Genomic DNA, 70,949 nt, shown 5'->3' with positions numbered 1-70,949 from the left:
AAAGCATATGAAAAGCTGCTCAACATCAGTAGTCAATAAGTAAACAATTTTTTTTTGAGACAGGGTCTTACTCTGTTGCCCAGGCTGGAGTAGAGTGGTGTTCTCTTGGCTCAGGCTTACTGTAGCCTCCATCTCCTGGGCTCAAGGGATCCTCTCACTATCACACCTGACTAATTTTTTTCTTTGTTTTTGGTAGAGACAGGGTCTCGCTGTGTTGCCCAGGCTGGTCTCAAACGCCTGGGCTCAAGTGATCCACCCACCTTGGCCTCCCAAAGTGCAGAGATTACAGGTATAAGCCACCATGCCTGGCAGAAAATTAAAATTAAAAGACCAATCACACCAAGTGTTGGTGAGGAAGTGGAAGAACTGGAACTCTTATACACTGCTGCTGAGAATGTAAAATGATGCAACCACTTTGGAAAACAGTTTGGCAGTTTCTTAAAGAGCTAAACATATACCTACCATATGATCCAACTATTTCACTACTAGGTATTTGCCCAACAGAAAAGGAAATATATGTCCATACAGAGCCTTGTATATGAATGTTTATAGTAGTTTTATTTGTAATGGCCAATAACTGGAAACAATTAAAATGTCCATCAATAGGGGAATGGATTTGACGAGGTTAACACATTGTGATGTATCTATAAATGGAACACTACTCAGCCACGAAGAGGAATAAACTGTTGATATACATAGCAATATGAATGGATCACAAAATAATTATGCTGGATAAAAGAAGCCAGACAAGGCTGGGCGCAGTGGCTCAAGCCTGTAATCTCACCACTTTAGGGGGCTGAAGTGGGAGGATTGCTTGAACTCAGGAGTTCAAGATCAGCCTGGGCAATATAGTGAGACTTCGTCTCTAAAAAGAAACAACAAAAAACCCACAACATAAAAAAAAAAAAAATAAAGCCAGACAAAAATTAGTACACACTATATGATTCCATTTGTATAATGGTCTAGAAAATGAAAACTACTCTGTAGTGACAAAGAGCAGATCAGTGGTTGTCTGGGGAAGAGGATGAGAGTTTTGGGCAGGGGAGAGAGGGAGGGATTGCCAGTGGACAGAAGGAAACTGTACGGGTGATACATATGCTCATTACTTTGATTGTGGTGATGATATCACAGGTACCTACATATATCAAAACTTATTAAATTGCACACTTTATGTAAGTGCAGTTTATTATATGTCACTTTAGCCACAATTTTTAAAAAAGATACTTTTACTTTAAAAAGCTCTTATTAACAAAGATTGCATTGCAGCATTATGTAATGAAAAGCTGTAAACATCTTAAGAGCCCAACAATAAGGGTATGGTTAAGCAATTATATCAATCTTTGGGACTATAATGTATCAATTGAGATGACAATTATTAGCCAGGCATGGTGGCTTGTGCCTGTAATCCCAGCTGTTCCAGAGGCTGAGATGGGAGAAGAGCTTGAACCCAGGAGCTTGAGGATGTAGTGAGCTATGATGGAGTCACTTCACTCCAGCCTGGGCGACAGAGTGAGACCCTGTCTCTAAAAAGATCCCAAAAGACAATTATTACAATCAGATAGCAACAACAAAGGAAATACTTGTATAATAAATGATAAAAGAATATGAAAGAATATAAAATTACATGGATGTAAGCCAGAGAGAATATGAAAGACAGAAAATAAATGATTTGTTAGGAATAATAAGAGGTGGTTAATTTTTCTTTTTCTTTTCTTTTTCTTTTTTTTTTTTTTTGAGATGGAGTCTTGCTCTGTCATCCAGGCTGGAGTGCAGTGGCAAGATCTTGACTCACTGCAAGCTCTGCCTCCTGGGTTCACGCCATTCTCCTGCCTCAGCCTCTTGATTACCTGGGACTACAGGTGCCTGACACCACTCCCGGCTAATTTTTTTGTATTTTTAGTAGAGATGGTGTTTCACCGTGTTAACCAAGATGGTCTCAATCTCCTGACCTCGTGATCCACCTGCCTTGGCCTCTCAAAGTGCTGGGATTACAGGCATGAGCAAGAGGTGGTTAATATTTTTATCTGAATTTCCTCATGCTGGAGTAGAGTTAACATGGGAAGGAATATATTTTCATTTTTTGAACTTAGGGGCCTGTCCCCCTTAGCGACGTGGCCTAGGTCACGGGAAACACAGGGACTTAGCTTGAGTAAATTGTTAGTGAATGCTTCTGGCTCTCACGAGGAATCCACATGGTAAGGGCCATGATTCCTGCTATTGTCAATGGTTTCCAAGTGCTTGCCCCAGCTGCATGTTCTAAGCCTTTGTGTCCATCATCTCATTTAATGCTGACAACAATCCAATGAGATAGGTGGTTATTATTATTATCCTCATTTTATGGTCTTTTAAAATATTTATTTATTTATTTTTTGGAGACAAGGTCTGGCTCTGTTACCCAAGCTGGAGTGCAGTGGCTTGACTATAAGCTCCCTACATCCTCAAACTCCTGGGGTCAAGGGATCCTCCAGCCTCACCTTCTGGAGCAGCTAGGAATATAGGCCCAGACTACCACACCCTGCTTTTTTTTTTTTTTTAAATAGAATTGGATGGGGTTCTTACCATGTTGCTCAAACTGGTCTTGAACTCTTGGACTCAAGCGATCCTCCGGTTCTGGCCTCTCGAAATGTTGGGATTACAGGCGCGAGCCGCTGCCCCCAGCGAGCGTCTGTAACCTGCCCAACCAAGGTCACGCAAGAGACACCGGTGGCGTCCATGTGTGGCGCCCTGACCCCTGCTATAGCTCTGTCTTCCCCATCCAGGCGGTCCCCCAGCACCCCTTCATTCCCATCTCCAGGGGACAGGCTCTGCCCTGAGGAGATGTTAAGCACCCAGGGCAGGGCCCAGAGGAAGCCAAGAGCTCTTGGAGTCCGTGCACACTAGGATTAGCCCATTGGACCATCTTGCACAGAGCAAAGAACGGTGGAACTGCATATCCGCCGGCAGACAGTGTTCTCGGTGAGGGAGGAAAACTTGCCCACAGCGGGGCTGGCACAACCAAGGAAATGCAGGAACCGGCAGGAGGGAGGGGCGGGTCCACAGCCTTTCTTACCTGGAGAAATCCCTATGGAAAGGACAAGCCGGCCGGGCGCGGTGGCTCACACCTGTAATCCCAACACTTTGAGAGGTCGAGGCGGATGGATCATCTGAGGTCAGGAGTTCAAGACCAGTTTGGCCAACATGGTGAAACCCCGTCTCTACTAAAAAAAATACAAAACTTAGCCAGGGGCAGTGGTGTGCACCTGTAATCCCAGCTACTCAGGAGGCTGAGCCAGAAGGATCGCTTGAACCCAGGAGACAGAGGCTGCAGTGAGCCGAGGTCGCGCCACTGCACTCCAGCCTGGGCGACTGAGCAAAACTCCATCTCAAAAAAAAAGAGAAAAAAAGAAAGGACAAGCAGCCCCACCAGCTGCGCACCAGCCCTCGCGCACGCAGGTGGCTGCAGAAAGGCCCGGGGTCAAGGCGGTTTCAGCAGACAAGGTGACTGCGTTTTCTGGTGTCTGTCAGTTACCATGCCGGCATTGCTGACCGCCCACGTGGACCTGGCTGGCCGAGGCTTATGCAAGTATTGGGGTGGGGTGTTGGGGAGTGGGGCGCCAAGCGAAAGTATTCCAAAGTGCAGTACGGGACACCCCAAACCTGCCGTCAGGGAGGTTGGTCTTCAGGTGAATTCGCCTTTGAAAGTGCCTGGCGGCCGAGCACGGTGACTCTTGCCTATAATCCCAGTACTTTGGAGGCCTAGGCGGGTGCATCATCTGAGGTCAGGAGTTCGAGACCAGCCAGGCCAAAATGGCGAAACCCTGTCTCCACTTAAAAAAAAAAAAAAAAAAATTCCTGGCAGTTCCAAGGTTCTCTCAGCGGGGCACACTGGGATTCCAGAGGGTTCCAGGGGATGCTGGGGACTTGTGTCCCCGGTTGGGCATTGAGCCCAGCAGTTTGTGGGTGTGGCACTGGCCTTCCCCCGCGTTTCTTGGGCTGGTGAGGTCTTCACACCCTGAACTCTCCCTTAGACACCTAAGTCAGCTGCCTTGCAGGAGCAGAATGCCTGGGCCCTCACACATGGCCTGGCACTCAGAAGAATAAATACCGAGTTCTGAGTCGAGGTGGGCCTCCCACAGCTGCCTGGGCCATCCCCTCTTTGAGACACACTCAGCACATCCCAGGGTTCCTGCAAAACTGGTCCCATGCCACAGCGCTGAAGCTGTCACGGGGACATGGAGAAGTGGATCTATCCCATATGGGAAATTTAGTAAATCCCCACTAGACTCCCCTGCTCTACCGGTGGCCTTGTTTTCCTCCTCTTCCTCTTGCTTGTTTCTGTTAGAATCTCTCACATCTCTTAATGGCCTTGAGCAGATCAGTTCAGACCCCAAGGTTATACCCTCCCTTCGGTATAATCCTGCCTTTAGAAGGCAGTTCACAGAGCACACTTCCCTGGATACACAGCTGAACGGCTTAGTTAGTAGTCCTCCAATGAAAGTGGATTTCTTTGGTCAGTGGGAGTATATTCTGTGCTTAAGAAAAATTAGCTTTTCTCCATTTTATTACAATTAAAAAGTGTAGCCTAGGGGTTAGGAGACTGCACTTTGGCATGAAACAGACCTAGGTTCACATCTGTGTTCTGCATTGATCTGTGGAGCCTTGGGCAAGTTCTCTATTCTCCCTAAGGCTTGGTTTTCTCTTCTGTAAGATGGGGATAAAAATCCCTACTTTAAGGTCTGCGAGGTGGCGCACGCCTGTAATCCCAGCACTTTGGGAGGCCGAGGTGGGCAGTTCACCTGAGGTCAGGAGTTCGAGACTGGCCTGGCCAACATGGTGAAACCCCATCTCTACTAAAAATACAAAAATTAGCCAGGCGTGGTGGTGGGTGCCTGTAATCCCAGCGACTTGGCAGGCTGAGGCAGGAAAATCGCTTGAACCCAGGAGGCAGAGGCTGCAGTGAACAGAGACCGCACCACTGCACTCCAGCCTGGGTGACAGAGTGAGATTCTGTTTCAAAAAATAAAATAAAATAAAATAAAAAATTCCTACTTTTATGGGTTGTGGTGATGATGAATAAGATCATTTATGTAAAGAGCTTGGCACAGCTGGGCACGGTGGCTCACGCTTGTAATCCCAGCACTTTGGGAGGCTGGGGCTGGTGGATCACTTGAGGTTAGGGCTTCGAGACCAGCCTGGCCAACATAGTGAAACCCTGTCTCTACTAAAAATACAAAAATTAGTCGGGCATGGTGGCGCATGCCTGTAATCCAGCTACTGGGGAGGCTGAGGCAGGAGAATTGCTTGAACCCAAGAGGTGGAGGTTGCAGTGAGCTGAGATTGCGTCATTGCACCCCAGGCTGGGTGACAGTGAGACACCATCTCAAAAAAAAAAAAAAAACAAAAACAAAAAAACACAGCTTGGTAGATGATAAGTGCTCAGTAAGAGTTATTATTAGCAGAGCTCTTCCAGAATTTCCAGAAGGTTCATTCACCACTAAAGTCCCCAGGAGGGAATTCAAGAAGCCACCATAGCCACTGTGGGTCATGAAAGGTTGCTGTGTAGCCTCTTCATTTCTCTGGCTTCCCAGGAATGTCTGCAGATGAGAATCCTTATCTCACTATCCCACTTCAATCTTTCTTCCTAGCTCTTTGTTTAAATCTCCCTTGTGTGATGCCCCTATACTTTCTAATGTGTTCACTCTCTCCCTCCACAACCATGGGCACATATGAAGCAGGGAGTACCACTGGGCATCGTGAGGTTCACAGCCCTCAATTGTTCAAGGAAGGAGCTGGATACATGAAAGTCCTGATGCCAGTCTCCAATGGTATGTGTCAGTGGCTGTTAACATTTTCTGGGTCAGAGACCCTTTCAGAATCTGATGAAAGGTAGGGACTGTCTTTCTAGAAAGATATATATTCTCACATGCGCATGACACTTGCCTACAATCTCAGGGGCTCTTGGACGCAGGGAAGCCCATCCAGTGCCACTCAAGTGTTCCCAAGACCCAGGTAGCCCAGATGACACCTTCAGTACCTTCCCGGGCAGTCAGTCTCTCACAGAACTGCAGCAGCAGAAAAACAGACCTCAATTCTTTCCCCTTTTCCTGCCTTCCCTTTGTCAGGAGGTGCCAAGAGGAGGAAATAATAACTGCTCTAAGGGGATCAGGGAGAGAAAGAAACAAAATCAGGCTGGGTGAGGTGGTTCCCGCCTGGAATCCCAGCACTTTGGGAGGCTGAGGCGGGTGGATCACATGAGTCCAGGAGCTTGAGACCAGCCTGGCCAACATGGTGAAACCCTGTCTCCACTAAAAATACAAAAATTAGTCAGGCGTGGCAGTGTGCCCCTGTAAACCCAGATACTCAGGAGGCTGAGACATGAGAATTGCTTGAACCCCACTGCACTCCGGCCTGGGCAACAGAAAAAGACTCTATCTCAAAATAAATAAATAAATAAATAATAATCCAGTACTTTGAGTCAGGCTGTGAGCAGTGAGAAATGACCAAGCAGACAGGGGCGTGATTTGTGAGCTTCCCGAAGATTCATGGTTTCAGTGAAAGATACATGGTGACCAAGAGAACTCTGCGAAATGCAGGAGAAATAGGGGTTGGAATGGGAGGAGGGGGAGAATGGCCTGGCAATGTTACTGGGGCTAAGAGGAAAAGAGCTCTGAAGATTGGTTACACAACAACGTCAGTGTATGTAACACTACTGAACTTGAATGTAAGACACTTAAATGCTGAGACAAAGTCTCACTCTGCCACCCAGGCTGGAGTGCAGTGGCATGTTCACAGCTTACTGCATCCTCGACCTCCTGGGGTGAGCCCAGGCCAGGCTAATTTTTAAAATTTTTTTAGAGATGAGATCTTGCTATGTTGCCTACGCTGGTCTCGAACTCCTGGCCTCAAGTGATCCTCTTGCCTTGGTCTCTCAAAGTGCTGGGATTACAGGCGTGAGCCACTGTGCCTGGCCTTTACCATAATTTTTAGTTACTGGCCATCACGTCCTCCATGAGAATGTTTAGGGTCCACCCTGCCAGACCTACCTTCTAGAAAGTGCAGAAGCTCAATGACAGACTTTGGTCTAGGGCCTGTTTTGTCAATGGTAAGTTGATGATGGTGTGATCATTGATGGTGCCAGTGGTGGAATTAGTGTAAAGCTATAGAAAATGGGTAAGTTTAATTGAAGGGCCAGGCACAGTGGCTCACACCTGTAATCCCAGAACTTTGGGAGGCTGAGGTGGGCGGATCACCCTGAGGTCAGGAGTTTAAGACCAATCTGGCCAACATAGTGAAACACCATCTCTACTAAATATACAAAAATTAGCTGGGCATGGTGGGGTGCGCCTGTACTCCCAGCTACTCGAGAGGCTGACAGGCAAATTGCTTTGAAGCCAGGAGGCTGAGGTTGCAGTGAGCCGAGATCATGCCACTGCACTCCAGCCTTGGTGACACAGAGAGATTTGTCTCAAAAATAAATAAATAAATAAAATAAAGAAAGAAAGAAAGAAAAAGAAAAAAAAGTGAGTTTAATTGGAGGGGCAGGAGGAGAGAGCACAAAGCTGGCCTGCAGGTGTATCCTGCCCTCTGCCTTTCCGGAGAGTCTCACGGGCGCACCCTAGTTGGGAATCTGGAAGGTTCACATGGTCATTGCTACTTTCCAGTTGCATGACTTCTGAGGCAGCAGGTGGTGCTGTTTAGCAAATTTGGGTGCCAAGAAGAAGAAACCTGAACTTTTAACTTGAGACATTGGCCCCTGCACCCGGGTAACTCTCCCTTCCGTCTACCAGGCCAGAGGAAGGTATGGGAGGTGGGAGTCTTCTTCCTCTTTAAGCTCCTTAGAGCTCCTCTGCTGGCCCCAGGGAGGCGGGAGGGCTGAGATCTGTTTTCATGTGTGTTTCCCACGTGTGTTGGTATCCCAAACGTCTCTGGAATGCGGCTCAGGTGCAGCCTTTCTGGGAGGGGTGAGGAAATTCGAGGGCATCCTCACACACCCCTCTGTCGTCGACTGGGCTGACTCACCCTCTCCTCAGCTCAGGGTAGCTTCAACAGCTTTATGAGCTCCTCTTGACCCTAGGATTACCTCCTTTCCTGAGGAAGCTGGAATTGCTCTCAGGTTTCCAGGGCTCCACAGTAAAACAGACCAAACACTCGAAAAACCTCTACTTACATGCATTTTTAAATTTCAGATTTTTATCCAGTGAACTCAGGTTCCAGAACTGTGGTGCTTTCTGTGTGGGCAGAGCGTGGGATTAGGGAAGAGGTCTCCTTCTACCCTGGGGATCAGTATTTGATTGTTTCACTGGGCTTTGCCCCCAACAATGCTAGGATTCTGGGATGTGAAAACACAACATTGGTCTGGCAGCTTCAGCAAGTTTTAAAAAGCCCTGCACTCCAAAGCCCGTGGAACCTCACGGCACGCTGGTGTCTCTCTTAGCATACCCCTGTGTCCCTACCCTTGCTTTCCCTTGGCCTTACTTTTCTCATGGTGTTCTAATTTATATTGTTTAATTTAATTTATGTGGTGTTGTAAACAATCTTAAATCTTTTTTGAAACAGGACAGGGTACAAATAAATAGAAAGAAAAACACAGCGCTAAAAGGTTAGATGTTTTGATATTTGCTGAACCTTGTGCTGATGTAAGAAAATGACTACATCCCTCAGGAACCATAAAATCTAGAAGCCTCCAAGACTGGTGGGAGAGACATGAACTCCTTATAGGAAAAGACAGCAGAACCACACAGTCATGACTTTGGGCCCCTGGGATTCCCCATGTTTCCCCTGGGCATTTTTCTAGGGTTGCTGCTGTTACCACCAAGTTTTCGGGTGGGGTGGAGTGGGACGCTTTAACCATCTTGTCATTATGGATTCATGAACTTTCCCTTGATGCCCCTAGCAGAGCTTCTAAAGCTCTGAACTCATACGACTGAAACTTTATTATTATTTGAAGGGGTGGCCTGCCCCTCCACACCTGTGGGCGCTTCTCGTTAGGTGGAAGGAGAGACGTGAGAAAAGAAATGAGACACAGAGACAAAGCATAGAGAAAGAAAAGGTGGGCCCAGGGCACCGGCACTCAGCATACAGACGACCCGCGCCAGCACCGGTCTCTGAGTTCCCTTAGTATTTATTGATAATTATCTTTACCATCTTAGAAAAAGGGAAGTAGCAGGATAATAGGATCATCACAGGGAGAAGGTCAGCAGTAAGACATATGAATAAAGATCTCTGTGACATAAGTTTAAGGAAAAGTGCTGTGCCTCAATATGCATATATAAACATCTCCATAAACCTTTTTAGTGCATAAAGAGCAGCTAGCAAGTCCCACCTTCAGCCCTAAGGCGGTTTTCTCCTTTCTCAGTAAACAGAACATACAATCGGGTTTTACACCGAGATGTTCTATTGCCCAGGGACGGGCAGGAGACAGATGCTTTTCTCTATCTCAACTGCCAAGAGGCTTCTTTCCTCTTGCACTAGTCCTCCTCAGCACAGACCCTTCACGGGTGTCAGGCTGGGGGGCGATCAGGTCTCTCCCTTCCCACGAGGCCATATTTCAGACTATCACCATGGGGAGAAACCTTGGACAATACCTAGCTTTCCTAGGCAGAGGTCCCTGCGACCTTTGGCAGTGTACGTGTCCCTGGGTACTTGAGATTAAGAGAATGGTGATGACTTTTAACCAGCAACCTGCCTTCAGGCACTTGTTTAACAAAGCACATCCTGCACAGCCCAAAATCCATTAAACCTTGAGTCACCACAGCACGTCTCTTGCAAGGACAAGGTTGGGGGTAGGGTCACAGATTAACAGCATCTCAAATACAGAACCAAATGGAGTCTCTTGTGTCTACTTCTTTCTATATAGACACAGTAACAGGCCGATCTCTCTTTCTTTTCCCCACAATTATTATTATTTTTTAGAGGTAGGGCTTGCTCTGTCCCCCAGGCTGGAATGCAGTAGCATAATCATAGCTCACTGCAGCCTCCAAATCTTCAGCTCAAGTGATCCTCCTGCCTCAGCCTCCCGAGTACCTGGAACCACAAGCATGTGCCACCATGCCTGGCTAATTTTTTAAATTAAATTAACAATTTTAATTAATTAATTTAATTAAAATTTTAAAAATTTTAAAATTAAATTGTAGAGATGGGGTCTCGTTGTGTTGTCCAGACTGATCTCAAACTCCTGAGGTCAATTGATCCTCCTGCCTCAGCCTCCCGAAATGCTAAGATTACTGCCATGAGCCACTGTGACTGGCTAGTTGATTCTAAAATGAATATGAAATGCAATGGTCCAGGTGGGGCACAGTGGCTCATGACTGTAATCCCAGCACTTTGGGAGGCTGAGGCGGTTGGATCGTTTGAATGCAGAAGTTCGAGACCAGCCTGGGTAACGTGGTGAAACTCTGTCTCTACCAAAATTACAAACGATTATCTGGGCGTGGTGGCACTCAGCTGTAGTCCCAGCTACTTGGGAGGCTGAGACAGGGGGATCACTTGAGTCCGGGAGGATGAGGTTGCAGTGAGCCGAGATTGTGCCACTGCACTCTGGGCTGGGTGAGAGCATGAGACTCTGTCTCAAAAAAAAAAAAAAAGAGGCCGGGCGCGGTGGCTCAAGCCTGTAATCCCAGCACTTTGGGAGGCCCAGGCGGGCGGATCACGAGGTCAGCAGATCGAGACCATCCTGGCTAACACAGTGAAACCCCGTCTCTACTAAAAAATACAAAAAACTAGCCGGGCGAGGTGGCGGGCGCCTGTAGTCCCAGCTACTCGGGAGGCTGAGGCAGGAGAATGGCGTAAACCCGGGAGGCGGAGCTTGCAGTGAGCTGAGATCCAGCCACTGCACTCCAGCCTGGGCAACAGAGGGACTCCGTCTCAAAAAAAAAAAAAAAAAAAAAGAAAAGAAAAAGAAAAGAAAATTGAAAAAAGAAATGCAAAGATCTAAGAACAGCTGATAAATCTTGACAGAGGAAGTACAAAGCTGAAGACTTTACACTACTAGATATTAAGATGTGTTACGAAACTGTGGTAATTAAGACAGTATGGTATTGGTTCAGTAATAATGAAATAGACCAGGGAACAGAATAGAGTTCAGAAACATGATATTGACAAGCTGAAAGGGGAAAGCTGGGTTATTCAATAAATGGCATTGGGTCTATGGGATATTGAAGGGGCTGAGGAAAAACTTTCCCTCTACCCTCTGAAAGTTCACTGAAAAATCAACTCACAAAAGGCAGATTGGGAAGAGAAATGGCCTACAAATTTTTTAACATGAACAGGAATCTTATCAAAATATAAGATCTCAAAGAAAAATATCATTGATGCTTTTATACTATCTTGAAGTTACAGAAAGAATAGGGGCTATGCCGGGCGCGGTGGCTCAAGCCTGTAATCCCAGCACTTTGGGAGGCCGAGACGGGCGGATCACGAGGTCAGAAGATCGAGACCATCCTGGCTAACCCGGTGAAACCCCGTCTCTACTAAAAAAAAAATACAAAAAACTAGCCGGGCGAGGTGGCGGGCGCCTGTAGTCCCAGCTACTTGGGAGGCTGAGGCAGGAGAATGGCGTGAACCCGGGAGGCGGAGCTTGCAGTGAGCCGAGATCCGGCCACTGCACTCCAGCCCAGGCGACAGAGTGAGACTCCGTCTCAAAAAAAAAAAAAAAAGAAAAGAAAAGAAAAGAAAAAGAATAGGGGCTTGGATTGGTGGCAAAATAGGTTGTGGGAGGGAGAGAAGAGGGGACTGGCTAGCAAAGGTGTCTTGTTATACGGAGATCTCACAGGTAGGAGCCTTCAGAGAGAATAGGTGGTAAATGTTCCTTTCAGACCTTTAATGGTGTTCATCTTTCCTGGATCCAGGCAAGGAAGGACCTCAGAGAAAGCCTGACTGTATCACACAGATTCTCAACCGATGCAAATCTCCCTCATGAAAGACAGCTTGGGGCTGGGCGTGGTGGCTCATGTCTGTAATCCCAGCACTTTGGGAGGTCTAGGCAGGCAGATCACTTGAGGTTAGGAGTTCGAGACCAACCTGACCAACATGGTGAAACCTCATCTCTACTAAAAATACAAAACTTAGCCGGGTGTGGTGGAGGGCGCCATAACCTCAGCCACTCAGGAGGCTGAGGCAGGAGAATTGCTTGAATCTAGGAGGTGGAGGCTGCAGTGAGCTGAGATGGTGCCCCTGCACTCTAGCCTGGGCGACAGAGTGAAATTCCATCTGAAAAAAAAAAAAAAGACAGCTTGGTAGGACTCCTTCTGTCCACAGGTCCTCTGAACAACCATCTCAAAATAGGCTGGTCAAACTAGGCCGGATGTGGTGGCTCATGCTTGTAACTCCAATACTTTGGGAGGCTGAGGTGGGAAGATCGCTGGAGCCCATAGTGCGCTGTGATTGCATCTCTGCACTCCAGCCTGGGGGACAGAGAGAGATGCTGTCTCAAAAAAGATTTAAGATTGGGCACGGTGGCTTACGCCTGTAATCCCAACAGTTTGGGAGACCAAGGCAGGTGGATCACTTGAGGCCAGGAGTTCAAGACTAGCCTGGCCACCATGGTGACACCCTGTCTCTACTAAAAATATAAAAATTAGGCCTGGCGCGGTGGTTCATGCCTGTAATCCCAGGGCTTTGGGTGGCCGAAGTTGGCGGATCACCTGAGGTCAGGAATTCAAGACCAGCCTGGCCAATATGGCAAAACCCCATCTCTACTAAAAATACAAAAATTAGCCAGGTGTGGTGGCTCATGCCTGTAATCCCAGCTACTTGGGAGGCTGAGACAGGAGAATCGCTTGAACCCAGGAGGTGAAGGTTACAGGGAACCGAGATTGTGCCACTGCACTCCAGCATGGGCAATGACAAAAAAAGCAAGACTCTGTCTCAAAAAATAATAATAATAATAATTAGCTGAGTGTGGTGATGCGTGCCTGTACTCCCAGCAACTTGGTAGGTTGAGGCAGGAGAATCACCTGAACCTGGGAGACGGAGGTTGCAGTGAGAGATGGTGCCACTGCACTCCAGCCTGGGTGACAGAGTGAAACCCTGTCTCAAAAAAAAATTTTTTAATGCCAAAGTATACTTTGGAGTGAAATCTTTTGGATTCCTTCAGTATTTATACGGGGAAAAATGAATCCTGGTCCCAACAGATACTATTATGGTAGGGAAAATTTTGTGCTTCAATGGAAAACTGCATTATCTATAGCACATTCTCTGGATTATCTGATTTTGGTTCTGTGGTAGCCGTTTTACAGCTCTGTGTCTGGTAGACAATTGATAGCAATGCAAAATTCATAAAAGCAAATTGTCTAGTGGAGGGACACTCCCTGCCCCCTCCTCCAGAAAAACCAGCTTTGCCTCCATTTGCGTATTCGTTTCAATATTTCTGGTCTCTAAATGTGTCTATTATTTGGATTCACCTTTGAACTGGTTGTAACACCTTACTAATTTTTCTTAATAATAAGTGAAATAAAATTTTAATGTGTTTATTTTCATGTCTGTATGAAAGTTCATAATTTTATCTTTTTTATTTTTTATTTTTTTTATTTTTTATTTTATTTTTTTTTTATTTATTTTTTTTTTGAGACGGAGTCTCGCAGTCGCCCAGGCTGGAGTGCAGTGGCCGGATCTCAGCTCACTGCAAGCTCCGCCTCCCGGGTTTACGCCATTCTCCTGCCTCAGCCTCCCGAGTAGCTGGGACTACAGGCGCCCGCCACGTCGCCTGGCTAGTTTTTTCTATTTTTTAGTAGAGACGTGGTTTCGCCGTGTTAGCCAGGATGGTCTCGATCTCCTGACCTCGCGATCCACCCGTCTCGGCCTCCCAAAGTGCTGGGATTACAGGCTTGAGCCACCGCGCCCGGCCCATAATTTTATCTTTTTTAAAAAATTAACTTTTGGGTTGGGTGCAATAGCTCATGCCTGCAATCTCAGCACTTTGGGAAGCCGAGGGAGGTGGATCACCTGAGGTTGAGTTCGAGACCAGCCTGGCCAACATGGCAAAACCCCATGTCAACTAAAAAGACAAAAATTAGCTGGGTGTGGTGGCTCATGCCTGTAATCCCAGCTACTCGGGAGGCTGAGACAGTAGAATTGCTTGAACCTGGGAGGCAGAGGTTGCAGTGAGGTGAGACGGAGCCACTGCTCTCCAACCTGGGTAACAGAGCAAGACTCTGTCTCAAAACAAAAACAAAAACAAAACAAAACATTAACTTTTGCCCAGGAACAGTGGCTCACGCTGTAATCTCAGAACTTTGGGTGGCCGAGGCAGGTGGATCTCTGGAGCTCAAGAGTTTGAGACTAACCTGGGCAATGTGGAGAAACCCCACACCTACAAAAACTACAAAAATTAGCCAAGCATTGTGGCTCATGCCTGTAGTGCCAGCTATTCACACTTGGGAGGCTGAGGTAGAAGGCTCACTTGAGCCTGGGAGGTTGAGGCTGCTGTGAGCCATGATCATGCAGCCTGGGTGACAGAGCAAGACCCTGTCTCAAAAAAAATTAACTTTGAATAATACAAAAAATTAAGTGAATTTCTAATATAAAGGTGGAAAGCAAAGCAAAATGCTTTTAGAAGACAATAAAGGAGAATATATTCATGACTTTGGGACAGCAATGATTTCTTAGCCAGGACTTAAAGCCCTAACTATAAAAGCAAAGACTGATCATTTGGGTGTCATTAAAATTAAGAACTGCTTTTCATCAAGAAACACCACCAAGAGAGTGAAAAGGCATTCCACAGAGTGGGAGAGGATACTTGCGTTACATTATAGATTTGATATCTCTATCTTTGTATTGACATCTACAAATCAATACAAAGACAGAAGAAAAATGGGCCAAAGATATGAATAGGCCCATCACGAGAAAATCATATCCAAACGGTGAAAAAGCTTAAGAAAAAGCATACAGCCTCATTAGTCACCAGGGAAATAAAAATTAAAACTATTGCACAGCCACCAGAAGGGTGAAATACAAAAGACAATACTAAATGTCTTCGTCTGCTTGTGTTACTATAAGGAATACCCAAGTCTGGGTAATGTATAAATAAAAGAGTTTCATTTGGCTGCTGGTTCTGCTGGCCGTACAAGAAGCACGGCACCAACATCTACTTCTGATGAAGGCCTCAACCTGCTTCCACTCATGGCGGAAGGCAAACAGAAGCCTGCGTGTGCAGAGACCATAGGGTGAGAGAGAAAGCAACAGAGACAGGGAGGTAGCAGCCTTTTTTTTTTTTTTTAAACAACCAGCCCAGGTTGGACGTGGTGGCTCATGCCTGTAATCCCAGCACTTTGGGAGGCAGAGGCGGGTGGATCACTTGAGGCCAGCAGCTCAAGACCAGCCTGGCCAACACAGCAAAACCCCATCTCTACTAAAAATACAAAAATTAGCTGGGCATGGTGGCAGGAGCCTGTAATCCCAGCTACTCAGGAGGCTGAGGCAGGAGAATTGCTTGAACCTGGGAGGCGGAGGTTGCAGTGAGCCGAGGTCACCCCACTGCCCTCCAGCCTGGGTGACAGAGCGAGACTCCGTCTCAAAGAAAAACAAACAAACAAACAAACAAAATTAAAGAAAGCAATCAGCCCTCACAGGAACTTACAGAGCAAGAACTTGCTACTTCCGGCCGGGCGCGGTGGCTCAAGCCTGTAATCCCAGCACTTTGGGAGGCCGAGACGGGCGGATCACGAGGACAGGAGATCGAGACCATCCTGGCTAACACGGTGAAACCCCGTCTCTACTAAAAACTACAAAAAACTAGCCGGGCGAGGTGGCGGCGCCTGTAGTCCCAGCTACCCGGGAGGCTGAGGCAGGAGAATGGCGTGAACCCGGGAGGCGGAGCTTGCAGTGAGCTGAGATCCGGCCACAGCACTCCAGCCTGGGTGACAGAGCGAGACTCCGTCTCAAAAAAAAAAAAAAAAAAGAACTTACTGCTTCCAAGACTGCACCAAGCTGCCCTGAGGTCTTGAGGGATCCGTCCCCATGACCCAAACACCTCCCATTAGGTCCCACCTCCGACACTGGGGATGACATTTTAGCATGAGGTTTGGTTGGGTCAAATATTCAAACCATAACACTGAGGTTGACAACGATGTGGAGAAACTGGATCTCAAACATTGGTGGGAGTATAAATTGGTATAACCTATTTAGAAAATTGTTTAGCAATATCCCTTAGTGCTGAACATACACCCACCCTTTGATCCAGCAATTCCATTCTTGGGTGTGGGTGCACACTTATGTCTATGCACTGAAAGAGGAGAATGTAGAGCAATTTTATTCCCCATACCCCTGTATTCGCTTCCTGTGGCTGCTGTCACAAATTACCACTAACTGGATGGCTTAAGACAAGAGATGGCCGGGCACAGTGGCTCACACCTGTAACCCCAGCACTTTGGGAGGCCAAGGTGGGCAGATCACCTGAAGTCAGGAGTTTGAGACCAGCCTGGGCAACATGCTGAAACCCCGTCTCTACCAAAAATACAAAAATCAGTTAGGCATGGTGGTGGGCGCCTGTAATCCTAGCTACTTGGGAGGCTGAGGCAGGAGAATTGCTTGAACCTGGGAGGCAGAGATTGCAGTGAGCTGAGATTGTGCCACTGCACTGCAGCCGGGGTGACAAAGTGAGACTCCATCTCAAAAAAAAAAAAAAAAAGACAACAGATACTTATTTTCTCACTGTCAGTTCTGGAGGTTGAAAGTCCAGAATGAAGGTGTCAGCAGGGCTGAATGCTGTCCAGAGGCTCTAAGGAGGTGTTGTCACTTGTGTCCTCTGGCTTCTGGTGGCCTTGGGCATTCCTTGGTTTCTGGATGCATCATTCTCATCTCTGCCTCCTCCTTCTCAGGGCTTTCTCCTCTTGTTTGTGTAGTCTCACTCTGCCTTGTTCTGTTAGGACACTTGTCACTGGAGCGAGGGTCCTTCTGGATAATCCGAGATGATCGTCTCATATCAAGGGCCTTAATTTAATTACATTGGCGAAGACTCTTGTTATATATATAAAATTTATTTATTTTAGAGATAGAGTCTCACTATATTGTCCAGGCTGGAGCGCAGTGGCTGTTCACAGGTGTGATCCCACTACTGATCAGCACAGGAGTTTTGACCTTCTCTGTTTCCAACCTGGGATGGTTCACCCCTCCTTAGGCAACCTGGTGGTTCCATGCTCACAGGAGCTTACCAGATTGATGCTGAACTTACTGCAGACACCAAAGCAGCCTAGTGCACTACAGTCCAGAACTCCTGGGCTCAAGTAATCTTCCAACCTTAGACTCTTGAGTAGCTGGGACTACAGGTGCATGCCTGTATGCATGTGAGACTCTTATTTCTCACATGCCCCATGAGACTCTTATTTCTAAACAAGGTAGCATTCACAGGTCTGAGGATTAAGACATGGACATATCTTCTGGAGAGCCATCGTTCAGTCCGCTGCAAGCCCTAGACTACAAATAACATGAATGTCTATCAGCTTTAGAATGGAAAATAAACTGTGGCATATTAATACCATGGAATACTATAAACCAATATGAATGAAAAAATTATTGCTACAGGAACAGCATTAGTGAATCTCATAAACATAATGCTGATTGAAAGAAGCTAGATTGGCTGGGCGTGGTGGCTGACACCTGTAATCCCAGCAGTTTGGGAGGCTGAGGTGGGTGGATCACCTGAGGTCAGGAGTTTGAGACCAGCCTGGCCAACATGGTGAAACTCCGTCTCTACTAAAAATACAAAAATTAGCCAGGCATGGTAGTGTGTTCCTGTAATCCCAGCTACTCAGGAGGCTGAGGCAGGAGAATTGCTTGAACGCAGGAGGCAGAGGTTGCAGTGAGTCGTCCAGCCTGGACGACAGAGCAAGACGCTGTCTCCAAAAAAAAAAAAAAAGCCAGACCCAAATGTCTGATAAATGTTTGATTCACTTATGTTCAAAAATAGCAAAACTAAGCTGGGCGAGGTGGCTCACACCGTAATCCCAGGTACTTGGGAGGCTGAGGTAGGAGGATCACTTGAGCCCAGGAGTTTGAGGCTGCAGTGAGCTATGATCATGCCACTGCACTCCAGCCTGGGTGACAAATGAGACCCTGTCTCTTAAAAAAAAAAAAAAAAAAAGCAAAACTAATGTATAAAGACAGAAATTAGGACAGGGGTAACTTTTGGAGAGGAGGGGGCCTGGGAAGGACTCACAGGCAGATTTCTGTAGGTGCTGATACTATTTCTTTACCTGGGTGGTGAAAATTCACCAAACCAAACATTTTGGTACACTTTATCTTTTTTTTTTTTTTTTTTTTGAGACAGAGTCTTGCTCTGTTGCCCAGGCTGGAGTGCAGTGGCACGATCTCGGCTCACTGAAGGCTCTACCTCCTGGGTTCACATCATTCTCTTGCCTCAGTCTCCTGAGTAGCTGGGACTACAGGTGCCCACTACCATGTCCGGCTAAGGTACACTTTTTCTGCATAGGATGGCTATAATACATTTTTCTTTTCATCCTCTTTCCTTTATTATAGCTATGCTACATTCTAATGAAGTTTGTTTTAAAAAAATCTTATTACTGGCTGGGTGTGGTGGCTCACACCTGTAATCCCAGCACTTTGGCAGGCTGAGATGGGCAGACCACCTAAGGTCAGGAGTTCCAGACCAGCCTGGCTAACATGGTGAAACCCTGTCTCTATTAAAAATACAAAAATTAGCCTGGCATGGTGGTGTGCACGTGTAATCCCAACTACTTAGGAGGCTGAGGCAGGAGAATCGCTTGAACATGGGAGGCGGAGTTTGCAGTGAACCAAGATCGCATCATTGCACTCCAGCCTGGGCAATAGAATGAGACTCCATCTCAAAAAAAGAAAAAAAAAAATTGTTACTATACAGGTGTGAGCCACCATGCCTGACTTACGATGAACAGATGTATTTTTAGCATCAGAAAACAAATACATAGATATAGATACAGATATAGATATAGATATAGATATAGATAGATGTGTGTGTGGAGTGGCACAATCTCAGTTCACTTTCACCTCTACCACCTGGGTTCAGGCGATCCTTGTGCCTCAGCCTCCTGAGTAGCTGGGATTACAGGCACCCACCATCATGCCGGGCTAATTTTTGCATTTTTTTAGTAGAGACAGGTATTGCCATGTTGGCCAGGCTGGTCTCAAACTCCTGACCTTAAGTCATCCACCCTCCTCGGCCTCCCAAAGTGCCGAGATTATAGGCGTGCCCAGCCAAACAATAATTTTGAAATTTAAAGATAGAGATGGGGGTCTCACTATGTTACTACCCAGGCTGGTCTTGAATCCCTGAGTTCAAGGGATCCTCCCACCTCAGCCTCCCAAAGCGTTAGGATCACAGGCATGAGCCACTATGCTGGCCTAAACCTTATATTTTAGAAAGCTAATTATACATGGTGTAGTGCTAAAGGTGGCAAGGATTGAATGGACAGATGCTGAAGCTTTGCAAGTTATTTATGTCTGTTCTACTTAACTTGAACTGCCTTCTATTTACAAAGAATCAGGAGAACTAGAAATGGTGATAGAAAGGTGAAGTACTGGCCAGCTACAGTGACTCATGCCTGCAAGCCACTGATTTGGGAGGCCCAGGTGGGAGGTCAGCTTGAGGCCAGGAGTGTGAGACCAGCCTGGGCAACACAGTGAGACTCCATCTCTACAAAAAATAAAAAAGCCAGGCACAGTGGCACATAGGTGTAGTCCCAGCTACTTGGGAGGTTGAGGCAGGAGGATCGCTTGAACCTAAGAGTTCAAGGTTGCAGTTGAAGCAGGAGAATAGGGAATTAGGGTAACTAAGGGTTAAGGCATAAGCAAAAGAACAACAGGTGCAGCCAGTTCTAGGCAGGATTAGGCAGCATCCAGGCCACATCCTCACTCCTGTGGTAACACTTCAGACTCTGATTTGTTGTGTACCAATCCGTCATAGGGTATAACCAATGGAGGCCTCTAAAGGGCACCTGGAGTGTTACCAAATTCTTTTAGCTTAATAAAAACCCTAAAGAACATTGCAATCGGGGCTCTTGAGTCACTTGCTCCAGCCTGCTCCCACTCTGTGGCGTGCACTTTCACTTGAATAAATCTGCACTTTTGTTGCTTTTTCCTTTTGTTGCTTTGTGTGTTTTGTTCAATTTTTTATTTAATGCATCAAGAACCTGGACAACTCACAGTCAAGACTTCCCATCCATAACACCGTGAGTGATGATTGCATCATTGAACTCCAGTTTGGGCGACAGAGTGAGACCCTGTCTCTAAAAACAAACTAACAGGCTGGGCGCGGTGGCTCAAGCCTGTAATCCCAGCACTTTGGGAGGCCGAGACGGGCGGATCACGAGGTCAGGAGATCGAGACCATCCTGGCTAACACGGTGAAACCCCGTCTCTACTAAAAAAATACAAAAATCTAGCCGGGCAAGGTGGCGGGCGCCTGTAGTCCCAGCTACTCAGGAGGCTGAGGCAGGAGAATGGCGGGAACCCAGGAGGTGGAGCTTGCAGTGAGCTGAGATCTGGCCACTGCACTCCAGCCTGGGCGACAGAGCGAGACTCCATCTCAAAATAAATAAATAAATAAATAAATAAATAGAACTAACAAACAAAAAAACAAAACAAGAAACAAAGATGAGGTGCCCATTTCCTGCTTTTGAGATGATTCCAAGTGAATAAAGCAAGTCCTGAATAAAGCATAAGAAATCAACTAGGAAACAGAAGCAATCTGGCTAGGACAGGTCTAAAGGAGGGATTTGTGCAGTGGGAAGGGAAGGAAAGGGGTGTACATTTTCTACCACATTGTATTTATGGGATCCAGGGGTCTTCTTTGAGGGGACCTGACAAATTGGAAAGACAATACCTTTGCATTATCTATAACATAAGCTTTGTTCAACAAAGCCATGCTCTTAACAAGGTTGCAGGGGAAATGGTTAGCCACTTGCCTGTTGAGATCATTTTCTGTCCAGTTTTCTGTCCATGCCAAAGGCTTGCACGTCATTTATGGATCTACTTACCTTGAACTGCCTTCTATTTGCAAGCAATCAGGAAAGCTAGAAATGGCAATGCAGAGGTGAAGTACTGGCCGGCACGGTGGCTCGTGCCTACAAACCACTGCTTTGGGAGGCTGAGGCAAGAGGATTGCTTGAGCTCAGGAATTCAAGACCAGCCTGGGCAACACAACAAGACTCCTGTCTCTACAATAAAATTTTAAAAAATTGGCCAGGCATGGTGGTGTGTGCCTGTAGTCCCAGCTACTTGGGAGGCTGAGGCAGGAGGATTGCTTGAACCCAGGAGTTTGAGGCTGCAGTGAGCTGTGATTGCAGCACTGCGGGGACTGCAGTGAGTCTCAGGACAATGTGTTCTACCTTGGTGAAGGGGAGAAAACAGCCACTAAGGCGCCTAGGCCACGGTTTCAACCTCCACATTGCCACAGCTATTGGAACAAGGGAAAGAGAACCCGATGTCAGGCACTTCGACCTCCCTGCTTCTCACTGACCCCACAAGGCAGGAAGCCCTTGCTCCTCAAACCTACACTTGGAAGGTGCCCACGGCCAACCAAGCAGGCAGGAGGCTGAGGCAGTTGGACACAGGGAAGCCCGATGCCTGTTCAGAGCCAGGTGAGTGAATCACCCTGTGTGGATGTTTGTCACCACACCCCAGAGTCTGAAGCAAAGCAGAAGGTCAAGGAGCCATTTCCAGTCCCTTTCTGCTCCTCCACAGGATAGCACAAGAGCCCACCTGGAGTCCCCAGAGATGGTTTCTGAGCTAGTGTCCCTGCAGCAGGGTGATCAGGGACAATGAAGGGCTCTGGGGGAGTGATTGCCAGGAGGGTTCTCTCCCTGGAACCCCTTTTCTCCTCCCCCGCAGCATGGCACCAGAGACTCTCTTATGCAAGAGGTGCTTCCCGCTGGCCTAGACACAGCCCTGCCTTCTCATCAGCTCTAACTGCACAGCTCAGCTGCCCAGGACCATCCAGGTGGCTGGGAGTCCCAGCACTCTCTGCTCTGCTGCTTTTGAAGTAGGACAGGTGTCTCACCTGTCCAGTCTAACCTGCCAGGCTTGTCCACGTGCTCAGAGCTGATTGAAACTCTTCCTCTTTCAGTCTGAGCTAGAGGCGGGGCAGGGTGGGAGGAAGGCGCAGCTGTCCTGTCCCGCCGCTGCACCCTGGCTGCGGGAGGTATTTACAAACACTCCTGGAACGCAGTGACCCTGTGCGGGTTCAGCCGGCCAGCACAGCCTGGCCTTTGGGAGCGCGGAGGGTCGGCCACGGTGGAGTCTTCCCAGGGCTGGCGGGGAGCCAGGGGCCTGCAGGGTGCCCGCCTTATCACTGCCCTTGCTGTTGTCCCTGTGCATCCCCTAGCCTGGATTCTGGGTCTGGAAAATTGGGAGAAGACAGTGACTCCTGGGCAGAGAGTCGTGGGGACAATGTGCTCTGGGCTGGTGGAGGGGAAAAAACAACCACCAAAGCAGCTGGAGGCGGCAAGGCAGCTCTGTGGCACACCTGGTGTTGGGGCTTTGGCCGCTCTCTTCTCTGAAAAATTTCCAGTTCCTGCCGTGGGAAGCCTTCACTCCTTTGAGCTAACCCTTGCCAGTGGCCAGTGTCCGATGAGAATGGTCTGGATTTCTCCTGGGTGGTGAGGCAGCCGTGCCCGCCTCCAAACTACCACATCTGCTTTCACCAAAGTCTATTTGCGTCTCACAGAAACTCAAACACATGAGGTCACAGGTCCTTCCCCACCCTCTTTGTCCTCTAATCCTTTCCATGAGTGGAAGACATGCTTTGTTTCATACTCAGCTGGGGAGGCTGTCCAGCTAGGCTTTATACCTTGTTCTCTTTACTGGGGGAGCAGCACTAAAAATGTGAGTGTTGGAGAGGAGGGGGGACTAGAGCTGAAAAACTTCCTCCCAGGCTCAGTTGTTTGTTTGTTTGTTTTTAAAGATAGGGTCCCACTCTGTTGCCGAGGCTGAAGTGCAGTGGTGCAATCATAGCTCACTGCAGCCTTGAACTCCTGGGCTCCAGCAATCCTCCCACCTCAGCCTCCCTAGTAGCTGGGACCACAGGTGGACGCCACCACACTCAGCTAATTTTTGAAGTTTGTTTTATAGAGACAGAGTTTCAGTATGTTGCCCAGGCTGGTCTTGAACCCCTGGGTTCAAGTGATCCTCTAGCCTTGGCCTCTGAAAGTGTTGGGATTACAGGTGTGAGACGCTGTGCCCCTACCTCCCCAGGCCAGTTTTGAACTGAAATCTGTGACTTTGTCCAGCTAGTGTGTAGTAGAACATTGGACAGGTAGGATAATCAAGAGGAAAGTGTATACCCTCTCATTTAATTCAGTACCAACTTAGAAGACACTCCAAGATGGGGAAGGGGTAGGCAGATTGGGGCAGAAGGCAGACAATCCCCAGGTGAAAATGAATGAAGGCATCTGGCTGTGACCTGCCTGCCAAGCTGTTGGCTGCTGGGCTCCTTCTGCTCATATCTCCCTTGCAATCTGAGAACAGCCTAACCAGGTCACTGCTCAAAGTTCTCTGAAGGCTGGCTCCCCGGTCTCACACTGTGGCATAAACTCCTTAGCCTGGTGTTCATGGTCTGAGCCCAGCCTGTCTTATTTCTGTCTTATTTCTACCACTCATTCTCAGTGGCCTCCTAAAGCATCCTACACTCCAGTCACAATGGGATATGTGAAATCTGGAAACGCCACGACTCTCTGGTCCCGTATCTTTGCATAGGCTGTTCTCCTGTTGTCTCCTGAAACGCTCTTCTCATATGTCTCCTCCTCTTTCTGTCAAATCTGATATATCCTTCAGGGCCCAGCTGAGCCCCTCCTCCTTCACAAAAATCCACCAACTTACAGAAATCGCTCTCTCCTCAAAACACCCAAAGCATCATAGTAATCAGGACTTTCTTTAGATGATGATGGAGTACCTTGGAACTGAGTCTCATTCAGCTTTGTGCCCTTGGTAGCACCTGGCACATGCCTGGCACAAAGCAAGTGCTCAATAAATTGTAACAGGGTCTTGCTCTATTGCCCAGGCTGGAGTGCAGTGACATAATCATAGCTCACTGTAGCATCAAACTCCTGGGCTCCAGTAATCCACTCACCTTAGCCTCCTGAGTAGCTGGGACTATAGCTGCGTACCACCATGCCTGGATAATTATTGGTTTTATTTTTTATCTTTTTGTAGTAATGAGATCTTGCTGTGTTGCCCAGGCTGGTCTTGAAGTCCTGGCTTCAAGCGATCCTCCCACCTCGGCCTCCCAAAGCACTGGGATTACAGGTGTGAGTCACTGCATCTGGCCTCAAGAAGCCTTTATGGAAATTAATTGAGCCATAATGTTGAATGAGTATAATGGATCATCCAGAAGGGAAAATGGCACCAAAACAACACAGTTGTTAGGCTTTCTTGCCCCTTCTATGCCTGCTGGGTCCTTTCCCCCGCTCCTCCCATCACCTTTACATATTTCCTTTTTTTTTTTTTTTTTTTTTTGAGACGGAGTCCCTCTGTCGCCCAGGCTGGAGTGCAGTGGCCGGATCTCAGCTCACTGCAAGCTCCGCCTCCCAGGTTCACGCCATTCTCCTGCCTCAGCCTCCCGAGTAGCTGGGACTACAGGCGCCCGCCACCGCGCCCGGCTAATTTTTTGTATTTTTAGTAGAGACGGGGTTTCACCATGGTCTCGATCTCCTGACCTTGTGATCCGCCCGCCTCGGCCTCCCAAAGTCCTGGGATTACAGGCGTGAGCCACCGCGCCCGGCACCTTTACATATTTCCAACATGGCCAGGTGCAGTGGCTCACCCTGTAATCCCAGCACCTTGGGAGGCCAAGGTGGGCAGATCACTTGAGGTCAGGAGTTCAAGACCAGCCTGGCCAACATGGTGAAACCCTGTTTCTACTAAAAATACAAAAATTAGCGGGCATGGTGGTGTACACCTGTAATCCTAGCTACTTGGGAGGCTGAGGTACAAGACTCACTTGAACCTGGGAGGCAGAGGTTGCAGTGAGCCAAGATTGCGCCATTGCACTCCAGCCTGGGTGACAGAGCAAGACTCTGTCTCCAAAAAGAAAAAGAAAAAAGAAAAAAAAAATTTCCAACATACTAAACAGGCCCTTCCCGCACTGCAGCTGCCCTCAGTTGCAAACCTGAGGCATACTTCTGTCTTCTAACTTCCTACATGGTAAAAGGAAACACTTGGTCCTCATGATTGGCCGACTTAACCTGCAAACTCTTCAGTTCAGTAGCACTTCCCGGGTACCTACTGTGTACCCGGGTTTGTGCTGGAGGCTGTGAAGGAGACAAGTTGAATAAGTCACCACCTGGTCCCTGCCCTCAGCAGGGCATAGGAAGTAAAATCTTGGAGAAATATGAGTGAACCCTTGCAGTGAGAGGTTGGCAAGGATAGTCAAGTGTACAACATAGAGGCCTGGAGGTAAAAAGTGTCTGGGCTACGGGTTTGTTTGTTCGGGAGATAGAGGAGAATGGGGTAGAGTAGGGCCAAAATGGAATGCCTTGAAATCTCTGTTCAGTCCGAAGATAATGTGGTTGCTGGTGAGGCAGCCAGCAGGTTAGTGAAGCAATGTGCAGTGTGGACCAGAGGGAGGAGAGCCTGGAGATTGGAGGGACATGAGTAGCCATCCACGACTGGGTTTCTGTGGGTCTGGAAGAATCAAGAGATGCATTGAACAGCTGATTGGGAGTCAGGACACTGGGATCCCAGACCCAGCTCTGCAGAGGGACCTTGGACATGTCACTCCTCTCTTCTGAGCCTTTCCTTAACTGTAAAACTGTAAAACCTTCCAAGTGAGCTTTCCAATCTGATGACTCAGTTGAACAGTTGAGCCTTTGAACTAGGACCTGGGAAACGAAGGGAAGCAGCCAATCTATTAGGCATTTGGAACAAGAAAAGGACTGCCTGGGAGCCCAGGGATAGAGGCAGGGAGAGACTAAAGAGGGCCTGGCAAGGGAGAAATGGGGAACTGCGGGCTAGGGGCCTGTCACTGTCCCGATGTTCGATTTGGCAATCCCATTTTCAGTTCCTCCTTTCTTCCCTTTTTCTAATTCAGCCTCGCCTTATCTGGTGAGGGGAGGGCAAAATAGGACACCCTCACATTGAACTCATGCCCCCCAGGATACTTTCACCTTTTCCGGCCCTCACAAGGTCCTCACCTTCCTCTGCAGCTGCCTTCCTCCAGAGCAAGGCTTTCCAGCGGGAGAAGTAGAAAGTATAGTGAATTGGGTGGGCATCTTCCTTAGCACCCTCATAGTTACCAACTTCATTTTCTTGAGACAGGGTCTTGCTCTGTTGCCTAGGCTGGGAGTGCAGTGGCACAATCTCGGCTCACTGCACCTGGACCTCCTGGGCTCCAGAGATCCTCCAGACTCAGCCTCTCAAGTAGCTGAGACCACAGGCGCTTGTCACCACTCCCATCTAATTATTTTTAATTTTTTTTGTAGAGACGGGGATCTGGCAATGTTGTCCAGGCTGGTCTCGAACTCCTGGGCTCAGGAGAGCCTCCCGTCTCAGCCTCTCAACGTGCTGGTCATGGTTATTTACTGACAACTCACCATGAGCCAGGCACTGGGCCAAGAACTGTAATGCATTATTATTATTTTTTACAGCAATCCTAGGAGGTGCCTGACAGGTGAAGAAATTGAGACTTGACGTTAGGTAACCCGCGCAAGGCCACGACTGGCGATGTGACCCAGGAAATGAGGTCTGACTTCCAAGTCAGTGCTTCGGCCAGCTCCTTCCCGCCGTGCGACCTTTGGCAGCTGGCGACCCCATCCGTCACCTACCACATCTCAGATCGGATTCTCGATGCACCCGCCCCTGCCCACGTGATTCCCCCGCCTGCCTGGCCGCGCCAGCCCAGTCTGCAGCGCCCGGCTGCCCCGAGCTGCCAGCTCTGCTGAGGCCAGCGGGGCGGGGCGCGGCGCGGCGCGGCGCGGCGCAGCAGGTGGAGCAGGCGGCCCGGACAGGGGCGTGGCCTTGGCCGTGAGGGGCGTGGTCTGGCGGAGGTGTGGCCGGAAGCCTTAAAGTGGCCTGGTTGCCGGGGCGGGCCGTAGAGGCCGCCAGTCGCGGCGATCTTCTCCTCGCGTTTGGGTCATTATCGTCACCATGTCCCTAATGGCCTCGGCGGGCCGGGGCCTGGGGGCCGTGTGGTCCCCAACCCACGTGCAGGTGACGGTGCTGCAGGCGCGGGGCCTGCGGGCCAAGGGCCCCGGAGGCACGAGCGACGCGTACGCGGTGATCCAGGTGGGCAAGGAGAAGTACGCCACCTCGGTGTCGGAGCGCAGCCTGGGCGCGCCTGTGTGGCGCGAGGAGGCCACCTTCGAGCTGCCGCCGCTGCTGTCCTCCGGGCCCGCGGCCGCCGCCACCTTGCAGCTCACCGTGCTGCACCGCGCGCTACTCGGCCTCGACAAGTTCCTGGGCCGCGCCGAGGTGGACCTGCGGCATCTGCACCGCGATCAGGGCCGCAAGAAGACGCAGTGAGTACGGGCGGGGAGGGGAGGGCCCTGCCTGGGGGCGCGGACCCCTCTGGCAGGGAGGTCTGGGCGCTGGACCCTTCGAGAGTAAGCCGGGCAGCAGCAGGAAAGGCCTTTCGGGACTGAGCCCTCGGCTAGTGCTGGTGTTCTCACCTGGCTTCCCCTTCTGCGGCTGTCCCGCCCAGCTCTCCCAGCTTTGGGGTTTTTTGGAAGAAGGGGCCGTATCTGGGGCGCTTTTTTTTTTTTTAACAGAGTCTCTGTCGCCCGGGTTGGAGTGCAAATGGCAATGGCACGATCTCGGCTCACTGCAACCTTCGCCTCGCAGGTTCACGTGATTCTCCTGCCTCAGCCTCCCGAGTAGCTGGGATTACAGGCGCGCACCACCACGCCCGGAATTTTTTTTTTTTTTTTTTTTTTTTGAGGCACAGTCTTACTGTGTCGCCAGGCTGGAGTGTAGTGGCACGATCTCGGCTCACTGCAACCTCCGCCTCCCGGGTTCAAGCGACTCTCCTGCCTCAGCCTCCCGAGTAGCTGGGACTAGAGGCGTGCGCCACCATGCCCGGCTACTTTTTATATTTTTAGTAGAGACGGGGTTTCACCGTGTTGGCCAGGCTGGTCTCGAACTTCTGACTTCACGTAATCCGCCCACCTCGACCTCCCAAAGTGTTGGGATTACAGACGTGAGCCATCGCGCCCGGCCTGGGGCGCTTTTGAATCTGCAGGACGCCCCTCCGCGTCTGGCACACAGTAAGCGCTAAGTGAATTTGAGATGAATTCCAACTAAACATGGGCAGGTGCCTTCTTACTAGGGTTGTAGTCCGTGTCTGATACTCGTCTTCGCTTGGGTGGAAGGCCTCCTGGGTATTTCACTGAATGGAAGAACACTTCGAGCCCAGAATGACTGGGCCAGGGCTCAGGGCAGATGAACCGGAGGCAGGAAACCAGCCGACACCCCTGCCCTAAAGGCTAACCCCGGGGGCAACGCCTTTACAATGCAGGGCGGGTGGAGGTTGGGGGAGGGGAATGGCGTATGCGGGCTGTCACCTGACTGTTAACCCCTTCTACCTCCTACTTGCCTAGGGGGTTGGTGAAGAGAATTTGCCCCTCCAGAAAGAATGTTACAACAGTGTGGTGTGTGCCCTGGGCCCCACATTAGTAAATATTTCCCCGGGTTGGAGGGAGCCCGGATGGGCCCTTGGCCGAGCAGAACTGGTCATTGTTTCTTTTTGGAGTTGGTAGAGTTCTTCTCTCTGGTCCTAATCCTGGTAGCTTCCAAAGATTGTGTCAGGGTATTTCACTTCCGCAGTAAAAACGGGGCAAAAACCATTCACTCCATGATATTACCGAATTACTTGTTCCCTTTCACAGGTGTTCGGAAAGGGCAGTACTTCACCCAAAGGAACGTTTGATTATGTTCATCTAGTATACCAAAGCTAGCCTCGATTAGCTTAGCTGGTTACTTTGTTAGATCTTAAATATGCAGGCCAGTCAGCACCAAAAGCCTACAGTTTAGGAAGCACACTGATTCGCTTTGTGTGTTTTAGATATACATAGCCTTTTAACTTTTCCTTGTGAGGGAGACAGGAAAAGCCAGAGGGTTTGTCCTCGGAGGCTCCCTTTACTGTGGGGTGGGTTCTATTTCAGCATGTAGGCTTGCAAATGGAATATCTGATGATGCACTTACCTGGCCAAAGATGAACAGGCATTTCTGAACTCAAATCAGGTAAAACTAGCCTTGACGTGAGGATGGATGTGGGGTATCTCACAGCATCAATTTACAAGCCATAGGTGAGCAGTGTTTTTGCTAAGGAGAGGCCGCAGCAATGCTGATCTTCCCTCTGATTAAATGACACTGGGTGCGGTGGGTCAGCTTCCCTTCCAGCTTCAGACGGGTGCTGTTGGCCATCCATTGTCTTGCGCCATCCCAACAAGTGTGTATTCACTTCCTTCTCTGCCACCTGTTTCTTATGTGGACATTTTATCCCCTTGAGAGGTAGATCACATCTCCCTGCCAGAGATGGAGATTCCAGAGTCCTGGGTCCAGTGCCCACAGCAGCCCTGACTCATTGTTGGGCTTCTCTGTCCCTAAACAGCCAAGTTTCCCTATTTATAAATAAAGCATGTTGCCAGACTTAATTGATGTTTGTAAGATGTTTCTGGGTTCCTGGATTAATGGGGCCAGTGTATTCAAGAAGTGATTGAAAAGGTTCTGTAACTGCTTTGTGAAAGATTGAAACCTCCTTGAGCTCTTTTTTCAGGAAGAGTTCAGTCTCTGCATCTTCATTTTTCTCATTTTATCCAGTGTAACCCTAAACCTACACGATAATTCCTGTCTATTATATGAATCAATTACCACCTAGTCACAGTATTGACTTCCAGGAAAATGGTGCTTAATTGATTTTTTTTTTCTTTCTTAAAATAACTTCAAAGGAAGGCTTCTTTGCATCTCTATGGGTAGATTAAATTGCAAGCTTTTCACTTTCCATCTACAACTTTCTGGGACTTTCCAAGGTGCCAAGGGTGCTGTCTGATGCCCTGGTGCCCAAGATAGCTGAGATTTAAAGAATAAGATATGCATTGAAAGGTGGAATTTTTTTTTTTTTTTTTTTTTTTTTGAGACAGAATCTCGCTCTTTCCCCCAGGCTGGAGTGCAGTGGCGCGATCTCGGCTCACTGCAAACTCTGCCTTCCGGGTTCTGCGATTCTCCTGCCTCAGCCTCCCGAGTAGCTGGAATTTCAGGCTCCTGCCACCACATCTGGCTAATTTTTGTATTTTTAGTAGAGATGGGGTTTCACCATGTTGGTCAGGCTGGTCTTGAACTCCTGACCTCAGGTGATCCACCTGCTTTGGCCTCCCAAAGTGCTGGATTACAGGCGTGAGCCACCGTGCCCGGTGAAAGGTGGAATTTTAACAGAAGGAAATGAGGAAATGAGTTGTGCTAGAAAAGTCATTTGAACTGGTTATTAATGGTTTGACTCCATTTCAGACATTAAAAACAAGAAACAAAAGCTAAATCTTGGTCTCTGTGTGTGTGTGTGTGTGTGTGTGTGTGTGTGTGTGTGTCTGTCTGTCTTTGTCTTAATCTCTAGCAAAGAAGAATTGCTGCAACAGAATATGACTTTTATCTTGGGTCCAGAAGCTGAAACTCAAGGAGTTAAAAGCTAACTGTGCAAATATTTCCATTTGTTTTATTGATAAGACCCCAGTGTCATTTATTTAGAGTCAAGATGTGATGACATACACTTTTAAAACACCAGAGGCTAACATATAAATAGGATACATCTAATAGGGAAGAATGTGTGGCCCATTAGGAAAAATTGAAATGAATTGACTTTGCACTTACACATCTGCTAAGGACCTGGGGTCTCAGTGGGTCTCAGAAACTGGGAATCGGTCAAGTACTGTGACTGCAAAACAGACATGAATCGAAGAGGTAGAATCGGGTGACCAATATGAGGGATTCTCTGCTCAACTCTCTAGTCTCATGTAGTTTGGGATCCTAGACTGATAGAAACCTTTTTAGGAGGCTAGACGTGGTGGTTCCTACCTGTAGTCCTAGCACTTTGGGAGGCCGAGGCAGGAGGATCACTTGAGCTCAGGAGTTCAAGACCAGCCTGGGTAACTTGAGACCCAAACTCTACCAAAAAAAAAAAAAAAATAGCCAGGCATGTTGGCAGGCATCTTTAGTCCCAGCTATTCCGGAGGCTGAGGTGAGAAGATCATTTGAGCTCAAGACTTAAAGGTTAGGGTGAACTGTGATCAGGCCCCTGCACTCCAGCCTGGGCAACAGAGTGAGAGCCTGTCTCAAAGAAAAAAAAAAATATGCTGGGCGTAGTGGCTCACGCGTGTAATCTCAGCACTTTAGGAGGCCAAGGCGGGTGGATCACCTGAGGTTAGGAGTTTGAGACCAGTCTGGCCAACATGGTGAAACCCTGTCTCTATTAAAAACACAAAAAATTAGCTGGACATGGTGGTGGGTGCCTGGGTGCCTGTAATCCCAGCTACTCGGGAGGCTGAGGCAGGAGAAATGCTTGAACCCAGGAGGTGGAGGTTGCAGTGAGCTGAGATCGCATCACTCTGCACTCCAGCCTGGGCAACAAGAACAAAACTCCCTCTCAAAAAAAAAAGAAATATATATATATGTGTGTGTGTGTGTGTGTATGTGTATGTGTGTATATATGTATTTATGTATATATAAATCAAAATGAAAAACCTTTTTAGGATACTAAGAGCAAGAAAATTTAGGGAAATAATTTCTTAAGTATAGATTAGGCAAATATTTATGCAGCCTGGTGACTAGAAGGCCGTTGTGTAACTAAGCACCATGAAACTTAATATTGCGATAGTCCTCCCCACATGAAGAGAGAGCATGAGTGATGAAGGGCCATGTTCTTATACCTATTAAAACTCAAGAGAGAATTTGGTTGCATATGAAAGGATGTAGATATTATAAAGGGTTAGATACTTGGAAGAACTGCAAGTTTAATAAGATGATGAAATAAGTTGCCAACAGAAATGTGGGTTATTAAAAAAAAAAAGCAAGGGCTAGATAGTTGTTTTTCTGGGAGAGTTGGATGCAGAAAAATGACATAGATGACCATAGAGGTCCATAATTCACAAATTATAAGCAATGGGTGTTTGTTTTTATACCTTTAGGTTTCCTAAGAACATTTAGGTTTTGCTTAATAGGTTGGAAAATTCGAGTAATGTTATTACTGATTAAATTTTTCTTTTCTTGGAATTTCCCTTAAAGATAATATTGAGCCTTACTGGAAACCTCCCCAGGTCTTATGAAGCCACAGTCCCCTCCCACTCTAGTGTAGGAAACTGAGATAGCTCAGTGCTCAAGCCTGAATTCTCTGTAGGTTCTAGAATAAATAACCCTAAACTGCTTATAACAAAGGAATCAAATGACTAAAAAGGATGAGAGTCCCTCAGAGCTGTTTTGGTGACATGGAAGATATTCCCTCATGGTTTTTTTTTTGATGGTATTGTTTATGATTTCATTTGTAACACATTCAGTTAGTATGGAGAAAGTTCTACCTGCTTTTTTTCCATCTTCTTGTTTCTAAAGTTCTTTTTTTTTTTTGGAGACAGGGTCTCACTCTTTCCCAGGATGGAGTGCAGTAACATAATCATAGCTCACTGCAGCCTCGACCTCCTGAGTTCAAGCAATCCTCCCCCCTCAGCTTCCCGAGTAACTGGGACTACAGGGGTGTGCCACCACACCGAGCTACTTTATTTTTTGTTTTTGTTTTTGTAGAGATGGAATCTCACTATGTTACAGGCTGTGCTTAAACTCCTGGGCTCAAGCAATCCTCCTGCTATAGCCTCTTGAAGTGCTGGGATTACAGGTGTGCGCCACCGTGGGCAGCCTCATCCATTCTTGTAGTCAGTATTTTTTATTGCCTACTAAGTGCCAGGTGCTGGATATACAGTGTAAACAATGGTGAAGAAAACAGGGATGATCCCTGCTTTCAGGAAGCCCAGAGCCTTGTGGGGGAGTAGGCATTAAACAAATAGACATGTAATCCCAGCACTTTGGGAGGCTGAGGCAGATGGATCACGTAAGGTCAAGAGTTCGAGACCAGCCTGGCCAACGTGGTGAAATCTTGTCTCTCCTAAAAATACAAAAATTAGCCAGGTGTGGTGGTACGCGCCTGTAATCTTGCCTACTTGGGAGGCTGAGCCAGGATAATCACTTGAACCTGGGAGGCAGAGGTTGCAGCGAGTCGAGATTGCTCCACTGTACTCTAGCCTGGGTGATAGAGTGAGACTCTGTCTCAAAAAACAAAAACAAAAAAACAAATGAACTCACAAATAAATAATCATATATTGTGGTAAGTACTGTGGAGAAAGAGGACAGGATATTATAGAAGAAAAGGGCAGGAAGGACATGATTTAAAGAAGGAGATTGCAGATAGCCTCTCTGAGGCAGAGAGCTGAAGAATGAAGAGGAATTTTTCTAGTGAGGAGCGGAGGAAGGGGGCCTGGTGGAGGAGTAGCAGCCTGGGCAAAGGCCCTGAGGCAGGAATACCTGGGAAGTGGGGGAGTGCTTGTGTAAGATGAGGCTGAAGAGGAAGGCGGGGCTTTGCTTAGGAGGAATGGGAAGCCACTGACTGCTAAAATTAAGAGCAGTGGGGGCCAGGCACGGTGGCTCACACCTGTAATCCCAGCCCTTTGGGAGGCCAAGGTGGGTGGATCACTTGAGGTCAGGAGTTTGAGACCAGCCTGGCCCAACATGGGCTCTACTAAAGATACAAAAATTAGCCGGCCGTGGTGGCAGGCACCTGTAATCCCAGCTACTCAGGAGGCTGAGGCAGGAGAATCGCTTGAACCTGGGAGGCAGAGGTTGCAGTGAGCTGAGACTGTGCCATTGCACTCCAGCCTGGGCAACAAGAGCAAAACTCCGTCTCAAAATAAATAATGATAAATAAATAAATAAAAGTAGTGGGTTGATACGATCCAATTTATTTGTCAGAGATCACCATGGCTCTTGGGTAGAGAATGGATTTGAAGCTGGCCTAACCTAGATTGGACAGACAAAACGGGAAGCTGTTGCAGTAATCTAGATGGTGGACGGTGGTGGCTTGGACTAGAATGATGTCTAAGCCACCTGTGGAGGTGGACAGAGGTGGGTGGATTTCAGAAATATCTTAGAGGTTCAACTGACCTGACATGTGATGGATTGGATATGGTAGGGCGGGAGGGAAAGGAAGTAATAAGAATGAACACATAAAATCAGGAGAGCTTGGTGTTGAAAGTGAACCAGGAAGTGGCAGCTGCTTTCTTTCCCTTACAGTCACTGTGATACCAGGGTGAGGTCACCATTACAAAGACAGCTTTGGGCTGTGACACCTGGCTGTGAGTGGAGATTTCTGTTGGAGTGAATTACTAGGAAATGCCATTGAAACCAGGGCGTGTATGTATGTGTCTGCAAGTGTTTACCCACTCAATACCGCCAAGTCTTTGTCTTGTAACAGCAAAGCTGCTATGATCTCATTGATGTGCTCTCACACAGCGGATGAAGTCACTGCTTTAAGGGATATAGGACTAAGAAAAGGAGAACATAATAATATATAACATTAGTAAAGTTAGACCCATAAATGAAAAAAAAATTCTCAAGTAAGTGAACCAGTTAAATGTTTTTTGCATTACAAACTGTAAGCATAGAAAAGAGTCTTATGCCTTTTTCATTTTACTTAAACTGCCTTTGGTTACGAAGACTTCTATTGTATTTCTGTAACTCCCATCAGAGGAAGATTTTTTTTTTTTTTTTTTTTTTTTTTTTTTTTTTTTGAGACGGAGTCTCGCTCTGTCGCCCGGACTGGAATGCAGTGGCCAGATCTCAGCTCACTGCAAGCTCTGCCTCCTGGGTTTACGCCATTCTCCTGCCTCAGCCTCCCGAGTAGCTGGGACTACAGGCGCCCGCCTCGTCGCCCGGCTAGTTTTTGTATTTTTAGTAGAGACGGGGTTTCAGCGTATTAGCCAGGATGGTCTCGATCTCCTGACCTCGTGATCCGCCCGTCTCGGCCTCCCAAAGTGCTGGGATTACAGGCTTGAGCCACCGCGCCCGGCCCAGAGGAAGATTTTTATAAAGAGTATCTGATATGTCATTTTAATTGTAGTTATTAACTAAAAAATGTTATAATTACATTACAAGCAATCCACATGCTTATTAAAATGCCATCAACTCCAACATGTATTTGCTGACATTACTCTTCCTCTCCTTTAACAATAATCTTAGATATCCATTAAGATACTATGGTTTTCATAGCTATACGCCCTGGAAAATTGTGCTTCTTAACCCTATACTTTTGAAGGAGGGACAACTAGCTTTGGCTTAGCTCCAGAAGGATTAAGAAACTCTAGCCCTGAATAGAGAGAGTGATGGGAGGTCATTTTAGGCCTTCATCTCAGAGCACTTCCCTAGGTGGCCTTTGGTTCTGGGTCTGGCACAGATCTCCAGACCTAAGTGTCTCTGAATTCCAACAAAATTAACACCTAGACCCTTGTATTGGCAAAGAGAGGGGTTCTGCTCTCCATAAGGTGTCCTCGTTCAGATCTCATGCCCCAGCTGGCTCAGGAGGAGACCAAGCCTGACTTTGCCCTATTTTCCTCTGGGACAGGGACAACTTCTGTCGTGTCCTTTGCTGTGTGACCCAGCGCAGGGGCTCAATAAACGCATCTGCGAGGGAGGCAGTGGTTGTGGTTCCTGTAGGCACGGGGCAGGCAGTAGATTGCCTGGGTGAACGTGGAGACACATTTAATCTTACGTGTAGCCCGGTAGATTACAGACTGGGGATGTCCGAAGTATGAAATCAAAGCTCTGCTTCTTTCGGTTTCCCAGTTTGGGGTATGGCTTTGTGGTCAGTGCCCTTTTCTTTCTTTCTTCCTTTTTTTTTTTTTAAGGCGGAATTTTGTTCTTGTTGTCCAGGCTGGAGGGCAATGCAGCAGTCGGCTCACTGCAACCTCCACCTGCCAGGTTCAAGCAATGATTCTCCTCCCTCAGCCTCCTGAGTACCCTTTTCTTCTTGAAGAAGCAGGTTACCTTCTGTGGCTTGCTGGCTAATGATGCCTGGGGCAAAGGAGGCAGTTTTCACCACTAATGAGACAGAAATTCCTCTCCTGCAGGGAGACGCCTGTTGATAATCTGTTAGAGGAAAATCACGGGCTTTAGTCTCCAGGGTGTTCCTGGGGGACACATTTAGGAATGTGCCTGTAGAGAGAAAAAAGGCAATGGTAATTAAGTATCTTTTCCTGAATACTGGCCTTTGAATGAAGTAGAGGGAAGGTATTTATAAGAAATCCCTAAAAAATATTTCTAGAGGTGTGACTGCCACACACCCTTCACTTTTTAAAAAGGACATGGCTAGGCTCTAGGTAAAACAACTAAGCCTCTAGAAAGCCTGGTCTAAAGAGGCCTCTGGTTATTATAAAAGAATAGGCATCCTGTGTGAAATACAGTAGCAGCTGTCTGGGGCCCCAGATGTTTCTTCAATCTGCCCCTTTCCATGCAGAGACCTGTGACATGTGGTTCACCAAAATAGAACTTTACATTTTTACTAATCATTTGTTATTAAAACAGGATTTAGAAATGCTTTTGGTGAGGCCAGGTGCGGTGGCTCACACCTGTAATCCCAGCACTTTGGGAGGCCAAGGTGGGTGGATCACTTGAGGTCAGGAGTTCGAGACCAGCCTGGCCAACATGGTGAAACCTTGTTTCTACTGAAAATACAAAAATTAGCCAGGTATAGTGGCAGGCACCTGTTATCCCAGCTACTCAGGAGGCTGAGGCAGGAGAATCACTTGAACCCGGGAGGCGGAGCTTGCAGTGAGCCGAGATGGCGCCACTGCACTCCAGCCTGGGTGACAGAGTGAGACTCTGTCTCAAAGAAAGAAAGAAAAAAAAAAAGATGCTTTTTGTGTAATTATTTTCCCTTCATTTGGACTTACTTTGCTTATGGAATAAATCACAGATACTCTGTTCCTTGCCAGGAACTCTCATAGAAGTGTGGGAGTTTATGTGGTGAGGAAGGGCTGAGTGTTCCCTGATGTCAGTCATGCTGAAGTTTGTTTTCTTTTATCCTGGTTAAGAGATGGTGAACCAAACTATTGCATTTTGTTTTTCCATTCTTAAAATCTCTGTGTGTGAGGACGCCATGGTTGCAACAAGACAGTATTCTTTGACAGAACAAATAAATGCATCAGCGGCAGTTACATTTGACCAAGAGGTGAGATACTGGATTTGATGGTAGAATATTAATGTGTGTGGCTTTTTGAGATAGGATTGAGCTTTGAAAAAGAATTGGTAAGTCATGATGGTGAGTGTGGTAGACTTAAATGTTTAAAAATGAGTTAATTTTTCTAATTCTTAAGAGAATTGCTAAAATAAAGATGCTTGGTATTTCCTTTAGTTTTCACCTACAAGAAATTTAGTATTGCTTTCCACTTAGAAAACCTATCTTGATTCACAGACTTAATGATGCCATCTTGGCCTATTTCTGAGAGTTCGAGCCCTCTGTTTCTTGTCTCTCTCTTTTCTGTGTAGAAACCCTGAAGGGGTACATGAGGATCATGACATCTCTCAATAAGTTACAGAAAGTATACACTGAGGGGCTGGGTGCAGTGGTGGCTCATTCCTGGAATCCCAGTACTTTGGGAGGCTGAGGTGGGAGAATCACTTGAATCCAGGAGTTTAAAACCAGCTTAAGCAACATGATGACACCCTGTCTCTGCAAAAAAATAAAACATTAGCAGGGTATGATGGCGCACGCCTGTAATCCTAGCTACTCGGTAGGCTGAGGTGGGAGGATTGCTTGACCCTGGGAGGTTGAGGCTGCAGTGAGCCGTGATGGCATCACTGCAGTCCAGCTTGGGCGACAGAGCCCATCTGAAAAAAAATAAAAACAAACACTTCTTCTTTTTTTTTTTTTTTTTGAGACGGAGTCTCGCTCTGTAGCCCGGGCTGGAGTGCAGTGGCCAGATCTCAGCTCACTACAAGCTCCGCCTCCCGGGTTCACGCCATTCTCCTCCCTCAGCCTCCCCAGTAGCTGGGACTACAGGCGCCCGCCACCTCGCCTGGCTAGTTTTTTGTATTTTTTAGTAGAGACGGGGTTTCACCGTGTTAGCCAGGATGGTCTCGATCTCCTGACCTCGTGATCCGCCCGCCTCGGCCTCCCAAAGTGCTGGGATTACAGGCTTGAGCCACCGCACCCGGCCTTTTTTTTTTTTTTTTTTTTAAAGAAAGTGCACACTGATCATGGTTTGTTAAAAGTTTTATATATTTTTTAAGTTTGGAAATTTAGCTAGGTGTGGTAGCTCATGCCTGCAATCCCAGCACTTTGGGAGGCCAAGCGGGGCGGATTACCTGAGGTCAGGAGTTTGAAACCAGCCTGGCCAACATGGTGAAACTCCGTCTCTACTAAAGATACAAAAATTACCCAGGTGTAGTGGTGGGTGCCTGTAATCCCAGCTACTCAGGAGGCAGGAGAATCACTTGAACCCAGGAGGCAGAGGCTGCAGTGAGCTCAGATTGCGTCACTGCACTCCAGCCTGGGTGACAGTGAGACTCCGTCTCAAAAAATAGATAAACAGATACATCATTTTGGAAATTATGTAATACAAACCAATTTTGGAAGTGAGTCATTTCTATTCCCTTCAAATGCAAATCATTGTTATTTATATTTGGTCGATAAGTTAGGGTAGTTAGTAATACAGTGTGTTGAAACTATTAAAATCCTAAGTTCCCTTTTGAGAATTATCTGAATGGGTAGATAAACTATGGCGTATACCCATTTCACAGAATATCATTTAGCCATTCAAAATTATAAGTTTGACAATTATAAGGCAGTAATGTATGATGCACTACAAAGAAAATTGCATATGTACAGCTTAAGTAGTAATTATAGCTAAGACTTATGGCCAGGTTACTGTTCTAAGCACTTTGCATACATTAAGCCATTTAATCTTCCTAACATTCTTATGAGGTGGGTGTTCCTAACCCTGTTTCAGAAGAGGAGCCTGTCCCACAAAGAGGTTAAATATCTTGCCTAAGGTTTCTCAGCTGCTAGTTGTTAAAATGTATGGGAAAAAGACTTCAAGAAGATTTATAAAAAGGCAATGTTCAGATTAGCATGGGACTGAGTTAATTTTTGCTTTTCTTTTTTTTTGAGATGGCGTTCTCACTCTGTCGTTCAGGCTGGAGTGCAGTGGCGTGATCTCGGCTCACTGCAACCTCTGCTTCCCAGGTTCAAGCAATTCTCGTGCCTCAGCCTACCAAGTAGCTGGGATTACAGGTGCGCACCACCACACCCAGCTAATTTTTGTATTTTTAGTAGAGGTGGGGTTTCAACACATTGGCCAGACTGGTCTCGAACTCCTGACCTCAAGTGATCTGCCCGCCTCGGCCTCCCAAAGTGCTGGGATTACAGGCGTGACCCTCTGTGCCTGACTGTCATTTACCAGTTCTTAGAATTCAGTTTGGTGGCTACAAACGGCCTTTCCATGCTGCTGGAGTGGCTGTTTTAGGAATTAAGGCCAAAAAAACGAGCCATGACCAATTTGCTACCCTCATGATTTACCAGTTTTTCCAAGTAGCTGACAATGGGCAGAGGGGAAGTTCTAGGGAGGCAAGCTTGGCTGATGGGTAATTCTGTGTTCAGAGTTAGGTTATGATGACTAGCTACCTTGTTCAATACCAGCACTCATTAAACTGCATAGCTTCTGGAAGGCACACAGCACAAACATTTTATAGGTCATAAACATTTCTGTTTGCTGTGCATTGCTTCTAGGTGACCAGAAGAAGAAACTGGATATTTTAGCCATGTGGAATCACTCCTTTTCAGACCCTTTTAAAAAGATGTTCTCAACTGCTAACCACATGATTTGCAGCCTGATTCTTTATTTCCTGGGGAAGACAGTTCACGAACTGCTTTTGAACTTTCTTCATCTAAGAAAGGTTAAGTGTGTCCTCTGTCCCACACTAGGTCAGGGTGGTTCTGTTCTTCCTGCTTCTTTCCTCACTTGAGGCCATCATCCCCTGTGTCATGATGCCTGGTTAACGTGGAGAAGACTCGTGCTGTAAATCAGGACTGGGATTTTGTACAGCCAAGGAAGTAGGCAGTACTCACCGAACCAGGAGTCCAAACTGGATACAGAAACAAAGATCCTTTGAAATTAACACTGACACATGTAAAGTGTGGAGGTAACCCAGAGAGCTGGTGATCCTCCTTGCCTGGCCTTTCCTGGAGACTCCTGTGTTTAATATGGGGATGCAGTATTTATTCACTCGCTGAACAGTCCGTAGATAGGTGGTTCTGATAGCCCGTTGGGGCTTAAATGACCTGAAACCTTATTTGTACGTGAGTCATTATTTGTGATGAAATTGTGTATTTTAGCAGGAGTTTTACCTCTAATTAATTTCTCTCATGCCTGAAAGTTAGAAAGTTGGAAACAGTTGCCCCAGTGTGACAAATGCTTTGTAATCTTGGGCGAGCCTGTTCCCCATCCCATTGCAGGGTAAGCTTTTTAGTCCTCTTCATTCTCTGTATTTCCAGCATCTGGCATGTAAAAACGTTGGAACTGAATCTCCGAAGGCATCATTTCTCTGCATATGTCTGCTCTCCAGAATGTTTTAAAGGGAAAAAACATGTTTGTTTCGGCTGCAGAAAGATTATTTTTGAGACATACCAGTCAGTCCTTTACCAGCGTAATCGTGAATATCTGCAGGGCTGCAAGGGAAGGCTTTTCTTTTTTTTTTTTTTTGAGACGGAGTCTTGCTCTGTCGCCCGGCCTGGAGTGCAGTGGCCGGATCTCAGCTCACGGGAAGGCTTTTCATTTCCCGATAGCAAGAGCCATGCTGCCCTGACCCTGCCACATTCCAACAGAAGGCCCCCTGGGGTCAGCTCTGGGTGTGCCTGGGAAGCCAACTCCATGTTCTGAGGCACACCGGCCCTGAGAATAGGCATGGTTGAATGGTCTTAGCTGCTCCAGAAGGACTGAAAAGCCCAAGAGATTTCACAGTATGGATGCAGGCACGGGCTCCCCAGTGGGCTACTCTGGAGGTGGGCTGGTGCCCTGCACCCCGCTCTTGTGTGTAGGCACAGGCTCGTGTTTTTTTCTGCACTGTACTTAGTTCATTCTTTTTCTGTGTTCCCTTATTTCTCTTCATAAACATCTTTTTGAAAGTATAGAAAACTTAAATGACTTTTTGGATACTTTTATCTGTGCCTTGTCTTGTGTTTGACCAAAAAAATAAAATCCCCAAAAACAAAAACCGCAGGGTAGCCTATTTGGATAATACATAGTTTTGCTTGTCTGTGGTGAGACCACCATTTGGGCGTATAAAACTGATACTAGTGGTTGTCTGTGATACGGAGACTGAGGGGCATGGGATCAGGAGGGGTGGGAAGATGGAATTTTTCATCCTATACCATTTTGTGTGATTTGAATTTTTACCCAATGCCTGTTATTACTTAAAAATATAGGTTGGGGGCCGGGCGTGGTGGGTCACGCCCGTAATCCCAGCACTTTGGGAGGCCAAGGTGGATGGATCATCTGAAGTCAGGAGTTCGAGACCAGCCTGGCCAACATGATGAAACCCTGTCTGTACTAAAAATACAAAACGTAGCCTGGTGTGGTGGCACACGGCTGTAATCCCGGCTACTCAGGAGGCTGGGGCAGGAGAATTGCTTGAATCCGGGAGGTGGAGGTTGCAGTGAGCTGAGATTGCGCCACTGCACTCCAGCCTGTGCAACAGAGTGAGACTCCATCTCAAAAAAAAAAAAAAAAAAAAAATTAAGAATATAAGCCAAGTGCAGTGGCTCACACCTATAATCCCAGCACTATGAGAGACTGAGGTGAGAGGATTCTGTGTGGCCAGGAGTTCAAGACCAGCCTGGGCAGCATAGCAAGACCCTCTCTCTAAAACAAAACAAAAGACTAGCTGGCATAGTGGTTCACACCTGTAATCCCGGCATTTTGGGAAGCTGAGGCAGGCAGATCATTTGAGGTCAGGAGTTCGAGACCAGCCTGGCCAACATGGTGAAACCCTGTCTCTACTAAAAATACAAAAATTAGCTGGGCATGATGGTACGTACCTGTCATATCAACTACTCTGGAGGCTGAGGCATGAAAATTGCTTGAACTCAGGAGGTGGAGGTTGCAGTGAGCCGAGATCATGCTACTGGACTCCAGCCTGGGCAACAGAGCAAGACTCTGTCTCAAGGACAACAACAACAACAACTGGTTGGGTGTGGTGGCACATGCTTTTAGTCCCAGCTCCTCAAGAGGCTGAGGTGGGGGGATGGCTTGAGCCTAGGACTTCAAAGCTGCTGTGAGCTATGAACGTGTGCTGTACTCCAGCCTGGAAAACAGAGCAAGACCCCGTCTCAAAAAATATATATGTGTGTGTGTATAGTTTATAGAAATTTTATGTTGGCCGGGTGCGGTGGCTCACGCCTGTATTCCCAGCACTTTGGGAGGCCAAGGTGGGTGGATCATGAGGTCAGGAGTTTGAGACCAGCCTGGCCAAGATGGTGAAACCTTGTCTCTACTAAAAATACAAAAATTAGCTGGGTGCAGTGGCGTGTGCCTGTACTCCCAGCTACTTGGGAGGCCGAGGCAAGAGAATCACTTGAACTTGGGCGACGGAGGTTGCAGTGACCTGATATTGTGCCACTGTACTCCAGCCTGAGCAATAGAGTGAGACTCTGTCTAAAAAAAAAAAAAAAAAAAAAAAGTCACTTTCTACATATCCAGATATCCTTTTAATTCTTGCAGAACTGAGTTTAATGATAAGCAATAATGATTTGCTTATTGAAGGAATATTTGATTTTTACTTTCAATAAATGGCAAGATTTTTTCAGAATATAGGCTTAAAAATAAACTTGCTACATTGGGATTATGGCTGTCTTTTTCTGCCCTTTGGACTAGGGAAATGGACCCAACCCTGATTTCTGAGATAATTCAATCTTTCAGGGCCTGCGTGAAAGATAATACAGGAACACACCCATGCCGCCATCACATGCTATGTTGCTAAGCTGGGACTTTATTATTTATGAGCGACTTCTGTGAGGTGCAGGAATTAAGTGAACTGAAAAACGCATGGGCAGTAACACTTAGAAACTGAGTTGATCTTAAATATAAAAACCCAGGGCCGGGCGTGGTGGCTCAAGCCTGTAATCCCAGCACTTTGGGAGGCTGAGATGGGCGGATCACGAGGTCAGGAGATCAAGACCATCCTGGCTAATACGGTGAAACCCCGTCTCTACTAAAAAATACAAAAAACTAGCCAGGCGAGGTGGCGGGCGCCTGTAGTCCCAGCTACTCGGGAGGCTGAGCCAGGAGAATGGCGTAAACCCGGGAGGCAGAGCTTGCAGTGAGCTGAGATCTGGCTACTGCACTCCAGCCTGGGTGACAGAGCGAAACAACATCTCAAAAAAAAAAAAAGAAAGAAAAAAAAATATATATATATATAAACCCACAGATGTGTTCTTCTGGTTTGGGATTTCTTAGGGCAAGATATTCAAGCACTGTGGCTTTCACTATCTTATCAAAGTATGCTTGTATCAAACATCCCTTGCTTAAACTGTTTTTGAATTTGAAGATAATATTGCTAGTGAAAGAAACAATTCTTGGCCAGGCACAGTGGCTCATGCCTGTAATCCCAAGACTTTGGGACTGAGGCAGGCGGATCACCTGAGGTCGGGAGTTTGAGACCAGCCTGGCCAACATAAAATTAGTTGGGCATAGTTGTGCACACCTGTAGTCCCAGCTGCTCTGCAAGCTGAAGCAGGAGAATCGCTTGAACCCAGGAGGAGGAGGAGGTTGCAGTGAGCTGAGATCACGTCACTGCACTCCAGCCTGGGCGACAGAGCGAGACTCAGTCTCTCAAAAAAAAAAAAAAAAAAAAACAGAAAAAAAAAAGAAACAATTCTTGTTTTCCTTTCCAGCTTTAATACATTGAGCACACATTTTAAAATTCTGCCTCTTTGCCTGGGCTGTTTCCCTGCTGGTCTGTGATTCAGCCTGTTTCACATCCTTCAATAGCCCAGTGGCTATGCCTGGCTACTTGATGTTTGGTTTTAGGTTTGCTTGTGAAATGAAGCAGCAAGAACAGTCGGTGACGTTTTTATTTGCACTTCCTAATGGTGTTGGAAGTTTCCAAAGCAAATCCCACTTTAGGACCCAGGGATTGGACCTGAGAATCAGGTAATAATTGGTCCCGAGGGAGGATTCTGGAATCGGTTGTAGCTTTGCTCAAAAACCATTAGGGAGTGCAAACAAAACCTCACTGATACTTTTGGAAAGGCAAGGCTGGCCCTTGGAATTGTCAAGTGGCTGTGTTACAGGAAAGGGGTCCTGATCCAGACCCCAAAAGAGGGTGTTTGGATCTCCTGTGAGAAGGAATTCAGGGCAAGTCTGCAGTGCAAAGTAAAAGCAAGCTTATTAAGAAAGTAAAGTGTTGAAGGTACAGCTACTCCATAGACAGAGTAGGACATTCCTGAAAGTAAGAGGAGAACGCATCCACTCTAGGTAGTATGCTTATTTATATACAGGATAAAAAGATCATCAAGAGACGTGCCCTACTACAAGGGTTTGTGTTAAAGGATTAATTTTCTTAATTACTATATTTTTCAAGAATCAGTATTAGTATCTTTAAAGCAAAATTAGGATTGCCTTTGTTCTCCAGATTTGGGATATTAGAACACTCCTAACTCTGGGTCTGTTTAGTAAACATTATCCATCTGTTCCCTTACCCATAAACATCTAGAGGCTAGGAATACCTAACTTTCTGGGAATGCAGCGCAGCAAGTTTCAGCCTCATTTTCCTACCCCTCACCCAAGATGGAGTTGCTCTGGTCTGAACGCCTCTGACAGCTACTTTGGAGGCCTGTCACATTTTTGCATCCCGGGGGAGGGCTAATAGAAGGGGCTATGTGGAAGAGCTGTGGAGAAACCCCTGCCTGATGCTCCTGCCTTGGGCGGGGAGGTGAAGCATGCTGCCTGCCTGCGGTTGGCGAGGTCATCGAAACCTCCTCGGTCAGTGTTCAGCAACTTCTCCTTTTCAAGGGCCTGCAACTGGTATTTACAAAAGCTAAACACCCTTCATCACCAAGGCTACCATTTACCACATGACTGTCAGAAGAGAAAAATATAAATAATCCTCTCAAAATCGAAGTGACAAATATGCAAACGATTCCAGGCCAGGCCCTGGAAAATGTATTGGACAGACACTAGGCTGGCAGGGGTGACATTGTCTATAAAGACCTTGCATCTTCCACTTGAGCCCAGGAGTTCAGGGCTGCAGTGAGCTATGATCGCACCACTGCACTCCAGCCTGGGCAACAGAGTGAGACCCTGTTGCAAAAAATAAAAAATAAAAAAAGACCTTGCATCTTGCAACACCCACCACTCCCCGCCTGCCCAGCTGTGGATTGGGGTTATAAAAACCATAAAAGATTTGTCTCCTAAAGGTCCAAAATTATAGCTCATGTAATTTTATCCTCTCTTTGCTGTATTATGTGAATTCATTTTAAGTTCTTCTTCATGACTTTGTATACTGGCCTTTAAGTAATCTTAACGATTTATGACTGATGGCAAGCTATGTTAGATTTATGACTGATGGCAAGGTATGTTAGTTTCCTTCCTTTCTTCTTTTAGCTTTGAACATTTAAATTAGAAGCTTAAATGTTTCTCAAAAAGGATTTAAATTTGAACCCTCCTTTCTCTAAGTTACAAAAGATGACCCATCCAAGATAAATTAGAGAATTTAAAGCAGGAATCTTGGTGTAGAGGAAAGAATAGGAGTTTTGGGGAAACTGATTTGGAATCCCATTTGCAACCCCATAATGGTTGCAAGACCTTGTGCCAATTTTCAGACCTCTGAGCTTCAATTTCTTCATCTACAAAATGGGTATAATATCTACTCTGTGTCGTTCTTGTGAGGCTGAAATGAGGATGTCTCTGCGTATGCAGTGTCAGGTATGCCACAGGTGCTGTTTAGGTGTTAGGTTAGGTTTCGACTTTCCCCTGCGCCTTCCCTCTAAGTGTAGAAGGAGCCATAACAGTGGGGGCAGGGATCTGCCCTGTGAGCGAGCCGCCAGCCATGGCTGAAGGTGAAAGAGGAAGTTGTGCTCATTTGGGCAAAACCATCATTTCCTTTAAGTCCACTACCCTCAGCTCTTAAATAGGTCACCGAAAAGAACATCAGAATGTGAGTTCTCAGTTTGTGAGGGTGACCTGGTAGACAGCTCGCTACAGACCAGGTATTTGGAGTTGTTTGTCCCATTGTATGGTCTTGCTACTAGTGGGCTGATATATATATATTTTAAAGAGATAGGGTCTCACTCTGTTGTGCAAGCTGGAGTGCAGTGGTGCAATCATAGCTCTTACTACAGCCTCGAACTCCTGGATTCAAGTGATCCTCCTGCCTCAACCTCCCAAGTAGCTGGGACTATTAAGTGCGCACCATTGCACTCGGCTAATTAAAAAAATATATTTTTAGCCACGTTTGGTGGCTCTTGCTTGTAATCCCAGCACTTTGGGAGGCCCAGGTGGGTGGATCACTTGAGGTCAGGAGTTTGACACCAGCCTATCTAACATGATGAAACTGTATCTCTACTAAAAATACAAAGAATAGCTGGGCATTATGGCATATGCCTGTAGTCCCAGCTACTTGAGAGGCTGAGGCAAGAGAATTGCTTGTACCCTGGAGGCAGAGGTTGCAGTGAGCTAAGATCACACCATTGCACTCCAGCCTGGGAGACACAGCAAGACTCTGTCTCAAAAAAAAAAAAATTTTTTTTTTTTTTTAAGAGAAGTGGGATCTTGCCTTGTTGCCTATACTGGTCTCAAACTCTTGGATCCAACCAATCCTCCTGTCTCAGCCTCCCAAAGCACTGAGATTACAGGTGTGAGCCACTGTACCCAACCGGGCTCACATTCCTACAGTTCACCAAAGGTAAAGGGTTCCTAAGTAGAAAATGAATGCCGTGAGATTTCCTTTTTCTGAAGCTTGTCTCTCGGTGGAGTTGGACTGGCATAATGTCATTTTTCACATCTTAAAGTAGGTTGCAAATGACCAAGTGTAATACTTGGATAGTGTTCGAAATGTTCCCTTTTCTGATTATTAAGCTAGGGAAGAAGGCTTCCTTTCCAACTTCCCATTTTTTTTTTATTGTGGTAAAATATACATAACATTAAATTTACCACTTTAACCTTTTTTTTTTTTTTTGAGACAGAGTCCTGCTGTGTCACCCAGGCTGGAGTACAGTGGTGTGATCTTGGCTCACTGCAACCTCTGCGTCCCGGGTTCAAGCAATTCTCCTACCTCAGCCTCTAGAGTAGCTGAGATTACAGGCATGTGGCACAACCCCCAGGTATTTTTTGTATTTTTAGTAGAGATGGGGTTTCACCATGTTGGTCAGGCTGGTCACAAACTCCTGACCTCAAGTCATCTGCCAGCCTTGGCCTCCCAAAGTGGGATTACGGGCGTGAGCCACTGCGCCTGGCCCCATTTTAACCATTTTTAAGTGTGCAGTTCAATGTCATTAAGAACATTCACATTGTTGTGTGACCATCACCGCCATCCATCTCCAGAACTTTTTCATTTTCCGCAACTGAAGCTCTATACCCATCAAATATTAACTCCTCATTCTGTCCTTCACCCCCTCTGGCAATCACCATTCTACTTTCTGACTCGATGAATTTGACTAACCCAGGAACCTCACATAAGCAGACTTATATAGTGTTTGTCATTTTCTAACTGACTGATTTCACTCTTTTTTTTTTTTTTTTTGAGATGGAGTCTGGCTCTGTCGCCTAGGCTGGAGTGCTGGAATGCTGGAGTGTAGTGGCATGATCTTGGCTCACTGCAATCTCTGCCTCCCAGGTTCAAGAAATTCTCCTGCTTCAGCCTCCTGCATAGCTGGGATTACAGGCGCTTGCCACCATGCCCAGCTAATTTTTGTATTTTTAGTAGAGATGGGGTTTCACCATGTTGGCCAGGCTGGTCTTGAGCTCCTGACCTCAGGTGATCTGCCTGCCTCGGCCTCCTAAAGTGCTGGTATCACAGGTGTAAGTCACCATGCCTAGCCTAATTTCACTCTTCTAAAAAATTCTTTATTTTTATTTATTGATTTTTAGAAACAGAGTCTCACTTTGTCATCCAGACTAGAGTACAGTGGTGCAATGATAGCTCACTGTAGCCATAATTCCTAGGCTTATGTTGAGTAGCTGGGAGTATAGGTGCACACCACCATGCTGGCAAATTTTTTAAAATTTTTTATAGAGATGCGGTCTTGCAATATTGCCCAGGCTGGTCTTGAACTCCTGGCCTCAAGTCATCCTCCTGCCTCAGGCTCCCAAAGCTCTGGGATTACAGGTGTGAGCCACCATGCCCAACCCCCTCCCCACCTTTTTAAAATTATTTTTTTAAATTCTGTGTTGTGTATATATATATTTTTACTCCCTCCAGGGACTATTCCTTACTACAAACTCAATTTTCTCTGAGATTTAATTATACATAATTTGCACGCCACCCTTCTTAGCTATTTGTGTATGATCTTTGCTTCTTTTTTTTCCTTTTTGAGATGGAGTCACACTCTGTTGCCCAGGCTGGAGTGCAGTGGTGCGATCTTGGCTCACTGCAACCTCCGCCTCCCAGGTTCAGGTGATTCTCATGCCTTAGCCTCCTGAGTAGCTGGGACCACAGGCGCCTGCTACCACACCCGGCTAAATTTTTATATTTTTAGTAGAGACGGGGTTTCACCCATATGGGCCAGGTTGGTCTCGAACTCCCGACCTTGTGATTCACCCGCCTCAGCCTCCCAAAGTGCTGGGATTACAGGTGTGAGCCACCGCGCCGGCCCTGATCATTGCATTTTTACTCTACTGAAGGAAAACATCAGTCATCGGAAGTGATTCCATAGAATATTTTTTTTTCTTTATTTTTAGAATGAGCTCTTTATTGAATCAGGATCTGAGGTGATTATACACTAAGCACAACACTGGATCCTATCTTTGTCTAGTGCATGTCTTCTCAAAAATAAAAGTGCAAAATAAAAAACTAAACAAAAGAAATAAAAGTGCAGGCCGGGCACGGTGGCTCATGCCTGTAATCTCAGCACTCTGGGAGACCGAGGCGGGTGGATCATGAGGTCAGGAGATCGAGACCATCCTGGCTAACATGGTGAAACCCTGTCTCTACTAAAAAAATACAAAAAAAAATCAGCCGGGCGTAGTGGCAAGCACCTGTAGTCCCAGCTACTGGGGAGACTGAGGCAGGAGAATGGCATGAACCTCGGAGGCGGAGCTTGCAGTGAGCCGAGGTCGTGCCACTGCACTCCAGCCTGGGCCACAGAGCGAGACTCTGTTTCAAAAAAAAAAAAAAGTGCAAATTCTGCTGTCAGCCAGGCGCAGTGGCTCACGCCTGTAATCCCAACATTTTGGGAGGCTGAGGCAGGCAGATCACCTGAGGTGAGGAGTTCGAGTCCAGCCTAGCTAACAAGGTGAAACCCCATCTCTTCTAAAAATACAAAAATTACCCGGACGTGGTGACGAGCCCCTGTAATCTCAGCTACTCAGGAGGCCGAGGCTGCAGTGAGCCGAGATGGCTCCATTGCACTCCAGTCTGGGTGACAGAGCAAGACTCTGTGTCAAAAAAAAAAAGAAAGAAAGAAAGAAAGAAAAATTCCGTTCTCATTCTGCTTTCCCAAAGAGAAAGTGTGAGAACGCATGCATTGAAGATGCTGCTGGTAGGAAAGAGGAGAGGCCAGTTCATGGGAATTGTGAACATTGTTGCAGTTGCTTCCATTCAAAAGTAACTCCTCAGCCTTTCTCCTTTCAGGTGGTATAAGTTGAAATCCAAACCAGGAAAGAAGGACAAGGAGCGAGGAGAAATTGAGGTTGACATTCAGTTTATGAGAAACAACATGACTGCCAGCATGTTTGACCTTTCTATGAAAGACAAGTCTCGGAATCCATTTGGAAAACTGAAGGACAAGATCAAGGGGAAGAATAAGGACAGCGGGTCAGACACCGCCTCAGCCATCATCCCTAGCACAACACCTTCGGTCGACAGTGATGATGAGTCTGTGGGCAAAGACAAGAAAAAGAAATCAAAGATCAAGACCTTGTTTTCCAAGTCGAATTTGCAGAAGACGCCTCTTTCCCAGTCCATGTCTGTCCTGCCGACTTCAAAGCCAGAAAAAGTGCTGCTTCGTCCCGGAGACTTTCAGTCCCAGTGGGATGAAGATGACAATGAGGACGAGTCCTCCTCAGCCTCGGATGGTGAGTTTCTGCCTCTTCCTGCTTCCACTTCCTGATATCTCTTCTTCTACTTACTAGGCTTCATTCTGAGAGAGAAGAAACAGACAAATCTTAAGAGAAAGAGTTTAATTCAATTCCTCAGTTACAAAATCATGGTGGTGGTGGTGATGATAGTGGTGGTTAAGATGCCCTCTCTAAAACCAGGCATGGTGGCTCACGCCTGTAATCCCAGCACTCTGGGAGGCCGAGGCAGGCAGATCGCTTGAGCCCAGGAGTTTGAGACTAGCCTGGGCAACATGGTGAAACCCTGTCTCTACAAAAAGTACAAAAATTAGCCAGATGTGATGTCACACACCTGTAGTCCCAGCTACTCAGGAGGCTAGGCTGGGAGGATTGCTTGAGCTCAGGAAGTAGAGGCTGCAGTAAGCTGTGATCGTGCCACTGCACTCCAGCTTGGGTGACAGAGTGAGACTGTCTCAAAAAAAAAAAAAAAAAAAAAAAGCCCTATCTGTTTCTTTTTTAAAAATATATTTTGTTGGCTCATGCCTGTAATCCCAGCACTTGGGGAGGCCGAGGCGGGTGGATCACGAGGTCAGGAGATCGAGACCATCCTGGCTAACACGGTGAAACCCTGTCTCTACTAAAAATACAAAAAAAAATTAGCTGGGCGTGGTGGCGGGCGCCTGTAGCCCCAACAACTCAGGAGGCTGAGTCAGGAGAATGGTGTGAACCCGGGAGGCGGACCTTGCAGTGAGCTGAGATTGTGTCACTGCACTCCAGCCTGGGCGACAGAGTGAGACTCTGTCTCAAAAAAAAGAAAAAATAGTTTTTGTTTGTTTGTTTTAGAGACAGGGTCTTGCTCTATTGCCAGGCTGGAGTGCAGTGGCACGATCATAGCTTATCGTAGCCTCTAACTCCTGGGCTCAAGCAATCCTCCCACCTTGGCCTTCTGAGGAGCTGGGACTACAGGTGTGCACCATCACACCTGGCTAATTAAAAAAAATTTTTTTTTTAGAGATGAGATCTCACCATGTTGCCCAGGCTGGTCTGAAACTCCTGGCTTCAAGTAATCCTCCTGCCTCAGCCTCTCAAACGGCTGGTATGACCCATGTGAACCACTGCCCACAGCTGAGAGGCCCTCTCTATTTCTAATCCCTCTGGTTTCTTTCTTTCTTTCTTTGAGATGGTATCTTGCTCTGTCACCCAGGCTGGAGTGCAGTGGCGCGATCTTGGCTCTCTGAAACTTCCGTCTCCAGGGTTTAAGCGATTCTCCTGCCTCAGCCTCCCGAGTAGCTTGGATTATAGGTGCCCACCTCCACACCCGGCGAATTTTTGTGTTTTTAGTAGAGTTGGGGCTTCACCATGTTGGCCAGGCTGGTTTTGAACTCCTGACCTCAAGTGATCTTCCTGCCTCAGCCTCCCAAAGTGCTGGGATTATACCCTCTGGTTTCTAAGGATGCATAAATTCCTTTTCCAGAGTTTCTGGCTCTATAAATGATGTCTGTTAGTACAAGCTTTTAGAGCTAATAGAACGAGTGTCTTCAAAGTTTTTTTTTTTTTAAGGGTAAAACCATGAAACCTTATAGTAATTCTGATATTTCATTCATTCATCAGGTAGTTATTGAGTTCCTGTGATGTGCTTAACCCTCAAGGAATCTGGTTCCTTTAGCTCTGAGTTAATTATGTATTTTGAACTTCAATTTCAATGTCTGAATCCCTCCCACTGGCTGGATTCTGCTACTCTACCCTCTACTGCTGCCCTTTTCATTGGTTTAATTCAGGGTTTCTCAACCTCAGCACTGTGGACAGTTTGGACTAGATAGGCCTTTGTCGTGGGGGACTGTGCTATACATTGTAAGATGTTCAGTATCATCCTTGTCCTCTCCCTGCTGGATACGAATAGCAGCGCACGCCCTCCAAGTTGTGACAACCAGAAATGTATCCAGACATTGACAGACGCCCCCACACTGCAAACCAACCGTTTAACATCTTATCCCCTTTCTGTTCTTTGTTTTTCTTCCCAAAGTCATGTCTCACAAGAGAACAGCAAGTACAGATCTTAAGCAACTGAACCAGGTCAACTTCACCCTTCCCAAGAAGGAAGGACTTTCCTTTCTTGGCGGCCTTCGGTCTAAGAATGATGTCCTTTCCCGCTCTAATGTCTGCATCAATGGGAACCATGTTTACCTGGAGCAGCCGGAAGGCAAGGGTGAGACCAAGGACAGCAGCCCATCCTCCTCCCCATCCCCCAGGGGCTTCAGAAAGAAGCATTTGTTTTCTTCTACGGAGAACCTGGCAGCTGGGTCTTGGAAGGAGCCTGCTGAAGGAGGTGGGCTGTCTTCTGACAGGTGGTTCTCCGAATCTTCCACCAAGGACTCCTTGAAGTCTATGACCCTGCCGTCCTACCGACCTGCCCCACTGGTCAGTGGGGACCTCAGGGAAAACATGGCCCCCGCAAACTCGGAGGCCACAAAAGAAGCCAAGGAGAGCAAGAAACCAGAGAGCAGGAGGTCCTCTTTGCTGTCTCTGATGACGGGGAAGAAGGACGTGGCTAAGAGCAGTGAAGGTGAAAACCCTCTCACGGTCCTGGGGAGGGAGAAGGAAGGCATGCTGATGGGGGTTAAGCCCGGGGAGGATGCGTCGGGGCCTGCTGAAGACCTTGTGAGAAGATCCGAGAAAGATACCGCAGCTGTTGTCTCCAGACAGGGCAGCTCCCTGAACCCCTTTGAAGATGTGCAGATCACAGAACCAGAAGCTGAGCCGGAGTCCAAGTCTGAACCGAAACCTCCGATTTCCTCTCCGAGGGCTCCCCAGACCAGAGCTGTCAAGCCCCGGTGAGTTTTGGCTCGTCTCATGCAGGGCATTTCTACCTCGCCATTGGTGGTTTTCAGGCTTACGTTAGACCAGCTCCTGCTGGTTCCATGATGTCATAGTACCTCTACATGCCAAAGGTTTGCTGGTCTAAATTCTTTTTTTAACGAGTCCCTACTGCCAGCCTGGCCTGCCCTGTACAAATTGCAGTGATGTTTCCTAGCCCAGAGCTACTGGCCCACAGGCATGGTCTGTCCTTTCTGTCAGCTTATCAGATCTCAGTGGAATGCAATGGTTTGTAGCAGATTCTGGGTGTTGCAAGTTAGGAATACTGGGTTTGGGTTGTAGTATATGCAGTACCTGTGTTTACGAAGTGCAGTACCTGTGTTTACGAAGTTCTTATCTCACATTTCCCCTTGACCTAGATGTTATCCTGCCTCCTTGCATTTTAGCATTGGTTCCTGGTATGAGAGACCCTTGGTCTCTTGAGTGACAGTGACGGTCCTCTCTCGAGTGACAGTGACAGTTCCCTGTGTCCACTTTGCCTCTTGTTGTGAGAGTCAGTGTGAGACTTGGGGACTGGCCTTGGGGACTTCTGCTTTTCTGTGTGACTCGCATTGACACTGACAATATTTCTGTGGTCTGGGGAGTGAGAGATTTATTTTTTTTAGAGATTCTGCTTACTTTGACATGCACACGTACACACATACACACTGTTCCTCTTAAACTTATCTGTGCCTGTTGCTTTGTGTTAACATCTTTAACCACTTTGAAACTTTTAGGTGCATTTTGTCCTGTAATAATCAAATGCTCGGGCCTTGTGTTAATCACAAGAAACCAGATCTTTACTGGGATCTGTTCATTTCTATTGCAACAGACTTGTGTGTGACAGATCTGCTTGGTTGTAAAAGTGTCTGTTAAGTGTTAGTGTTCCTTTTGTTTTTTGAGACGGTCTTCCTCTGTCACCCAGGCTGGAGTACAGTGGCGCGATCTCGGCTCACTGCAACCTCCACCTCCCAGGTTCAAGCAATTCTCCTGCCTCAGTCTCCTGAGAGTAGCTGGGACTACAGGTGCACACCACCACACCCGACTAATTTTTGTATTTTTCAGTAGAGATGAGGTTTCACCATGTTGGCTGGGCTGGTCTCGAACTCCTGACTTCAGGTGATCCGCCCGCCTTGGCCTCCCACAGTGCTGGGATTACAGGCGTGAGCCACTGCACCTGGCTAGTGTTCCTTTTTTAACTTCTTAAGATATTGCCCCACATGTAAAGACGTTCTCCCCTGGTGAATGACTTGATTTTTGTGTATTTTCTTTGTCTCTCATGATGCATCTGCACTGACCTGCAGATTTTATTTTGTCCTTTTTGCAGACTGGAAGTGTCTCCGGAGGCGCAACCCACAGCCAGGCTTCCTTCCCCCGCTGACTCCCCTTCCTCTCTTCCTCCTCTCCCTTCTAGTTCTGGCCAGGCACCTGTCCCCTCTGAATTGGGACATGGTACAGACACACAGTCTTCTGAGAGTCCTTCTGTCTTCTCTCTGTCATCTCCCATAGCAGCTCCCATTTCCACATCCACTCCAATTGAAAGCTGTCCTCTTATAGATAGGGGCCAGGCCAAGTCTGAAGAACCACCCTTGCCCCCTAAGGCAGAGATGCAAACGGAGAGTTTAACTCCAGTTCCAAATTCTGGTTCTTCTGTCCTGGGATCACTTTTCAAACAGCCATCCATTCCAGGGAATAAAGGGACAGAAAATTCTCTGATGGGCAGGACCCGTGAGACAGGCACAGAGAAGAACACCAGCAGCCTTGAGTTGGAGGAATCTCTCCCGGAGCAGCCTGAAACGGGGCGACAAGAGGAAGAACTTCCGAGATTCCCCCGCAAAAAACAAGACTACAGCCCATCATCTGGAGAGGCCCAGGAAGTACCGTCTGCCTTTTCACTCAGCAGTGATGGAGCTGCGAGCCCCGTTGGGGAGCTTGTGGCAGGAGGAGACAGAGACTTGGAGAGTCAGGCTGGGTCTCTTGTGGGGAGCAAAGCTAGGGATGCAGTTGAAGAAGCAGCACCCCCTCTTCCCATGGGAGAATCGGTCCCTTCCATTGATTCCACGATGCAGAAGCTGGAAGAGATGGGTCTGAACCTCCGTGAGGGCCAGAAGAAAACCAAGAAGCGCGTGTCATTTTCTGAGCAGCTCTTCACAGAAGAGGTGGTAGAGAGGGCCGTCCCGCTGGTGGAAGGACACAGCAGTTGTACCCAGGAGCTGACCCCTGCATGGGCTGTTGCTGGAAATGCGTCTGATGGAGAGCCTCCTGGGTCTCCCCACACAGAGGACTCAGAGAGGGAGTCAGTGACCACACCTGGGCCAGCGACGTGCGGTGCGCCAGCCTCCCCAGCGGGTCACCTCCGCCTCCCCTCCCAGGAGGAGAGTTTCTGCGAAGCCCCCATGAGTGAAGCAAGCTCAGCGAAAGACACTCCACTCTTTAGGATGGAGGGAGAGGATGCCCTTGTGACTCAGTATCAGAGCAAAGCCAGTGACCATGAAGGTTTATTGTCTGACCCCTTGAGTGACCTTCAGTTGGCCTCGGATTTTAAATCTCCAATCGTGGCTGATCTGAACTTAAGCCTTCCTTCCATTCCTGAAGTCGCATCGGATGATGAAAGAATAGATCAGGTTGAAGATGACAGAGATCAGGTTGAAGTTGATGGAGAGACAGCAAAATCGTCAACTCTGGACATAGGAGCTTCACCCTTGAGCTTGGTAGTCCCCTGTCCTGAGAGGGGAAAGGGGCCCAGTGGCAAGGCAGGTAGGTTGGCACTGGGGGAGGGCCTGCGTGATTTCAGCCTGCAGGCACCCAAAGCATCTGTGACAGCTCCTTCAGAGCAGACCACAGAGTTCGGAATTCACACATCACATCTTGGCAAGAGCTCAAGCTTGGATGAACAGCTGCCAGGCCCCAGTGGTGGTGAGGAAGAAAAACCGATGGGAAATGGGAGTCCAAGTCCGCCTCCTGGCACGTCCCTGGACAATCCTGTACCCAGCCCCTCCCCTTCTGAGCTCTTTCCTGCCACACACTCTTTCCCCAGCTCTGCACATTCTGACACTCACCACACCAGCACAGCAGAATCTCAAAAAAAAGCCACAGCAGAGGGCTCCGCTGGTAGAGTTGAAAATTTTGGCAAGAGGAAGCCACTCCTCCAGGCCTGGGTCTCACCCTCGGAGACACATCCAGTCTCAGCTCAGCCAGGCGCTGGAACTGGGTCAGCCAAGCACAGGTGAGAGATGGGGGAGATTGTCTATGTAAATGTCAGCGATGTTCCCCTTTGCTTCCTACCTGCAGAGGTTACGGCTTTCTAACCACACAGACGTCTGACAGGACAACCCGCCTGTCACTGTCCTGCTGGTAGGGCTGCCCCTTGTGGTGGTAATACCTCAAGACGCTGCCGTGTTTATAGCAAGAACATAATAGTAGTCTGTAAATATAGCTTAGGAATTATTCTGCACAGTCAGATTTGGAGCGCTCACACTGCAGAAACGCAATGCCACCAGTATCTTAACAGTCTCAGAACTAACTGGCATTGAGCGGTGGTAGCATCTAGCAGTGTCAAAAACTTCTTCAAGCACTGCCCAACGTGAAGCTTGTATGTTTGTTTTGAACTCTCTTTACTGTGGAGGGACAGAAGCCTCTGCAAAGTTTTACAGTGAACGCCTAGGCTCTAGTTGACTTAAAAAAATAAGAGACTGCCTTTAATGTTCTGATGTTTGTAACAAGACCAAGGGTCCCGTGAAGATATCAGGACATCTGGGCAAGGACGTGCTTTGCTGGCTTGCATGTGGCAGCCCAGTCCTGACTACTTTTGTTTCCACAGGAACTGAGACATTGGAGTGTGTTGGCCCGGAGATGAGGGCAGCATGTGATCCACCTGCCCCTTGTCTGGCTTACTGGCTGCCATCTTTGTGGTGGGCAATTGCTCAATTTTGTCATGTCAGGAGGCTCTAAAGATCCTTTTTCCCTTCTCTTTAGACTTCATCCTGTGAAGCCAATGAATGCAACGACCACCAAGGTTGCTAACTCGAGCTTGGGAACTGCCACCATCATCAGTGAGAACTTGAACAACGAGGCCATGATGAAGGTATGTCTTCTGGGAAGCTGGTGCATTCGTTAGGGATTGACAGAGCACCTGTTTCCATAGTCACCATCGTATACCTCACCCTGGGCAGCTGGTAGTGCCAGGAACCACTTAGTCATACATCTGGAGTCTTTGAGTAAACTTTGGAAGCCCCCAGACATTCCACTGGATAATTACTTTATTCCCTTATACTTGTTTTTTTTTTTTTGAGACAGAGTCTCGCTCTGTCGCCCGGGCTGGAGTGCAGTGGCCGGATCTCAGCTCACTGCAAGCTCCGCCTCCTGGGTTTACGCCATTCTCCTGCCTCAGCCTCCCGAGTAGCTGGGACTACAGGCGCCCGCCACCTCGCCCGGCTAGTTTTTTGTATTTTTTAGTAGAGACGGGGTTTCACCGTGTTAGCCAGGATGGTCTCGATCTCCTGACCTCGTGATCCGCCCGTCTCGGCCTCCCAAAGTGCTGGGATTACAGGCTTGAGCCACCGCGCCCAGCCCCTTATACTTGTTTACTTGTTTAGTTATTGTTAAATTTTTTTGTCTCAAGCAACATGATTGACGCCGGTCCTTCTTTTTTTTTTTTTTTTTTTTTTGAGACAGAGTCTCGCTCTGTCGCCCGGCTGGAGTGCAGTGGCCGGCTCTCAGCTCACTGCAAGCTCCGCCTCCCGGGTTCACGCCATTCTCCTGTCTCAGCCTCCCGAGTAGCTGGGACTACAGGCGCCCGCCACCTCGCCCGGCTAGTTTTTTGTATTTTTTAGTAGAGACGGGGTTTCACCATATTAGCCAGGATGGTCTCGATCTCCTGACCTCATGATCCGCCCGTCTCGGCCTCCCAAAGTGCTGGGATTACAGGCTTGAGCCACCGCGCCCGGCCACGGTCCTTCTTTTTTAAAAAAATTATTTAAACATTTTCCTTCTTAATAGAGATGGGGTCTTCCTATGTTGCCTAGGCTGGTCTTGAAATCCTGGGCTCAAGTGATCCTCCCACCTTGGCCTTCCAAAGTGCTGGGGTTACAGGCGTGAGCCACTACACCCAGCCTGGCACTTCTTTTTAATGAGAAGAAAATGTCACCCACAATCTGGTCCATTCAGGTCAGGTATTTTCTTTTTCCCTCTTGTTTCCTTTCCTTTGGCAAGAATGTAAAATTCTGATAATTGCAATCATTGCATAGATATACTTTTCTGGTAACTTTATTTTGAAATAATTTCAAATGTTAAAAAAAGTTGCAAGAACAGTACAAAGAGCTCCTGTAAACCCTTCCTCCCAGTTTGTTAGTGGTTAACATTTGACCACATTTGCCGATCAGTCTCATCCTCTCTGCTTCCTCTGCCCAACCTTCTCTCTTTCTGAATATACACATGCAGATGTATGCATAATTTTTTTTTTTAATCATTTGGAAGTAAGTTGTGTACCTCATGTTCCTTTTAACCCTAAATACTTAACTGTGTAATTCCTAACAGTAAGGACATTTATCAAAATCAGGGAAGTTTTTTTTTTTTTTTGAGATGGAATCTCATTCTGTCACCCAAGCTGGAGTGCAGTGGTGTAATCTTGGCTCACTGCAAACTCCCCATCCTGGGTTTGAGCAATTCTCCTGCCTCAGCCTCCTGAGTAGCTGGGACTATAGGTATGCGCCACCATGCCCAGCTAATTTTTGTATTTTTAGTAGAGACAGGGTTTTGCTATGTTGGCCACGCTGATCTCGAACTCCTGACCTCAGGTGATCCGCCTGCATTGGCCTCCTAAAGTGCTGCGATTACAGGGATGAGCCCCTGTGCCCGGCCTACGCTTATGCTCCTTTTACCCCTAAATATTCCTAATAGTAAGGAGATTCATCAAAATCAGGAAATTTTTTTTTGATACAGGATCTCACTCTGTTGCCCAAGCTGGAATGGAGTGGCATGATCACGGCTCATCATAGCCTCGACCACCTGGGCCCAATCAATCCTCCTACCTCAGCCTTCCAAGTAGCTGGGACTACAGGCGAGCACCACCACGCCCGGCTAATTTATGTTTTTTTTTTTTTTTTGAGACGGAGTCTCGCTTTGTCACCCAGGCTGGAGTGCAGTGGCCCACGGTCTCTGCTCACTGCAAGCTCTGCCTCCCGGGTTCACGCCACTCTCCTGCTTCAGCCTCCCAAGTAGCTGGGACTACAGGCGCCTGCTACCACGCACAGCTAATTTTTTGTATTTTTTTTAGTAGAGACGTGGTTTCACCATGTTAGCCAGGATGGTCTCGATCTCCTGACCTCGTGATCCGCCCGCCTTGGCCTCCCAAAGTGCTGGGATTACAAGCGTGAGCCACCGCGCCCGGCCTAATTTATGTATGTTTTGTAGAGATGGGGTTTCACCATGTTGCTCAGGCTGGTCTTGAACTCCTGGGCTCAAGTGATCCACCTGCTTCGGGCTCCCAAAGTGCTGGGATACAGGTGTGAGGCACAATGCCCAGCCTGTTTTCTGTTTTTCAGTATGAATTAACACTATAGTCAATAATTTTCTATATGGAACTTTTTCTCCTCTTTTCGATGATTTCCTTAAGCTAAATTTCCAGGAAGTGTCTTGCTCATTTGGAGGGTCTCTTCTCTTTGAAAAGTATGGGCTCATATTAAAAAACAACTCTCCACAAAACAAAACCAGCCTCCCAGATGAACTCTACTTGGGAGTGTCTTCATCCTGCCCTTTCTGGTTCTAGAATCTGAAGGATTTAGAATACTGCCTTGCTGCAAATCCCTGGTCTTCAACTCATTATCTGGACTAGAAGAGAATGATTTACTGAGGGATTGGTGACCTTTAGTGGGCAGGATATGTTGTATTTCAAATATGTAGAGAGGGACTTCCCAACTGACACTGGGAACTGCAGTCTATAGAAATACACTTTATTTTTATTTTAGTTCAGAGCAGCTAAAATTTCATTCCATCGTAGATTTTATAGTCCCAGGGACTCTGGATATTGAATAGTTTTCTTTTTTCTTTTTTTTTATTTTTTTTGAGACGGAGTTTTGCTCGTCACCTAGGATGGAGTGCAATGGCGCCATCTTGGCTCACCAAAACCTCCACCTCCCGGGTTCAAGTAATTCTCCTACCTCAGCCTCCAGAGTAGCTGGGATTATAAGCGCCTGCCACCATGCCTAGCTAATTTTTGTATTTTTAGTAGAGATGGGGTTTTGCCATGTTAGCCAGGCTGGTCTCGAACTCCTGACCTCAGGTGATCCACCAGCCTTGGCTTCCAAAAGTGCCGGGATTACAGGCATGAGCCATCATTCCTAGCTTTGTTTTATTTTTTAATGGAGATGGGGTCTTGCTCTGTTGCCTAGGCTGGCAGGTAATGGCTGTTCACACGTGCAATCATAGCTTATCGCAGCCCCAAACTCCTGGGCTCAAGTGATCCTGCTACCTCAGCCTCCCAAGTAGCCGGGACTACAGATGCACCACCATGCTTGGCTGAAAGTGTTTTTCAAGTGCTGGATACTTGTTATTCCCTCTGGCTTCATTGCACGTCTACCAGTAAGAGCTGGGATAAAGGTTCACAGGAAGCTGGAGGTCCAAGTTTTTGGTAAAAGAAGCCAAGCAATCATAACTGATGATTGCTGAAAACAAGTTAGCATCTTCTTGCTGTCTTGCCCCACTTTTTTTTCCTTCCTTCCTTCCTTCCTTCCTTCCTTCCTTCCTTCCTTCCTTCCTTCCTTTTCTTCCCTCCCTCCCTCCCTCCCTTCCTTTTTTTTTTTTTTGGTGGATTTTAGTTCTGGTTGACCAGGCTGGAGTGCAATGGTGCGATCTCAGCTCACTGCAACCTCCACCTCCCAGGTACAAGCAATTCTTAAACCTCAGCCTCCCAAGTAGCTGGGATTACAGGCATGCACCACCACACCCAGCTAATTTTTTTTGTATTTTTGGTAGAGACGGGGGTTCTACCATGTCGGTCAGGCTGGTCTCGAACTCCTGACCTCAGGTGATCCACCCGCCTTGGCCTCCCAAAGTGTTGGGATTACAGGTGTGAGCCACTGTGCCCGGCCCCCACTCTTTCGTTGTAGAACACATTGACAGGGCAGGTGGTAAGCATTGATCTCAAAATTGTCAGCCACAGCCAGAACTGTGTACCTACTACATTTCAGCCCTAGCCTAAAAATGTACAGTATGTCAACCAGCTTGCCTGGCTTCTGTGTGGTTGTTGCAGATAGAAGAGGCAGCACTTGTCTTCCTGGAGTTAATGATATTTATCAGGAAATGGGATAAAAGGACAGCAATGAAAACCAGAGTCATTCAGCAGCTTCCCATCCATCTCCCTTTTACTGTGGAATGCAGTGTGGCTCCAAAGAGAAACAAACACCTTGTTTCTGGGAAGTTAGCAAGACCTTTGGCTACCATGTTATTTCCTCTTCAAAGCTCATTTAATTCAATGGCTTATCTCCTGGCCCTAAGAGAATAACTTAGCTCAAAACAAAGGCAACTGCTGCTTATTTTGCTCATGATTTGTAAGCCTGACTGCCGCCCTGCTGCCTGCCTGCAACACATCTCTTGGTTCCGGACCATGCCTAGTAAACATTCTGGGTAAATATGGGACATTTCCTGGAGACTCTGCTATTGGCCTGCCGCATGATAGATGTTGTGTGTTAAGGCATAAGACAGTATTTATAAAGATACCTACTCTTTGGAATGTTGCAAAGTAAGAGAGGTTTAAGGGAAAGAAATTGCATAGCTAAAGTTATGAAAAGCTAGCTGGATCATTACTACAGTGATTTTTTTTTTTCTTTTCTTGGTTGTTGTTTTAGGGCCACCATCCTTTATAGATGATTTATAACTGGGAGTGTCTTATTTACCCAGGTGGCTTTAACATTTCCGTTTTAAAATAAAGCCAACTAGATCCAAAAATCATCTGTGATATGGAAAAAGGTGGATGCACATTTGAGTGTATGTCATTATCACAACTACGTAAAAGGAAAAGTCCAGGGTAAGAATCCTGGTGAGAAATACATGACAATGGGCACCATTCTTTCTTGCATTTGTGGGTATTTTCTCTGTGCTTTTTCTTCAAGGCCATTACTCACTTTTTATGATGCTGGATTATTTTATGATTTTTTTTTTTTTTTGAGGCAGGATCTCGCACTGTTGCCCATACTCAAGTGCAGTGGCACTATCTTGGCTCACCGCAACCTCCGCCTCCTGGGTTCAAGCGATTCTTCTGCCTAAGCCTCCCGAGTAGCTGGGACTACAGGTGCCCGCCACCATGCCTGGATAATTTTTTGTATTTTTAGTAGAGACGAGGTTTCACCATGTTGGCCAGGTTGGTCTCGAACTCCTGACCTCGTGATCCACCTGCTTCAGCCTCCCAAAGTGCTGGGATTACAGATATGAGCCACCATGCCTGGCCCTGTTTTATAATTTTTTAATATTGCAAAACTAAGCTCTTCTAATGATTTTAAAGTCCTTTATATCCTTTTTCCCTTTGAATTACATAATCCAAATTAAATAGCTGTTTGATGGTTCGTATGAAGTACCTTAAGTGTGCACACATTTTCAATTCTAGGCATTTATCTTAAGGAAGTACTTAGAGATGTAGCCAAAGATTTATGCTTGGCCGGGCGCGGTGGCTCAAGCCTGTAATCCTAGCACTTTGGGAGGCCGAGACGGGCGGATCGCGAGGTCAGGAGATCGAGACCATCCTGGCTAACACGGTGAAACCCCGTCTCTACTAAAAACTACAAAAAAAACTAGCTGGGCGAGGTGGCGGCGCCTGTAGTCCCAGCTACCTGGGAGGCTGAGGCAGGAGAATGGCGTGAACCCGGGAGGCGGAGCTTGCAGTGAGCTGAGATCCGGCCACAGCACTCCAGCCTGGGTGACAGAGCGAGACTTCGTCTCAAAAAAAAAAAAAAAAAAAAAAAAAAAGATTTATGCTCATGCATTTTGATTAAAATGTTATATATAATTGTACAAATTGAAAACAACATAAATATCCAGCAATGGAGTAGTTAAAATATAATGGGATTTTAAGCATCCACTAGAAAAGCAATTTTGCTAAAATGTTATGATGGAAAAAATGCTTACTAAATAGTACAAAGCTGTAAAACTATTACTTTGTATGAGGCTGACATTATAAAACGTATCATCAAGAACCCCAGGAAGGTCAGGCTCAGTGGTTCATGCCTGTAATCCCAGCACTTTGGGTGACTGAGGCGGGAGGATCACTTGAGGTCAGGAGTTTAAGACCAGCTTGGTCAACATGGTAGAACCCTATCTCTACTAAAAATACAAAAATTAGCTGGGTGTGGTGGCAGGTGCCTGTAATCCCAGCTACTCGGGAGTCTGAGGCAGGAGAATCACTTGAACCTAGGAGGCAGAGGTTGCAGTGAGCCGAGATCGTGTCACTGCACTCCAGCCTGGGCGTCACAGTGAGACTGTCTCAAAAAAAGAAAAAAAAAGAATCCCAGGAAAAATAAAGAGACCCAAATGTTAGGTGTTGGAATTAATTATATGACACCCTACAGGTGTCAGCCTCTGTATCCCTCTCTCTTTCAAATTCTATGCAGAATATCTTATGTATTGCAACTTTAAAAAATAAATAAATAAATAAGATCCTTATATGACAGAAATATAATCTAAAATCCCTTGAGGACATACTCTTTGCCATGATTTACAAAGGTGACTCTTTTCTTCTTGATATAAAATGTAAGGCTGAGTGTGGAGGCTCATGCCTGTAATCGCAGCACTTTGGGAGGCCATAGTGGGAGGATCACTTGAGCTTGGGTTTGAGACCAGCCCAGGCAACATAGCGAGACCCCGTCTCTATGGGGGCAAAAAAAAAAAAAAAAAAAAAAAAAAGGCATTAAGTACATTCACATTGTTCTACAACCAATCTCTAGGACTTTTTTCCAGACATGCAACTTTTCAATGAAATATTGTTTTGGAAGTCACATCTACAGTGACTGAGGTCCAGAGAAGGTGCGCTATGAATGCGTGCCTTCAAAGTTTTCAAAAACAAAGATTAGGGGAGAAGCAGGTTTTGGAAAAGCAGTCCAGTGTCTCGCCTCTGAATGTGCAGCCTGTATGGGGTTGAACTCACTCTGTCTATGGAAACATTGGTGTTGTGTGTCTTAGTACCACCATCATCGTGCTTTTGTTCCTGGCCAGGATGGGAGGGCTGGGATCCCTCCTTTGACTTCTGGCTCGTGTCCAGGCAGTTTGCGTCACTGGACTGAACTGGGGCTTCTATCATGTCACTGAGGAGCAAGTGTTGATTCTTCTTGGAGAAGGTAGTCTCTTGGCCTTCCTGGTAGATAGTGAGACCGTTAGACCCTCAGGGCAATAAAGCTATTCCTGCCTCAGAACTTTGCCAGCAAATCATCTTGATTCTTTAAACATGTAAATCTCAGGCTACAGATTTCGGGAAAAGTCACTTTTTTTTCCTTACTGGGGACTTGCACAGCGTGTGACTTTTCATTTAAGCTTTATCTTGTGTGTCCTCCTGGTTCAGGCTGCTTGGGCTGGCAGGGGCCTCAGATCACAAATGCTGATAAAGCACAGTGACTCCACAGGGTGTGTGCTCTCCTCGGGAGCAGAACACTCAGCTCTGGGACAGGCCGCTGTGTACCCAAGGGCATGCCTAGATGGCCACGGGTGAGGACAGGGCATGATGGCACCTGGCTCTGACTCCGCGTATTTTTCAAGTATGAAGTGATGTGAACTGGAGTCCCTGGGTGTCCTCTGCATCCACCTGCTCACCGAGTCCTTCTGAGCACAGCTTTGGCAGGAGCAGACAGTTGGGCTAGACCTCGACCTGCTGCCCTGGAAGGAGAGCCCTTGCCCCCTGCACCTGCTGTCACAGCTATGTCTTCCTGGGCCCCCTCTGGCTTGGGAGTCGTCTCCAGCTCTGCACTGGTGTTTGGTCGTGTGAGCTCCTAGTGTTCCCAGAAGAGTGAGCACTCATTTGGAGAACGGAGTCCTCTCATGGTGGCATTGCTTAAAATGCAAACCCAGAGTCAAGTCCAGAGGTCCTCGACCTGTGAGCCAAGTATGGTTTTTACATTTTTGAAAGGTCATACAACAAAATAAAACAAACAAATAAAAAAAAAAAAAACAAGGAAGAATATATTAACAAAGGCCATCTGTGGCCTGCAAAGACTCAAATATGTGCTATCTGGCCCTTTCCAGAAAACTTCATCAGTCAACAACCTGTTTTCACCATAAACTGAAAATGGATTCCCTGGCTGGGCATGGTGGCTCATCCCTGTAATCTCAGCACTTTGGGAGGCTGAGGCGGGCAGATCACCTGGGGTCAGGAGTTCAAGACCAGCCTGGCCAACATGGTGAAACCTTGTGCCTGCTAAAAAAAACCCCACAAAATTTAGCCAGGCATGGTGGCACATGTCTATAGTCCTAGCTACTCAGGAGGCTGAGGTGGGAGAATCACTTGAACCCAGGAAGCGGAGGTTTCAGTGAGCCGAGATCATGCCATTGCACTCTAGGCTGGGTGACAGGGTGAGACTCAGTCTCAAAAAAAAAAAGGAAAGAAAATGGATTCCCAAGAAACCCAGATCACTAGTCACTTTTTCCTTGTTTGTACTTCTTTTAGGTTTTAGATTTCTGTGCTGATTTTGTAACTCCTTTTTCCCAACTTTCTCCCCCTCTCCAAAGAAATACAGCCCCTCAGACCCTGCATTTGCGTACGCACAGCTGACCCATGATGAGCTCATCCAGCTGGTCCTCAAACAGAAGGAAACGATAAGCAAGAAGGAGTTCCAGGTCCGCGAGCTGGAAGACTACATTGACAACCTGCTTGTCAGAGTCATGGAAGAAACCCCCAATATCCTCCGTGTCCCGACTCAGGTTGGCAAAAAAGCAGGAAAGATGTAAATCAGCAGAAAAAAAAACACCGAGATGTTTTTGTGACTTCACTTTCACCTGCTCTAGGGGTCAAGGACTCGCCCTGCCTGATAACCACCAGCAGGCTCCGAATCACCGTCTCCCTCACGTTATCTGGCAAGAGTGAATTCTACCAATGGAAGCCAGGTTAATGATTACAATGAATCTTTTACTATACATTCCCAGGGCTTTATTTTTAAATGCCACTGTGCCTTTAACTAGGTTGTAAATATTTTATGCCCACGAGAGACGTGGTCATAAGATCTGATCCTGAGCCAGAGATTCAGATGGCACAGGAGGTATTCATGTATTTTAACACTGGGGTTTTCTTTCTTTCGTACTGAGATTTTTTTCAATATGTATCCTCCAGCTCTTAAAGCTTACCTGAGAAAGCTTTAAATGAAAAAAGTACCATGCCATTGGTGCTGTGTTACATACACATACTTTCTTGGCTTTTGAGTAGCTCAGGTGTGGCTTTTGGCTGCAGATGTTAAATTTTGTACAATGTAAACCTACCCAGCTTCTCAAACTTGGGTCTTGTTTTTTGATGGGAGCAGGGGTGTTTAGAGTAAGCCTCTGAGTGTGCCTTTCGGATTTCGAACAAGCGGCCTTTTCTAAACATCAACTTCTACTACTCTCTAGCCTTAAAATATGTTCTGCTTAGATCCAGGGCCCTTTTACTGGAGACTGGAAAAGTAGAATTCAGGAATTAAAAGAATTACTCTTTATTCAATTCAAGGAACTTGGTTAAAGCCCCTCTTCTTATGAACAGCCAGGTTCCTGCTGGCTAGACCAGCCTGTTCAGCGCTTTGCTTGGGTGGTCCACGCACTCGCTAATACAGTTCTGGCAGGTGTGGAATGATGTCAATAGGATTGTTTGGCCTTTTCCCCCTGTGCCTTTGCTCAGTGCCCTGGTTTCCTCAGCAACACTCCTTGTGAGGGACAGAGACAGGGTCCACTAACTCCCCAAGATGAAGAAGCCCCTTCAGGCCAGGGGCAGTGGCTCATGCCTGTAATCCCAGCACCTTGCAAGGCCGAGGAGGGTGGATCACTTGAGGTGAGGAGTTCGAGGCCAACCTAACCAACATGGCAAAACCCTGTCTCTACTAAAAATACAAAAATTAGCTTGGCGTGGTGGTGCGTGCCTGTAATCCCAGCTACTTGGGAGGCTGAGGCAGAAGAATCACTTGAATTTGGGAGATGGAGGCTGCAGTGAGCCAAGATCATGCCACTGCACTCCAGCCTGGGCAAGAGGTTTTTTAAGACTCTTAGAGAGCCTGGGCAATTTTTTTAAGATTCCGTCTTAAAAATAAATAAATAAAAAGAAAGAAAGAAGCTCCTTCACTGTGCAGGGGACAGGAGACCACGGATTGGACCACAAAGGGATTGAACCGCATCTGCATGTCTGTCCTTTGAACACTTTCTCTCCCTGCCCAAAAGGAACCCCAAATTATTTCTGGGATACTGGGGAAATTGTAGTGAAGGGCCTAATGTAGTTAATAAAAGTGAAAAATCAGTAGAAAACAGAAATGCCTCAGCCTTCAAATGGTTGCTTTTTTTTCCCATTTTCCCTCATGAATAGACTCACCAGTATTTTACCCCCTTGTTATAAAATTGTGCAGAGCAAGAAGATGATACTTATTTTTGAATTTGTATTTTTAAAACTAGATTTATAGATTTTTTTAAAACTAGGACACTTGCTTCCTTCTTAGCTAAAAGCACCAGTTCAGATTTTTCAGGTAATTTTGTTGTTACTCACTTAAGACTGGAATTAGTATGTTTCTGGTATTGCTCATTTTTTCTCCTGGCTATGATAGAATCTCATCTAACCTTGACATCTCTCCTAGGGGAAGAATATCACAGGCCAATAGTGTGGGCAGGGGTGGAGATGATAGCAGTTATTAAATCGGGAATCACTTTTATGTATGTCCTTGTTACATTGAAGTTAAAAGGCAAAATCATTCGCAGTGCAATCCCTTTCCAGGATTTTGTTTGCTGTGGCATTGGTTGTATCAGAGCACTTTAATCTGAAGGCTGATACTGTAACTTGATTTATCTAATTAGCTTTTAATTATCTACAGCTATTTTATTTCTCTCCTATAGTACTGGGATCACTGCAACACTGTAAACTTCTCAGATGACTTGTATTTTTGTAGTGCTATGAAATTTATTTACATACTTATAAAGAAAACTGTATATTCACTTGAACTCTGAAAATGTACATGTATGGCTGGACGCAGTGGCTCATGCCTGTAATCCCAGCAGTTTGGGAGGCTGAGGCAGGTGAATCACTTGAGGTCAGGAGTTCGAGACCAGCCTGGTCAACATGGCAAAACCTCATCTCTACTAAAAATATAGAAATTAGCTGGGTGTGGTGGCAGCCACCTGTAATCTCAGCTACTCGGGAGGCTGAGGCACAAGAATCACTTGAGCGAGGGAGGCGAGGTTGCAGTGAGCTGAGATCACACCATTGCGCTCCAGCCTGGGCAACAGGTGAGACTCTGTCTCAAAAAAAAAAAAGAAAGGAAGTATACATGTATATATTTGTCCTACATTATGTTTTTTACTTGATATAAATGTATTTTTACTGTGATAGCCCAAATGCACTGGGGGGCAGTTGTGCTCTGCGTGGTTCTTCTTCCATTGGAGAGCTGGAGTAGAGACCTGCAGTGTTCATAAGGATGTTGGTTTGGAGATGTCTGCTGCTAGGACCTGGGGTGTGTGACTCAGTCCATATGAGAGGGACATCTGGGTGGAGGAGTGAATTCCTGTGCTCTGAAATGCCACTTGGGAGCTCTGGACAATGAAGGACAATTGACTCAAGGGTACCTGGCTTCTGCTGCTGCTGAGAAAAAATTCAATTTATAGCATTTCTGCACCTCCCAAAGTAGATAACCTGGAGATCATTCAGTCAACAACTGTCCCTGAGGACTCAGTTTTCGGGGAGGGGTTATCTGGTAGAAGCTTTAGCCTGTTCTGAGCCATTAGCAGACATTAGTGAATTGGAGCACTGGAGAATCCTACAAATGGACTGTATCTCAGAAGAGGTGGGACCTCCTTCCAACTGCTGCAGATGCTGACAGACCCTGGGAGGCAGCTGTGCTCTGGAGAAGCCGGAGCCACTCATTTCTTGGCCTAGCCTGGCTGCCTCAGAAAGAGCAGTGAGGACTTGAAGGAAGCATCAGATTCTATACCCGTAAACTGCAGTTGGAGGTCAGCTTTTTGAAATGTCCAGCATTTGCCCGATTGTTTCAGATCATCTCATTCCTCAGGCTTTGGCAGTATCCTGCCCTCCATCTTATTCCAGTGTGTTCACCTCATCAAGGCAGCAGAGTGGATGAAGGAGCAAGCCTGCCCTTTGCCATACTGAACAGCTGTGGGCCCCAATTGGTGACGGGTCTGCACATTCCTGTATGAAGGAGATACAGGTGTATGTGCACGTGCCTGTATGAAGGAGATACAGGTGTGTGTGCACATGCCTGTGTGAAGGAGATACAGGTGTGTGTGCACATGCCTGTATGAAGGAGATAAAGGTGTGTGTGCACATGCCTGTATGAAGGAGATACAGGTGTGTGTGCACATGCCTGTGTGAAGGAGATACAGGTGTGTGTGCACATGCCTGTATGAAGAAGACACAGGTGTGTGCTTCTCAGTTTTGCTAACAGTGGGAGCTCAACGGGGCAGAGAGGGAGGAAGGTCCATGATACTCAGCCATATACTGGAGAGGCAATTTAATGTTAAATGACAAGCCATTCTTCCTTCCTGGGTCCCTTCTCCCAGTCAACTTTTCTTTTTCTAGAACTAATAATTATCTCTCACGACTGAAAAATTAATTGCCTTAAGTAGAGAACTTAATTCCTAGTATCCACCAAACTTAACTCCGTGGTGTCTCCGTATCTACTATGTGAGCTACTTAACTGATGCCCCCTTCCTCCAACTGAAGGATCGCCCAATGTTTTTGGATTATAGAATTATTATTTCCTGCTTTCTTTCTTTGAGACTTTTGAATTTCTTTGGTTTCGTTTTTAAGAAGTAACCCAACATTTCCTACAACACTAAATGAAATGGTACTACCTTTCAAAGATTTGTGTCTGTAGTTTGGTATGGGTGTAATAAAAATGTATTCTGTCTTCCTGGAAAACCTCTCTTGGTGGGGGTCGGGGGATGACCAGTGTTTCTCATCCCATGAGGGTCTCTCACTGGGATTTCTGCTGCTGCCATCTTGCCTGGTGCCCAGGAGTCCCAAGGTCCTTTTTCTCAGAGAGGACAGACATGTCTGGTCCCTTCGGATGCACCCTTCACCTTGGCCTGAAGAACCATGGCACTGGCCAGAGAAACTGAGTTGGAATGTGTTGCCCCCTTTTCCTTTGCAGCCAGTACCCTTGGCTGAGCATATGGACAGGGTCTTTCCTCAGTTCCCACCCCCACCACACACACAGGTTCCCACAGAGTAATGTCTTCACTTTGCGGGCATGAGTTGAATTCAGGCTGGGCTCAACTGCCCAATCTGGGAGCCAGGTCCTTGTTCAGTTGACTTTGTTGGTCCATGTGTGAACAAAGGGTATTAGGGATGCACAGGAGTCTCCTGGAGCTCATCTCGCCAAACCCCAGGCCCTTCCCAAGGAGGTGAGAGGTGTGCCTACCCCGCAAGCAGTGCACGGGGTCCACACTCCAAGGTCCCAGACCTCTTGGAATGGAGGCAATGCTTTTGCTCTTAGAGATGAGTCACATTGTAGAGAGACAGAGGCAGGTGGTGCCTGTGAGACTCCTGGGCTGGGATGGGGGAGCTTCCCTGAAGCCTACCTGGTTTCGGTGGGGAGGCCTGGTGATTCCAAGTGGACATCAACCGCCATGTGTAGTGACATGAAGACACTTAATACATGTTATTTTATTTATTAAATCTCTTAATAAAACAGCCCTCTAAATGGAAGGTCTTCAAGGAAGGAAAGTTTAATTACACAAATGACCCCAACTT

The 70,949-nt window shown here is 47.0% G+C and overlaps 1 protein-coding gene across 4 annotated transcripts; it reads left to right on the top strand.

The window, feature by feature from the left end:
- The first annotated feature begins 26,966 nt into the window (after positions 1 to 26,966).
- On the top strand, positions 26,967 to 70,104 carry RAB11FIP1 (RAB11 family interacting protein 1). 4 transcript variants are annotated; one of them, XR_004441667.1, is made up of 7 exons: positions 26,969 to 27,418; positions 49,767 to 50,209; positions 52,215 to 53,022; positions 54,372 to 56,270; positions 57,020 to 57,128; positions 65,747 to 69,472; positions 69,578 to 70,104. XR_004441667.1 is itself a non-coding variant. In XM_033230959.1 (5 exons), exons 1-5 carry the CDS (start codon positions 27,048 to 27,050, stop codon positions 65,963 to 65,965), a joined length of 1,950 nt encoding a protein of 649 aa, XP_033086850.1. In that variant the 5' UTR covers positions 26,973 to 27,047; the 3' UTR covers positions 65,966 to 68,181. The 4 variants fall into 4 exon arrangements, 2 of the variants coding, with proteins under 2 accessions (XP_033086841.1, XP_033086850.1); XR_004441668.1 differs by having other exon boundaries at positions 65,747 to 69,402; positions 69,578 to 70,056; XM_033230959.1 differs by lacking the exons at positions 54,372 to 56,270; positions 69,578 to 70,104 and having other exon boundaries at positions 26,973 to 27,418; positions 65,747 to 68,181.
- The last annotated feature ends 845 nt before the right edge of the window (positions 70,105 to 70,949 follow it).

This window comes from Trachypithecus francoisi, unplaced genomic scaffold (assembly GCF_009764315.1).
Source record: "Trachypithecus francoisi isolate TF-2019V2 unplaced genomic scaffold, Tfra_2.0 Contig01440, whole genome shotgun sequence".
Taxonomy (NCBI): Eukaryota; Metazoa; Chordata; class Mammalia; order Primates; family Cercopithecidae; genus Trachypithecus; species Trachypithecus francoisi.
This window is presented reverse-complemented; position numbering and strand designations above follow the sequence as displayed.

What these genes read in the sequence shown, in the direction of transcription:
- RAB11FIP1 (XM_033230950.1), top strand. Translation starts at nt 27,048, where the DNA reads ATGTCCCTAATGGCCTCGGCGGGCCGGGGCCTGGGGGCCGTGTGGTCC. An exon ending in CAGGGCCGCAAGAAGACGCA is followed by an intron (nt 27,419 to 49,766) that starts GTGAGTACGGGC and finishes TTCTCCTTTCAG; the next exon opens with GTGGTATAAGTTGAAATCCA. An exon ending in GTCCTCCTCAGCCTCGGATG is followed by an intron (nt 50,210 to 52,214) that starts GTGAGTTTCTGC and finishes TTCTTCCCAAAG; the next exon opens with TCATGTCTCACAAGAGAACA.